The 71,684-nt window shown below is 41.1% G+C and overlaps 3 protein-coding genes, 2 long non-coding RNA genes and 1 other non-coding gene across 7 annotated transcripts in view; all 6 read right to left on the minus strand.

The window, feature by feature from the left end:
• Positions 1 to 25,139: 25,139 nt before the first annotated feature.
• LOC106098488 (uncharacterized) lies at positions 25,140 to 28,472 on the minus strand. The gene is made up of 2 exons (XR_001224730.3): positions 28,283 to 28,472; positions 25,140 to 27,674 (listed from the first exon to the last, which is right to left on the minus strand). It is a non-coding gene; the product is annotated as an uncharacterized LOC106098488 (long non-coding RNA).
• A 1,160-nt stretch (positions 28,473 to 29,632) lies between these two features.
• Positions 29,633 to 30,269, minus strand: LOC102080895 (parathyroid hormone-related protein-like). Its single transcript, XM_005475750.4, has one exon. It carries the CDS (start codon positions 30,176 to 30,178, stop codon positions 29,840 to 29,842), a length of 339 nt encoding a protein of 112 aa, XP_005475807.1. The 5' UTR covers positions 30,179 to 30,269; the 3' UTR covers positions 29,633 to 29,839.
• A 749-nt stretch (positions 30,270 to 31,018) lies between these two features.
• On the minus strand, positions 31,019 to 35,594 carry LOC100694609 (deoxyribonuclease-2-beta). Its single transcript, XM_013273561.3, has 7 exons — positions 34,803 to 35,594; positions 34,499 to 34,596; positions 33,725 to 33,863; positions 33,522 to 33,600; positions 32,893 to 33,054; positions 32,657 to 32,821; positions 31,019 to 31,633 (listed from the first exon to the last, which is right to left on the minus strand). Exons 1-7 carry the CDS (start codon positions 34,878 to 34,880, stop codon positions 31,272 to 31,274), a joined length of 1,083 nt encoding a protein of 360 aa, XP_013129015.2. The 5' UTR covers positions 34,881 to 35,594; the 3' UTR covers positions 31,019 to 31,271.
• Positions 35,595 to 38,007: 2,413 nt separating this feature from the next.
• LOC100694874 (parathyroid hormone-related protein) lies at positions 38,008 to 56,427 on the minus strand. Of its 2 annotated transcripts, none has more exons than XM_003448785.4 (4): positions 56,289 to 56,427; positions 43,137 to 43,248; positions 38,889 to 39,419; positions 38,008 to 38,661 (listed from the first exon to the last, which is right to left on the minus strand). In XM_003448785.4, the coding sequence occupies exons 2-3, from the start codon at positions 43,241 to 43,243 to the stop codon at positions 38,912 to 38,914; spliced, it is 615 nt and encodes a 204-aa protein (XP_003448833.1). In that variant the 5' UTR covers positions 43,244 to 43,248; positions 56,289 to 56,427; the 3' UTR covers positions 38,008 to 38,661; positions 38,889 to 38,911. The 2 variants fall into 2 exon arrangements, with proteins under 2 accessions (XP_003448833.1, XP_005475809.1); XM_005475752.3 differs by lacking the exon at positions 56,289 to 56,427 and adding an exon at positions 43,342 to 43,612.
• trnat-ugu (transfer RNA threonine (anticodon UGU)) lies at positions 45,521 to 45,593 on the minus strand. The gene has a single exon. It is a non-coding gene; the product is annotated as a tRNA-Thr (tRNA).
• Positions 56,428 to 69,009: 12,582 nt separating the features above from the next.
• LOC102080832 (uncharacterized) overlaps positions 69,010 to 71,684 on the minus strand; it is a 4,782-nt gene continuing 2,107 nt past the window's right edge. The window contains exons 2-4 of the long non-coding RNA XR_269979.4: positions 71,520 to 71,668; positions 69,458 to 69,611; positions 69,010 to 69,355 (exon numbers count right to left, since the gene is read on the minus strand). This is a non-coding gene — a long non-coding RNA (uncharacterized LOC102080832). The remainder of the gene's footprint in view (positions 69,356 to 69,457; positions 69,612 to 71,519; positions 71,669 to 71,684) is intronic.

The raw sequence follows: 71,684 nt of genomic DNA on the forward strand, positions 1-71,684 counted from the left end.
GGAGTGTGATTGTGTGTACAGTGTCTATTAATGTCTGTCTCCACGTTGGGTGAGTGTTGAATAATTGCATATGAGAGCATGAGGGTGGGAATGGATGTTTGTATCTGTGTGTGCCTGTTTGTTTGTGTCTATATGTCAGATCGGGTATCAGACGCCACCTGTCTGGGGACATCTCAGGCCCTCCAAGGTTTGGAGGCCTATCTCCCCCCACCACTCCCCTGCCAGTGGCAGACGCCCTTAGACATCGGTGCATTGGTGGTTCTTTGTGTCTGGGGATGGGCGTCCAGGTACACACCGGCTCACTCCTTGGTGACTGCTTGTCGGGGCCTGGAGCCTGGGGCTCGCTCGGGCCCCTTCGGGGGTGGGGTGCCCTCGGCCTCTCGGCCTGGGGCTCAGTCACTCTGCCACAGCTGGCTGCCCGCGGAGCTCACGGGCACGTCACTGCAACCCCCCCTCGCTTCTGCTACGCGGCTGCTGAGTGACCCCTCATCTGGGGCTCTCCTCAGCTCTTTCAGGGATAGTGGTACGGTTGCCCCTCCGTTGGTCTTCCTTGGTCTCTTGTGCTCTGAGGGTCTCTGGATGCCTGGAGTCTTGATCTCCTCCATACCTGCTTCATGCCCTGGAAGACGGGGCTGTGGCTCCCCACACCCTCTAGCAGATCATCACATGAAGGAACCTTTTAAATACAAGTGCGCTCATGCTCACAGGTGTACACACGGGTGCTCACAGACACAAACTACACCCTTTTTGGCTCCTACCTCAAAGCACACTGTGCGCTGTCGATCTTACGTGCTGCACAACAATATTCAATATTTAGTATTTACTGTTATATTCACATAGATCATCGCGATGATGTTGTTTATTACATTGCTCTCTTTTTTTTGCTTGTTTTCTCTTTTTTCTTTCTCAACAGGTGATCCAGGTGATTGATATATGTATTTTTTGTCTGTTTGTTTTGTTGGTTTTTGTTTTTTGCCCTTTATCACTGTTCCTCTTCCCCGCTGTTTTTCTTTCCCTCTTTCTTTCTCCCTTTTCTTTTCCCCAGTCATGTCTGTCCCGTGTTTAGCAAGTGAAAATAAAATAAAATAAACAATAAAAGCAAAGGTGAATCAAATAGACCAATACGGCAAGGCTGGGATGGTCCATTTGGTAAAGTAAATCTGTTGGGCATCTTTCTTTGCCTTTAGACAATAATTCTGATGGCAAAAGAACCAAACGGGACAGGCGCAGAAAAAAAAAAAAAGTTGGTAATTTACTGTGTTAGAGTCACTGTTACGCTTGCCACAGATAAAAAAAGGGGTTGCAAATGTGAAGTTCATATTAACATACAGGTTTTGTTTCAGGCAGGTGCGGTGTGGATGCAGGCTCCTGGAGTTGAATGGACTTAACATGAAAACCACACTGATTTCATTTCCTGATACAGGTTGCAGGCCAGGAGCAAAGAGGAGAATTTCTGATGTGTTCTGTGAAATAATGTCATTAACCTTTTTCTTTTAATTTCCTAGTTCTGGTGGATTGACACATGGAAGTGTGTCAAAAAGGGGGGGGGAGGGAATTCCAGGTTTAACATGAAACAATGGTTTCTATGATCATTTTTCTATGACTTTATGGTGATTAGCAATTTAGGTACAGGTAAAACTTCTACAGGTGGTACCCCAGGAGGGGAACTCCAGGCTGAGGTTGGATGAGAAGATTTTTTTTCTGGAGAACCAGCGAGAAGCAGAGACCATTCCAGGCACAGCGGATGGCCCAGATAGCGATTGAGGTCAAGGGTCGTGCCAGTTGGGGTCCTGCTCATCATCTCGAGAGAATTCCAGAACCACAGCAATAACCACGAAGGAGGGTGGCGGAAATCCAGTGCTTGGCTTAATAGGTATTATCATTGTAGGTGGGATTTTTATTGCATGAGAATGGTGGGAGACTGACGTGACTCAGACCGCTCAGGTGTCGCGGGAAGAAAGATCAACCCATAGAAAAGGCTCATGCCTGTCACACCATGGAGGAATTGAAGTGAATTATGTGAAGGGGTCCACAACCTCTTTCACGTTTGATTTGTGTACCGTGATAAATTGCAAAGGGAAAAACGGAAAATGGAGAGGGTATGATGTTTGGTTCTGTTACCTGCCAGTGGCCAGTAGGTTGTGTTCAAAGGGCATCATTCTGAGAGATGCTTGTGGAGCATGGGGCTTTGTGAGACCCTACACAGGGTACAATTGGACACCCACTCGGTTAACAGGAGCATGTGGGCTACAATGGGAAAAATCTAAGGCTCAGTGGGAATTTAGTCCCTCCCAGAACCTGTTGACCATATCAATAGGAGGGTGGAGCACAAATCCCACAATGAACTGCTCTAATCCCCGAGGGCCAGGAGGGCCCGCTGACCCATTGTACTCGGTAGTAGGAGTAGAGGTGTCGGGAACAGATCCTTATGGAATGATTAAAATTAACTTTAAAGATCCTCCAAAGAATAAGCCAGTGACAGTGACCCCAGAGATAGAGACTCCAGTTGAAATTGATGAGACAGAGACCCAAACAGTTAATCTCACGAGCAACCGGATATAAAGAGGGTAATCTCTGGTTAGATTGGCTCATTCAACAGAAGGTGAAAGATTGTGTGGCATGTGCAGCTGCCAGACCTCGTCTGTTTACAGAACCTGTGCCATTACACCCAGAAGATGTCTGGGGTTTCAAATATATGTTACATTTAACTAGGACAAGCACTCCCAAACATTGTACTACATTGGCTAGTGTATTCCCCCCAATTAACAATGAAACTAGTCCAGGACCTTTTAGTCCCAGAAAAAGTAACTATACCTGCTTTAACTTTACAGTGAGTAACGACAACAGCAGGAAACATGTGGCTGGAGAAATCCCTGAGGACTGGTGTACAGAAGTGTATGCAGCCAGAGGAGATAGCTCTAGAGAGAAAGACACACTCAGTGGGCCTTGGGCACGAGCTGGTCTGTATTATTACTGTGGTGGTTATAGATTATACAGTGGCTTGCAAAAGTATTCGGCCCCCTTGAACTTTTCGACATTTTATCACATTACAGCCACAAACATGAATCAATTTCATTGGAATTCCACGTGAAAGACCAATACAAAGTGGTGTACACGTGAGAAGTGGAACGAAAATCATACATGATTCCAAACATTTTTTTACAAATAAATAACTGCAAAGTGGGGTGTGCGTAATTATTCAGCCCCCTGAGTCAATACTTTGTAGAACCACCTTTTGCTGCAATTACAGCTGTCAGTCTTTTAGGGTATGTCTCTACCAGCTTTGTACATCTAGAGACTGAAATTCTTGCCCATTCTTCTTTGCAAAACAGCTCCACAACTGCCCTGTGACGGCCTCAGAGGTTGTCTCAGAGAATATTGGGAGCAACAACACCATGAAGTCCAAAGAACACACCAGACAGATCAGGGATAAAGTTACTGAGAAATTTAAAGCAGGCTTAGGCTACAAAAAGATTTCCCAAGCCTTGAACATCCCACAGAGCACTGTTCAAGCGATCATTCAGAAATGGAAGGAGTATGGCACAACTGTAAACCTACCAAGACAAGGCCGTCCACCTAAACTCACAGGCCAAACAAGGAGAGCGCTGATCAGAAATGCAGCCAAGAGGCCCATGGTGACTCTGGACGAGCTGCAGAGATCTACAGCTCAGGTGGGGGAATCTGTCCATAGGACAACTATTAGTCGTGCACTGCACAAAGTTGGCCTTTATGGAAGAGTGGCAAGAAGAAAGCCATTGTTAACAGAAAACCATAAGAAGTCCCGTTTTCAGTTTGCCACAAGCCATGTGGGGGACACAGCAAACATGTGGAAGATGGTCAGATGAGACCAAAATGGAACTCTTTGGCCAAAATACAAAACCCCATGTGTGGCGGAAAACTAACACTGCACATCACTCTGAACACACCATCCCCACTGTCAAATATGGTGGTGGCAGCATCATGCTCTGGGGGTGCTTCTCTTCAGCAGGGACAGGGAAGCTGGTCAGAGTTGATGGGAAGATGGATGGAGCCAAATACAGGGCAATCTTGGAAGAAAACCTCTTGGAGTCTGCAAAAGACTTGAAACTGGGGCGGAGGTTCACCTTCCAGCAGGACAAGGACCCTAAACATAAAGCCAGGGCAACAATGGGATGGTTTAAAACAAAACATATCCATGTGTTAGAATGGCCCAGTCAAAGTCCAGATCTAAATCCAATCGAGAATCTGTGGCAAGATCTGAAAACTGCTGTTCACAAACGCTGTCCATCTATTCTGACTGAGCTGGAGCTGTTTTGCAAAGAAGAACGGGCAAGGATTTCAGTCTGTAGATGTGCAAAGCTGGTAGAGACATACCTAAAGATGCAGCTGATTGCAGCAAAGGTGTCTCATTGATCAGTTGAATATTCGCACCCCACTTTGCAGTTATTTATTTGTAAAAATGTTTGGAATCATGTATGATTTTCGTTCCACTTCTCACGTGTACACCACTTTGTATTGGTCTTTCACGTGGAATTCCAATAAAATTGATTCATGTTTGTGGCTGTAATGTGACAAAATGTGGAAAAGTTCAAGGGGGCTGAATACTTTTGCAAGCCACTGTATGTGAGAATCCCCAGGGAAACAAGTGGTTGTGTGCTATGGTGCGTTTAGGGGCACCCCTAGTTTTGATAGGTGAAAAGGGGGTGAGAATAGAGGGTCTTACGCCAGGAAGGATAACGAGCAGGCGCAAGCGACATGTGTTGGCAAAACGGTCAGCATCTTCATTTGACCTGTCTGTGGGATCTCCAACGTACATAGATGCAATTGGGATACCCAGAGGAGTCCATGATGAATATAAGTTAGCCGATCAGGTAGCCGCAGGGTTTGAGAACATTCCTATCATTTCAGCTTTCTTTCCAGTAACTCCAAATAAGAATGTGGACCACATTAACTATGTTCATTACAATGTGCTGAGGCTGGCTAATTTGACTAGAGACGCAGTGGAAGGTTTAGCAGAACAATTGGGTCCCACGTCACTGATGGCTGTGCAAAATAGGATGGCTCTGGATATGCTTTTAGCTGAGAAAGGTGGTGTGTGTGCTGTGTTTGGAGATATGTGTTGTATATTTTTTTCTCAACAACGCAGCACCAGATGGGTCGGTCACCAAAGCGTTAGAAGGACTCAAGACGCTGTCCAAAACCATGCATGAGCACTCAGGGATTCGCAGTCTGCTGGGGGAATGGTTGACGTCAGTCTTCGGCAAATGGAAGGGTTTTATTATGTCAGTTATGATTTCTATTGCTGTTATGCTTGCAATCTTGATTACATGTTGTTGTTGTTGTTGTATACCTTTCCTGAGAGGCCTAACTGAGATTGATTTTGAAGACGTTGACCAAGGAGGGAGAAAGGATGATGTATCTGGGATGGTTAGGAGCAGTGAGAGCAGTAGAACAGGAGACTTTGGTGTGATCTCTTTTAAAGGAGATCAAATGGGGGAAATTGTGGAATTATATAGCATTATGTAGCTTTTTAGCATTATACGTTTTAGCATTGTATTGTTTAAACATTATACTTTTAAGCAGGCCCCTGTGTGACCTTAGGAGCGAGAATAGTTGAAGCAACATCACAGGAAAAAGATGCATAGGCGAGATACTAAGAAATAGCACAGAAGTTGCAGTAGATAAAGGGGGGGGGGGGGGGCAAGAGGGCAGTGTTAGGAACAGTCTAACACATTGGATAAGTATAGACTAGAAAAGCAGAACTAAGGAGGAGAGCGTAAACCCCCAGCGCAACACACACTTGACACCTACAAAGCACACACTCATGACACTTGACATGACCCACACACACACACACACCCCTACAGTGCAGACTAAAACACACACACATTGCAGACAGAGACATGTACATCACACACACACATTCACAATTAAGATATGCAATTAAGAAAGATAGGGTTAAAGATAGGGCAAGACCTTAAAAGGAAAGGTAGAAGATGATAGATGAGGAAGAAGTTGTTTTGATTGAAACTTTGTATGACGTATAGGCGAACGTGATATAAGAATAACAGGAGAGGTGGGAGGTAAATAAGGAACTTTGGAATAATATAAATGTAAAGTTCGAAGGACTGCCCTTCGAATCTGCAAGAGGCTTCATGTTGAGCAGATTCTCTCCTTTCCCGGGGCTAAAATAAAGAAGTTGATTGGATTGAAGAACTCTGTCTCGAGTCGTTCGTTTTGGTTTTTCACCAGCTCAGAAAAAAAGGATCGGGAGCAGCATCAGTACGGCGACATGAGCTAGCTGGTATATAATGATGTGCTACGTGATCGCTAGCTAAACAGCTACGCTAGTGTAACATTAGCACAGTGAAGTTGAAGGACGAACGATGGCCGCTAATTTTTTTCCACTCGATAAAAGTTAACGTGAGAGTTTCTGGTGGTTAGGGACAAATGCAATTGCATGGCAGGATGCTATAAACGGACCAAACTTCAGTTAGGAGAACAACTGAGATAATCCATCCACAATACGAGGTTAGTCATTAATATACTGCAACAACATGGGAATAGAGCAGCTGCGAGAGTATTATGCATTAATGAATCAATGGTAGGGAAGTGGAGGAAGCGCAGTTTTTGGCTTTCCCCATATTCCAAAAGCGCTTCGTCTCTTTGCTATTACTGTCGCCCTGCATAATTTGCAGATGATGTTGTTTGCAGCCGCTGCAGTGCTTTCGACCAAAACAGGCGCAGCTTGATGACACCATCAACATGCACTATCGCGGTAGAGCGGTATAGTCAAAATCTCTACCGCTGGCCAAATTTATATCGTTTTTACCATATACCGTTTATACTGCCCAACGTTTATACTGCCCAACGTTTATACTGTCCCCTACGTACTAGCTAGCACGATGGAGTTGCTATACAGCTAGGTGGGTGCTATGATGTTACTGATAGTGAACTTTATTTTATTCATAAGGTTAGTTAGTAGAGTTGCCAACCGTCCCATAAAAAACGGAATCGTCCCGCATTCAGAGAAAATATTACACGTTTTGTATTGAGCTGAAAAGGAACGCAGTTTGTCCCGTACTTCAGTAGAATGGAAAAAGACACAAAGCTGGAGTTATTCTGTGTCTTTACGCTGCACAGCTGCCTCGTCTTCTCTCATTCTCTCCCCCTCCCTCTCCTGTTGCTACTTCAATCATGAAACTGATCAATGATCAGCTGATTGGCATTTCTGATGCAAGTCCCATCTCTCTTGTTTGTTTATTGCCCACTTTGCGCCAGAAAAGAGGAAACCAGTGGATGTCGCGCTAAACAACAGCAGCACGTTTAAGCTTGATCAGCTGTTGTTAGAATTTATTTAATATTAATTTCTAGTATCAGCTGATGTTTGCTGGAGCCACAGCTGTAAAAGCTGCTGGTCATGATATCGGTTTGGATATGTGGTGAGAGGGAAACATGCAGATGAAACCAGGAGATGTCCTTACTGAATCATCAGAGCTGAACAGGTGATGGAGAAACAGGTTTACCTTTTAGGTGACATTAATGAGTTGAAGGGAAGTTATGAACTGTTTCTGAGAGACAAATAACACCAGGATCCTTTTCTACGTAGCTGACAGCTGGTAACTGTGCAGGGGCGGGTCTAGCAAAGTTTTGCCAGGAGGCCAAGTAGGACATTAACAAGGAAAGGGTGGCACAAAGAAATACTTTTCTATTTTATTCTCATTTATAAATGTCTCGCTTTATTAAATAATTATCTGAATCTTACAACCAAAGTTTTTATCTGACGTAAAATGTATAGAAATCATACATATACCAACAAGACAGTGTACATCACTGTCACCACAGCTTTGTTTTCATTCAAAGGCTTTATGGCTTTAACACCTGGTGGGCCAGTCTCTAGTCAAAATGCCCGGGCTGATTTTTTGTCCCAGTCCAGCCCTGGGCACGACACACAGTGAATTAATCTGAGAAGGTGCATTAAAAAGTAAATGGCCGGGCCAGCGGTGCACATCGCAAACTAGCTCGCACTGGCACATTAGTTGTGCCGCTTCTTAATGACGGTATCTTAGCTAACAACCCCAACTACCAGATTCAACTTGTGGTTGGCTAAAAATAACAGCCTACCGGTGAGAGGGACGTTGCTAGCTGGTAGTTTTTTCAAGCAATGTTGAAATTTCCACATTCCGACACTTCAAATGCTTCAGTAGCTGTCCGCTCAGCGCAGCATCAGCACCACGGAAATACATGGATACATCCGAAGACTCAAGACTGATCAAACCAAAAAGTTTTAATGAGCAGCTGGATTTGTCTCGCATTAACTGGCTGAGTTAATGACAGTTAATGCAACATTGAAATGCAGCTGATTGAACTGAAAACCTCGACTTTGTGGGGGTCAAAGTTTGCAGAACTACAGACGCAGCTGGAATCCACAGCTGTGCGTGTTCATGGAGCTTGAATTTTCACCTGCTGGACATCACTACCTGACAAGTTTAACTGTCTTCAGAACATTGCAGAGGCCTTATTGACAGTATTTGGCTCTACATATCTATGTGAGCAGATTTTCTCTCACATGAAGTGTGTCCTCAGGTAGCCGTCTGAATGCTGGACACTCGGAGATCTCTGTCTCTGAGTGGGAGACCACAGATCACATTAACATGTCTCTGTATTAACAAACATGCCATATTGGCTCAGTTTATTTTTCTGATCATTGTTGTGAGGAGACCATAAATAGCATTTGCATTTTCTGTTGTACAGTTCATTTGCTGTTATGGAGTTCTTGTTATGGATAAAAAGTGTCTTTTTTGTTTCAAATTAGCTGATACTATTCGCTGTTAGCTGCCAACATCTGTGAACAATCTTAATTGTATAAAGTTGTTCTATAAAGTGTGTAACTGTTCATATAGAGCGTTATTAAATTTATTGCTAATGCAATCATATGGCACATTGACTTCTGAGGAAACTTTAGATGGCACTTATCATCAGAAAGGTTGCCGACCCCTGATCTAGAGGCATTTCTCCCATCTCCACCTGTAGGGCATTGAACTGGAGATGTTTTAAAAGCTCCACAGCACACTCTAAGGGCTTCCGACTGCAGAACATCCAAACGTCTCAACACAGAAGGAGCTGCCGAACCATATGCCACACACCCATAATTGAAGACCGATCTAATTAATGCCTGGTAAAGTCTTTTCAAAGCAGAAGAGCTCGCTCCCCAATCCCTCCCAGCTACACACCTCATAACATTAATTAACAACTTTTTTGCATTTGGTTTCAATCCAGTCAATATGCTCCCTCCATGTCAGTCTTGAATCAAACACCACACCTAAGTACTTAAAAGAGCTCACTGATAGGTTTGTAGCTTGAACCTATTCGCTGGAACGTTGAAGGCAATGTGATTACACAGCAAGCAAGACACGAGTAGGCAACATTCTTTATGTTTCACGTGCACGGGAGAGAACTGGACAGGCGCCGTTCCTTCGCTTGACCCCAGTTGCTCTCGTCCGTTCCCCCGTAACACTGCTCTTTTATTGTGGTTACATAAATATGCATAGGTTCATTAACATATGACATCTTATAGGTATACATGTGAACAAAGAATACCTTGTGTGTGTGTGTGTGTGTGTGTGGGGGGGGGGGTCAAACTGTGACCCCAGGAAGACTCCCCAGAGCCGTCCATCTAAACAAAAGGCTCTTAGACTCAAACAGATATACGTGTGTTTGCTATACCATATATCAGCAAGAGAAGATACGACCTCTCCTAGGAGGTGTGTGATCTATGCCAGAACACTCTGAAGAGGAGTGAACGCACTCCCCTCTTCATGTTACACAGAGTTGTTACAGACCTCCTAGGATGAGACATTCTTTCAATCTACAAATGATTATATACTTCTAAGCATATATGAGTAAATATTTCTAAGCATAAATGACAATCAACAATACAAATCTAACACTCACTTTTCCAATTACATTGTCATACAGTTTCAATGTCAAAGTCTCACTCACTTTTATTTTGGTAAAGAACATCATTTTTGTTTTTTCCACCGAAAACCTGAATCCCCAGTCAAATCCCCACTCAACCACCATATTTACAACATCCTGAACGTTGCCCACTAGGTGTTCAATATTTCTTCCTTTTTTCCATAACACACCATCATCAGTGAACAAAGACCTGCCAATTCCCTCAGGAACATCAGAAAAAACATCATTGATCATTATAACAAAAAGCAGGGGACTAATCGCACTGCCCTGTGGCGTCCCATTCTCAACCGTGCACTGACTAGAAATTGTAGACCCAATTCGCACTTGGATCTTCCTACCAGATAAAAAGTCTTGGATCCAATTGAATGTCCTGCCACCAATACCCAACTTATGCAACTTGATTAGAAGCCCATCCCTCCACAACGTATGATATGCCTTTTCTCTGTCAAAAAACACTGCCAAAACAGACTCTTTATTGGCCTGTGCTTTTCTAACAACATTTTCAAGTCTAATAATAGCATCAGTTGTGTTTCGAGCTGTCCTGAAACCACTTTGATAATTGGCTGAAGCCACTTTACTTTCCAGCTCAAAAGACAGTCTTGCCATTATCATACGTTCCATTAACTTGCACACATTTGATGTAAGAGCGATTGGTCTGTAGCTACCTGGTTCAGATGGATCCTTCCCGGGTTTTCTTATTGGCACAATAACAGCCTCCTTCCAAGTACTTGGGAGCTCACCCTTAATCTAAACTGTATTAACCAAACACAGCAGTTTATTAAGTGCTTTCATACGTTCTTCAACATTAAATAACAAATTTGATCCTTTCCCAGGGCTGTGGGCTTTGTTTTCTTAAGCGCTCTCACCATTTCCTCCAGTGAAAACACCACATCCAAACTACTGTCTATATGCGACTTTCTTACTAGAGCCTCCGAATACCGTGTTTTAGTTTGGCACATTCTGTCTTTTCCCAACACTGATATGTTATCAGAGCTATGAATCTTAGCAAACGTTTTCACCATAACCTCCACTTTTTCCTGAGCTGTTACAAAGTTCTGTTGGCCTGAAGTTAGAACTGGGTAATCCCATTCCCGCCAGTCACCTCCCATTCTTCTGATCATGCCCCAGACATCCCCCACTGGAGTGGTTCTTCCTATTTTAGAACAGAACAACCTCCAACTTCTCCGCTTTGCTTGTCTCACTGTTCTCCTGACCACTGCCACTGCTTTTCTGTATGCAATCAGAGCTTGCATGTTAAGGGTTCTTTGGAGAAATTTAAACGCCTACTTTCTTTGCCTTTACTGGTCGGAATTGAGGCCTTGGCGGATACCATAATTACTTCAATAAACTGATTATTCATTTGATCAATGCTACCAGACTCATCAACCTTGTCAATCATTTCCTCACATAATTTTTTGAATTTTGTCCAGTTAGCCCTATGAAAACTCCACTTCTTATTCACCTCTCTTAGAGACACCTGTATCTGCCCTCCAACATCACAGAAAACAGGATAATGGTCACTTCCTACGGTAGTGTCTGTTCTGATGGCCCGCTGACTTATTCCTGCAAGGACAGTTGAGACCAGAGTTAAATCCAAAACTGACTCCGTTCCATGAACAACATTACATCTGGTCCCCCTACCATCATTCAGGCACACCAAATTGCATGTATCCATCAATTCCTCAATTGATTTACCATTAGGATCTGTGTGTGTACACCCTTGCATTCCATTGAAGGATAAGTACCATGATTACATAAAAGAACATCATGTTTCCTGACTTGACTGATAATTGAGGTTTTCCCTCACTTCTTCCCATGTCAGTCCTACTAACCCCAAGTGGTTAATCGCTGCCTTAACAATAAGCTGAATTTTCTCCTGCTTAGATCTCACATCAGCTGTGGTGTTTATCAGTCCTGCAATGAATGTAACCAAAGCCATCTTATCAGTAACCATACCATTCGTGTTGATCTGGGTAACTCCTTGACCCCGAGATGTACCCTGTCCTGGGTTGACGTTGACCTGTTCACTCACTCTCATCACCCTCTCTGCTTCAGCATAGGAGATCTTCTTCTCCACCCTCACTTTTGAATATGATTTTCTTGTTTCATTCTCTCACATCCAGCATACGCAACACTGTGACTCCCACCACAACTACAACACTTTGGTTGAACTCCATCTCCACATTTCCCATATTCGTGATCTCCACCACACCGAGCACATCTCCTCTTTTCCTTACAGTTTTTCGCTAGGTGTCCAAACCTTTGACAGTTAAAGCACCTCAGAGGTTTTGGAACATAGACTCATACTGGATAACTAATGAAACCCCAAAACACTTTCCTTGGCAGATTTCCTTCTTCAAAGTGTATCAGGATACTTTCACTATCTACCTTAATTCCTTCTTTTGTTGCTTTCATCCTGCCCACAGATATCACATTTCCTCCTTTGATTTTGCTTTTCAGATCATCCATTTTCACACTAATAGGCACCCCAGAAATTACCCCCTTGCATCGACCTCCCTTCTGTGCACCCACTTGCCCAAAATTTTCCACTTTAAACTTCCCCAACTGCTTTAAGTTCAAAGCCTTGTTGAGCTGCTCTTCATGTACACATTGCACAAGAAGATTTACATTGCATCGCGGATTGAATTGAATCGCAACCTTGTAAACTGTAATCAAATGGATTCTAGAAATCACTATGATGATACCCAGCCCTAGTAAAGAGCCAATAATGGTGAAACCCGACTCAAGTCTCTTTGTTATTCAAATCTTACAGATATTCACTCAAAACGGAATCCAGCCACAGTTATAAAAGTCACTCTCTCGTCTGCAGAGTGGTCTTCTTAACTAAAGCACTTACTTCACTAAAGACTGTCCATTTGATGTCTCTGTGTCTGTGTGGTGGATCATAAATTTGATTAGTTTTGAAGTTGTACATCTCTGTTCCTTACATTTCGTGTGATGCCTTTATTATTTTGTTATTTGTTGTTTTGGCTTTGTTTTCGAATAGAATATGCAGTGGGAATATAGAGGGAGATAAGTAGTGAAAGTTTTGCCTGGGTTGATTGTGCGTCGATCCATTGTTAATGCCTCAGGGCTCCAGTAGGTGGGTTCGCGCGCCTCCTCCTTCACTCAATACAGACGAGTGAGAGTGAGAGCTGCGTGTCTGTGCCATTCTTTCACCTCTCCTCACTATTTCCCCTGTTTAAGGGCACAACATCTGCAACACAGAGACGGAGAAAAACAGGTGAGTACATCAGGATTTATTTACAGAACTCTAACTGTCCACCTTGTTCTCCAAACATCCTGTCTCTTATATATAAGAGACAAATATTGTTCGTTTAATATGTTGGCATTACTAAATTTGGCTCAATGCTTACATATATGTGTAAAAAGAAAATGTATGAGCTGTGATAACTGTTTCTGATAGAATGAAGAGTAGACTGATATATTAAATATTCCTTTATTGGGTGAGAAAATCATACCATGTCATAACTCCTTAAGTCATACAGAATAGATATGACATAGCTTGCCATCACCAGTGTGTGAATGTGTGCATGAATGGGTGGATGACTTGATGTGTAAAGCGCTTTGGGGTCCTTAGGGACTAGTAAAGCGCTATATAAATACAGGCCATTTACCATTTACCATTTAGATATCAGAGCCTTAAACAGGCTGACTTCTGCTAAATGGGTCAAACTGGGCAGAAAGTACACAAACACATAACATCCTTATAGAATATGATGTAACACTGTAGATCAACTTACCTCAGAATATATAAAGCATATAAACAAACACAGCAGTACTACTAGTCCAAAATACTCAAAGCTTCATAGAACTGAAATAAACATTTATTTTTAGCTCCATTCTGCTGCTGATACATACTTTAGGTTTCTGAATATTAAACTTGTTGCTGCCTTTCATAGTGTGTAACTTGAAGGCCCTGAGTACTTTCTCCCACACTGAAAACACTGGGATGATAACATTATTTGAACATTACCTAATAAGACTGATTCAGGACAGACAATTAGTTATGTTAAACTTTCCTAGCAGTCCTTCACAAACAGGGAACAGTCTGTCTATTCTCTCCATCTGTCAGCTGCTGCTGGCTCTTCCTCCTCCTCTTCCTCACACACTGCTGAGTTTGTCCTGGTGGATCATCAGGGGTGCAAAGCCTCACAGATGATGTGCAGCAGTGGGTCCCTCAGTCTGTCCTCACTCTGGACACTTGCAGTTGTCACACATGGAAATCAAATGTGTGATAAGCTGCAGGATTCAAACACAAGTGTAACTTATAAATACATGTTCATACTTTTATTCCACAATCAGAGAGAAAGAAACAGAGAGAGAGTGCAGGACAGACAGACAGGTGACAGTCTCAGGTGTACACACTGCTACAAAACAGCACAAGAGAAGGAGGATTTAGTGTTTGTGTTATTACGAGTGCTAAACAAGAAGAGTTCCCAGATGGTCCAGTGGACACATGTGTGACTCCTGTGATTAAAGCATCTTTCTTTCAGCTTAACGAGTGAACCGTCAGCTCGTTCAAACACACGTTAAAGTCCGTTTGGCGACACCACCGAACAGAGGCAGCAATATAACATAGCTAACATTAACAGTGCAGTGAATCCTGCTTGTGCCGTCATATTCAGGACTGCAAACCAAGCAGCATCACTGACTTTCAGCTCGTTGTGTTTGTGGATATATGACTGACTTTAATTATCCATAAAATCATCACATTCTCTGTAAGATTAAAGTCAACTATATATATATTTAGAAGTAGAGGCTTTAAAACCAAGTTACCGCTGAAAGTACAAACATTGCTAATGTCACATAACTTTGCCGAGATGTGGCCAACAGTAATGTTTTAATGTTCTTAAACATTCGCACATAAATAAGTGACATCATATTCACTACTTACTTTTGACAGTTCACTCTTCGGCCGCTCCCTTCTGCCGTATTTTGCGGCAAAATTATCCACACCCACCGCCGCGCTATGGGTTGTGGGATATATGGGGCCACGAAGCGTGCACCGGACCACGCTTGATATTTGGGGAAATCGACGGCGCATTTGGAGTACGCATTTGAAGTGCACTTTGAATTGGGACAGCCGTCGTCGCGTGGCGGTGACGTAATCGCACTTGAAATGCGTACTTCAAGCGTGCAGACCCTGAATTGGGACACAGCCTACACCACCCAGAACGCGAATAACCTCTACGCAGGTGACATGTAGCATTTTATTACTGACGGGGTTTTTTTTCTTTGTGTACCTAAGAGTCAATAATCCGGGCAGCTTGCGGTTAAAGGCGTATGTTAGTAATGTTATACTTGTTAATGATGTTACATGTTGCGGTCTCACACTTGGTTTTAAGGGCTGGTAGTTAGACACCCTTTAACTTGTTTTTGAACAACTGTATTGTTTTGTTTAATAGTGGCGATAATGTACCTTCTGATCCTTTTTTATGTGATATCTGGTCTATGCTTAATGTCTTTATGGAGCTACACAGTGCACTTGTTATGTCGGAGGTTGCGACAGAGGATGGTTAGAAGTACGCATGGTCTTGTTGGGAGGATGGCAGGTTCCCCTCCCTGCTATGACCTAGGTGTGTGTGTGTGTGTTTTTTGTTTTTGTTTGTTTGTTTTCTTTTTTTATTATTTCTGCTGTGTTTACTTTGTATTTCCATGGGTGGGGTTGTTGGGCGGGAAGGTGCTATCAGTAGAAAATGTTTTAGTCAATATGGGACAATACACATAAATCACTAACAGTATGGCCTCAATAGATGGTGATGGAAATAATGGGGTGAACAGGAGAGGGCTTGTAACTTTTTGCTCTTGGAATGTGAATGGCATCAGTGAACCAATAAAACGTGGTAAGGTGTTGGCATACCTAAAATCATTGAAATCAGATGTTATTTTCTTGCAGGAGACACATCTTAAAAATGATGCGCATTGCAGGATTAGAGCTAAGTGGATAGGGCAGGTCTATCACTCAAGGTTTTCCGCAAAGGCAAGGGGTACAGCAATAATTATTCGTAAAAATATGCCATTCAAACATAAATCTACCCTGGCAGATAAGGAGGGGAGATATATCATGGTGGTAGGAGAAATTCAGTCTATACCAATCACATTGCTGAATGTCTATGGCCCGAACAGGGATGACCCAGAGTTCTTTAGAAAAACGTTTAGCTTGATCCCGGATATTTCAACTACAAATTTGATACTTGGGGGAGACTTTAATTTAGTTTTAGATACCTATCTGGACAGGTCGTCAGCTCAGAGAATTGCGCCATCGAATGCTTCTAGGTTTCTGAAGTCGTTTATTGATAATTTGGGTCTTGTGGATGTTTGGAGAACCTTGAATGCAACCGGAAGGGAATATTCCTTTCACTCTTGGGTTCATAATACGTACTCCCGTATAGACTACTTTCTATTAGATAGTAAACTGTTACATGGAGTCCAAAGTAGTAAATATCATAATATCCTTATATCAGATCATAGCCCAGTGTCTATTTCACTAAATTTACTTGAATCAGGTGGTAATTATAAACACTGGCAATTAGACCCTCAACTTCTTACGAGGAAAACATTCTGCAATTATCTGGAAGAACAGATCAAGTTGTTTTTTGAGATGAATGACAAAGACGATGTATCACCTCTTTTATTGTGGGAGACGTTTAAAGCATATGTTACGGGCTGTGTAATTTCTTTTCAGTCGTCTGAGAAAAAACGTAATAACATGGAACGCATGCAGTTGGAGGTTCAAATACAAAAATTGGACTCTGAGAATGCCAGACAACCGTCTGTACAGGTACGTAGTAAAATATCAGCTCTGAAGTATAAACTCAATAACTTGCTCTCAGATAAAATTTCCAGGGCCTTCATGTATGTAGCAGACCTATTTTGAATTTGGTGATAAGCCACATAAATTACTGGCCAGGCATCTAAGGAAGAGAGAAAGTGATAGGGCCATTCATGCAATCAGGTCAGACTCGAGGTTGTTGACTAATTCTTATAAGGATATTAATACTGCTTTTAGACAGTTTTATGAACAGTTATATACATCTCAGTGTAATGCACCTCCTGAAATTATGCAGGATTTTCTAAGCAAATGTAACTTGCCTACATTGGCACAAAAGGACAGGACATTTCTAGATGCAGACTTAACATGTCCAGAATTGATTAGTACCATACGCTCCCTTAAAAATGGGAAGAGCCCAGGACCTGATGGTTTATGTAATGAGTTTTATAAAAAGTTTAGCAGTTTACTAACTCCATATTTGCTAAAAATGTTTAATATGGCCTTGGAAGATGGTGCACTCCCTCAGACCCTGAATGAAGCAAATGTGATTCTCATTCCAAAGAAAGGAAAGGACCCAGAATTGGTGAGTTCATACCGACTAATCTCTTTATTGAACACAGATCAGAAAATACTGGCCAAATCTTTAGCCAGGAGACTTAGTTCTCACATAGGTAAACTGGTTCACCCAGATCAAACAGGGTTTATCCCAGCAAGACATGCATCTCATAACCTGAGACGTCTTTTTGATATTATTTATTCCTCTAGGGATCCAGATAAAGACCTAGTGATATTGAGCCTTGATGCAGACTGTGTTGAATGGTCATATCTATATGCAGTATTAAGTAAGTTCGGAGTTGGACCTAAATTTGTTTCCTGGATTCAATTGTTATATAGTAATCCGTGTGCCAGAATACTCACAAACAATACCCTTTCCGAACCACTTAAGCTATTTCGTGGCACAAGACAAGGTTGTGCGCTGAGCCCTTTATTGTTTGCCCTCGCATTAGAGCTGTTGGCGGAAACAATTCGGAAACATAAAGAAATACATGGCTACAATACAGGATACACCTCCAATAAGATCTCACTGTACGCCGATGATATTCTGCTGTTTGTGACCAGACCATTAGACTCAATCCCTAAGGTGCTAGTAACAATAGATTTATTTAGCTCTTTTTCAGGTTACAAAGTAAATTGGGGGAAGAGCGAACTGATGCCAATTAAATGCAGTAATCTTGATTTACTAAATCGTCTTCCCTTTAGAATAACGTCAGAAAAATTTTCATATCTTGGAATTGAAGTTACTAAGTCATACAAGTCATTATATGAAGCCAATTTTGTGAGAATTGTGGATACATTTAAAAACGAGGTTGAATTTTGGAAATCACTCCCACTTTCCATGATAGGTAGGGTGAATGCGATCAAAATGATTTGTCTTCCCCAACTCTTATATCTGTTTCAAAATATCCCAGTGTATCTAAAAGCTACATTTTTTCAAAAAATTGGATTCAGTCCTTCTCCCTTTTATCTGGAATTATAAGAGCCACAGGATAAAAAAAGGCCCACCTTTGTAAAGAGAAAATACATGGTGGCCTAGCTTTACCAGACTTTAAAAATTACTACTTCGCAGCTAATATGCAATACATAGCTTATTGGCTAGATGATACAGTTATAATGGGAAGTTGGTTGGACATGGAGCGAGAAGACTGTATGCCTTATTCTCTTGGTGCAATTGCATTGTCTCCCGTTCGTTTTAAAAAGACGTACTACAATTGTAATCCAGTTATTCACAATACAATTCAAATCTGGAGACAGATTGTGAAAGAGTATAGACTCAGAGCATTCTCGCTTTTGACACCTATTACAGCTAATCCTGCATTTAAACCCTCAGTTTTAGATGGGACATTTGATCGCTGGAAGGAAATGGGGTTGCGAAATGTGGGACACCTGTATTTTCAGGGCTCTTTTGCTTCATTTCAACAGCTTAAGGAGAAGTACAACTTATTAGCCTGTGATTTTTTTAGATACCTTCAAATAAGGAGCTATGTAAGGTCCCAACTACAACAATTTGAGTCTGCAACTCCAGGTAAGCTTGACCAATGCCTGGTGGATTGTATAACAGAGAAGCATGCTGTTGCTTTTATATATGAGATATTACAGTCACTCCGGCAGAAGGATACAGGTAAAATAAAATCAGCTTGGGAAAAGGAATTGGGGTCAGAAATTCATAATGATATCTGGACTAAAGGGCTACGTTATGTTAATTCCTGCTCTATCAACGCCCGACATAGGTTAATTCAGTTTAAAATTTTGCACAGATTGCACTACTCGAAGACAAGATCACATCGGATATTTCCTGAAACGTCACCCATCTGTGATAAATGTCAATGTGCAGAAGCTGATCTGCTTCACAGTTTTGTAATGTGTATCAAATTACAAAGTTTTTGGGTGTCAGTTTTTTCTTTTTTTTCCAAACTTTTTGATGTGCAGTTAGACCCTGACCCCATTTTGATTCTTATTGGACTATCGGGTCAATCTAAAAATCTTAAGAGCACACAGATTTCCCTCCTGTCCTATGGCCTTAAGTGTGCAAAGAGACTGATTCTCTTCCTATGGAAGGGAAAAGAAGTGCCCTCCTTGAAAGTCTGGATTTCAGTACTGACAGATACTCTTCATCTGGAAAGGATCCGCTACATTATAAACGACAAACTGGAGGACTTCGATCAGATTTGGAGGCCGCTCATTGAGCACCTGGAAACTATGAACAAATGAGAGCTATTATGTGGACTTCACCATTGCTTAAAATAAGCTGATAGCACTCTGGGATAAGGGAAGGGTGTAGGGAGGTTTGTTTGTTTGTTTGTTTTGTTGTTGTTTTTTTGACCGCCCTTTTTGGTACTTTCCATTGTCTTGGTTGTGTGTTTTGTTTTGTTTTTTCCTGTTTTTGTTGTTTTGGTTTGTTTTCGGGGTTTTTTTTTTTTTGTTCGCTTTGTTTTTCCCCTTTTCTTGATGATAAAACTGTAAAAAGGAAGCAATGTCAGTCTATGGGACAATTTGTGATTGTTATTTGTGCTTCACAATAAAAGTTTGAGAGATTTTGTGATCAAGTCAGTGAAACATCTGAGAATGAGGTCACTTCCAGATGAAAAAACTCTGCCCGTGGACACTATTGCACACTAAATCACAACAAATAAGATGACAGAGCTATTTATCGAAAAGTGAGAGGGTGTGTAAGCATGTGTGTTCTTGTTCCTCGTTTCATGCTGCAGTGTGACAAAGTCCGTCCAGTCTGCATGTTCAGTCCATCTTAGCTTTCGAGGAGAGAAGCTCAACTGTTTCTTAGATTTTCAGAGTTGTTCAGTTCATAAAGAAACTGCAGCACTGTTGCTGTTTTCTAATCTAATCCAACATTATTAAAAGCATAGTTAATCAGGTGCAAGAAGATAATCTTGATTATTGAACTTACAAATGAGCTTCATGTTGGTGTGAAATGTGTCAGTCCCATTCTCCAGCTCTGTATAACTTGTGTCCATCCATCACTAAAAGTAACTGTAACATAAGGAGGCAACTCCTACAGAAACCCGTCAGGGAGAAGCTGTTGAGTTAAATGTGAATGATTTTCTGGCAGAGTGAAGAGAGCAAGCTGATCACTGTGTGCACAGAAAGACTGACTGTTAACCACCTGGATGTCACAAGCATTTGATCTGACAGACAAGCTTCAAAGGTCAAAGGGCAGAAAGATAGGACACATGTTAGTCCAGTGGTTATCTGTTGGCGGGAAACAGCAGCATAGTATAATGTGATTGCCTCAAACAAAACCTGTCTTGTTTAAAACAGCTCTGTTATTGCCTCTACTATGATCTTGGTTTTATTTGGTGTAAATGTACATTGTAGAGTGGTGCACGTTGTGGATTTGTGCGCTGTGTTGTGAGGTTTTCTGTCTGAGGGCGGTGACAAAGACCAAAGCTTCTGCACATTGCTCAACATTTCACACGCGTTAAATGTGTCATATTCTGTGCACATTTTTTGGATGTCTCATTTTATGTAAGTATTATTGATTACATGGATTTAAAGATTACTGCTGACTTTCTGAGTATTTGTTTTGGTGACTTACTGCAATTATATTTATAAAGATAGCATTATGTGAGCAGTCTGACAGCTCGGCCTTATCCGGAAATAAGTGAAAATTAGAAATGCACAGTGGTGCATTTCTAATTTTCACTTATTTCCGGATGCTGTAAAATGCTGTCACTCACTCTGAACATGGACGGATGAAGGTTTACAGTTAAGTAAGTTAAGCAGAGGTAAAGTTCAGTTTGTGTCTATTTGTATGGACAGAGTGAACCTGATACCACATAGTTGATCATGCGTCTGTATGTCTGAACATGCATATTATCTTTAATGTGTGTGTGGTTTTTTTTAATTCAAACTGTGCAGTGCAAACTAGGGTTATTCTAATTATTATAGTATTTGTCCAGTGAAACATTTTTCTTCTATAAGCTCAGCACCATTAGTCTGAAATACAGTATGGTGACTGTGCTGTGAAACCGTTAGATCCAGCCTGGAGGGTTGCAGTGGAAATGCTGTCACTGATGATCAAATGCTGCAAAACTGGTCAGACAGAGCTTCACGGTGTATGTGGATAATGAGTTATCCTTAAAACCCAATAGAGCATGCTCATTCAGACAAAACTGCAGGCAAAGTGACCTGTCCGAGCATCTCAAATGAGGAAAGCAGCTCTTTGTTATGTCCACAGTTTCTAGACTTTAAATTGTCCAACGACTTTGAAGCCTCTGAAAGTCTGATACTCTATAAGAATATCAGTAACTCCTAAAAACTAAGTACAGTACTCTGATTATACCCTTTGGATTAGAGCTGAAAGGCTACAGATCCATCATTATTGAGCATTTGATTTAAAACACATTTTCATGTTGCTGTACAAAAATTTAGAATTGTGCAATTGTTTAAATACTATTGGACCAAACTGTATCTTTGTGTCTTTGCACATTAACATAGTGACCATCATTTACTTCACACTGGAGATGCTGAAGCTCTGAAGTTTAAGAAAAATGTGTAACTGTCCAAATACTTAAAAAAATCTCAATATAAAACCTGGTTTGATAAATCAAAATCTACTAAACCGAAAAATTAAGATGTCTGACTGAAGGCAAGGCAAGGCAAGGCAAGTTTATTTATATAGCACAATTCAACAACATGTGATTCAAAGTGCTTTACAGAGACATTAAAAACAAAAACAAATAAAAAGCATGATCTAAAATTGATTAAGACAAACAAACAAACAAACAAACAAAACAGTATTTAAAATCAAAAATCAAAACAGTAGATAAAATCAGAACAGTAGATAAAGTCAGTAGTTAAAATGTAAGTTTTGAAATTTAAGCTTAAAAGTGTGGATTTGGTGATTTATTCAAAAGCAGCTGAGAATAGGTGGGTCTTCAATCTGGATTTAAATAAACTGAGTGTTTCAGCTGATCTGAGGCTTTCTGGGAGTTTGTTCCAGAGATATGGAGCATAAAAGCTGAATGCAGCTTCTCCGTGTCTGGTTCTGACTCTGGGAACTGATAAGAAACCGGATCCAGATGACCTGAAGGTTCTGGAAGGTTCATACTGGGTCAGGAGGTCACTGATGTATTTTGGTCCTAAACCATTCAGAGCTTTATAAACCAGCATCAGAACTTTAAAGTCTATCCTCTGACGGACAGGCAGCCAGTGTAAAGACCTCAGAGCTGGACTGATGTGGTCCACTTTTTTGGTCTTAGTGAGGACTCGAGCAGCAGAGTTCTGAATGAGCTGTAGTTGTCTGACTGATTTTTTAGGTAGACCTGTAAAGATGCTGTTACAGTAATCAAGCCTACTAAAGATGAATGCATGGACTAGTTTTTCCAGGTCCTGTTGAGACATCAGATCTTTTATCCTTGAAATATTCTTGAGGTGATAGTAAGCTGATTTTGTTATTGTCTTAATGTGTTTTTCTAAGTTTAGGTCTGCATCCATCACTACACCCAAATTTCGCGCCTGGTTTGTGGTTTTTAGGTGTATAGATTGAAGTTCTCTGGTGACCTGTAATCGTTTTTCTTTGGCACCAAAGACTATTACTTCAGTTTTGTTTTTGTTTAGCTGGAGAAAATTGTGGCACAACCAGTCATTAATTTCCTCAATGCATTTACCAAGAGCCTGTACAGGGCCTCGGTCTCCTGGTGACAATGTGATATATATTTGTGTGTCATCTGCATAGCTATGATAGTTTATTTTGTTGTTCTTTATAATCTGTGCCAGTGGGAGCATGTATATGTTAAACAGAAGGGGTCCCAAGATGGAACCTTGGGGAACTCCACATGTGATACTTGTCTGCTCAGATGTGAAGTTACCTATTGATACAAAGTATTTCCTGTTTTCTAAGTATGTTTTGAACCAGTTTAGTACAGTTCCTGAAAGACCTGCCCAGTTCTCCAGTCGTTTGAGTAATATGTTGTGGTCAACTGTATCAAATGCTGCACTGAGATCCAGTAGAACTAAGACTGTCATTGTTCCACTGTCTGTGTTCAGACATATGTCATTAAACACTTTGGTCAGAGCGGTTTCAGTGCTGTGGTTCTGTCTAAAACCTGACTGGAAGGCATCATAGCAGTTATTCTGTGTTAAGAAGTAATTGAGCTGTTGAGAAACTGCTTTTTCAATGATCTTACTTAAAAATGGGAGGTTTGAGATCGGCCTGTAGTTGTTCATTTGTGTCTTGTCAAGATTGTCCTTTTTCAGTATAGGTTTTATTACAGCAGTTTTTAGTGGTTCTGGAAACACACCTGATATTAAAGAAAAGTTTATGATCTGTAACAGGTCTGACTCCAAAGTCTTTGAGACCTTTTTGAAAAAACTTGTTGGCAGGACATCTAAACAGCAAGAGGAGGAGTTCAGTTGACCTAAGATGTCCTCCAGGTCTTTGCTGTTAATAGGGTGAAACTGTTTGATGGTGTTTAAACAGTTTTTTGGTGGACACAGTACATATCCTGGATCTGCTGTTGATGTACCAATTGCTTGTCTAATCTTTTGGATTTTTTCTGTGAAGAATTTGGCAAAGTCATTGCAGGCCGTGGTCGAATGAAGTTCAGTTGCCACTGACACAGGAGGGTTTGTTAGCCTGTCAACTGTAGAGAATAAGACCCGAGCGTTATGACTGTTTTTGGTGATGATGTCAGAGAAGTAGGACCTCCTTGCACTCTTCAGTTGTAAATTATAATTGTGAAGTTTCTCTTTATAGATGTCATAATGAACCTGGAGGTTTGTTTTTCTCCATCTGCGCTCAGCTTTCCTACACTCTCTTTTTTCATTTTTCACCAGTGTGGAGTTTCTCCATGGAGACTTCTTCCTTCCAGAGATAACCTTCACCTTAATGGGAGCAATAGTGTCCATTACATTTAACATTTTAGCATTGAAGCTATTGACGAGGTCATTGACTGAACCTCTGGACAGGTCAGGTGTTAATGGGAAGACCTGGTTAAAGATCTCACTACTGTGTTCAGTTATACACCGTTTTGTCATCACTGCTGTTGATATATTTGTGTGGGCTGAGATTTTACTTTCAAAGAAAACACAGTAATGATCAGATAGGCCCACATCAGATACAGTAACCTTTGAAATGCTCAGGCCCTTGGAGATCAGTAGGTCAAGAGTATGTCCTCTATTATGTGTGGCCTCTGTTACATGCTGAGTCAGCCCAAAGTTGCCCAGAGTGTTACTCAGGTCTTTAGTCCCTTTGTCCTGAGGGTTGTCCACATGGATATTAAAATCCCCAACAATAATTACACAGTCGAAATCAACACAGATCACAGACAGCAGTTCACTGAGGTCATTAAAAAAGTCTGTGCAGTATTTGGGAGGCCTGTAAACATTAAGGAACACAACTTTGGATGGGGCCTTCAGCTGTAACGCCACATATTCAAAAGACTGAAAACTTCCAGGAGATAGCTGCTTACATTGAAATGATTCATTAAATAAGACGGCAACCCCTCCTCCTCTCCTGCTCACCCTGGCCTCACTGATAAAACTGTAGTTAGGAGGGGTCGTCTCGATGAGAACAGCTCCACTGTTACTTTGGTCCAACCAAGTTTCAGTTAAAAACATAAAATCAAGGCTGTGCTCAGTGATTAAATCATTAATTAAAAATGTTTTCCCAGCTAAAGATCTAACGTTTAATAAAGCCAACTTAAGTGTTTTAGAGGTATTATTTGCCCCCTCGTGTTTGGGAGCAGTCTGTGGCACACAAGGTATGTTTACTATATTTAAAGATCTATTAGAGTGCAGCTCTCTGTGTTTTGACCAGGCCACATGTCTCCTTCTGTCACCTAAAAGTACAGAAATTTTAAAACCTTCTAGTAAACAGGGTCCTAGCTTCTCCTGGGAAAAGTCACCACTGTCATAATCCTCGCAGCCTGGACCCTCCACACATCACACATCAGACTGCGGAGACAGGGCATGAAGGTGGTAAGGAGGAACTAAGGGGGGCGAGGCTGCGCAGTGTAACTTTGATTGCTCTGTTGAGGGCGGGGCTCGATGGCGAACCTTTGGCTGCTCTGGTGGGGGGTTAATGGGGGACAAAAAGGGATTGGGCCGGGGGGTAGATCTGAGCCCAGCATTGACCCGCTCCATCATCTCCTCAGTGAATTTCAGGTGTGGGGAGGAGGGAGAAAGGGAGGGGGAGGAGGGTGATGGCCTGTCAGGGGTTTGGGGGACTGGGGAAGGTCGTGGTCCCTGGTCCTGGTCGTTGGTGTTGTTGAGAGAGTTGGAGGCAAGTAGGGACCCCTCTTCTTGCCTCAGATGTCTCTCCTTTCTGAGGCTCTTCCCGGGTGGGGGCAGATGGAGCTCCTCCTCAAGGTTTCTGCTGGGCTTTGTTTGTTCTTGGAGTACTGTTTGTTCCTCTTTATGAGATAACTCCTTGTTTATCTCAGCTTTGGCACCAAGCACAGATGGATGACGTATGGAATAAAACAGGTTGGAGGTGAACAGTTTCACCCCTGACTTGTTAAAATTAAATCCATTTGCTTTAAACAGATGCCTGCGTTCCCAAAAAATATTAAAGTTGTTGATAAAATGCACTGAGTGGTCAGTACATGCTGATATAAGCCATTTATTCAGTGCAAACAATCTGCTGAATCTCTCGTCTCCTTCTCTGACGGGCGGTACAGGTCCACTGATGAATACAGCTGCATTCAGAGAGTTTACAGTATTTAATAATCCAGTAAAGTCCCGTTTCAGAACCTCCGATTGTTGTTTGGACACATCGTTTGACCCTGTATGCAGAACAATATTTGTCACAGTTGGATATTCATCTGCAATCTGAAGAATTCTCTCCTTCAGGTTGTTGACCATATCCTTAGGAAAGCAGAGGACTTTAGTGTTCTTACCGCACATCCTTTGTACATCCTTTACGGCAGAGTCACCCACAATCAGAGTTTCAGGCCTAGCCTTTAGCTTTCCCTGTGGCCTTTTACTTTTCAACAGATTTTCAGACCTTACTTCGCTACTTTTAGATGGATGGTTGTCCGATATAGATGCAGGGTCCTTTGATAGTGGAGCAAATCTGTTCTGCAGTTTCACATTCAGTTGTTTTGGAGGTTTGTTGTTAACCTTCCTATTCACGGCTGTCCAGTCCTGTTTCCTCCCGTATACAGGGGTAGAAGAGCTTCTCTGTCTCGTAGGAAGTGAAGGCCAGTCAGTTTCAGAGATTTCAGCTCGCTGTGCTCTGCCTGTGATACGTCCTCCCCCTTCCAGGAGACATGATTTGTCTTGGTTTTGCACCAGGACAGTCCAAGGGGGGATTTTCGCTTGATGATTTATAATAATGCACAGAGTCTACTTTCTTGGTCATGTTATCTGTGCTCCTTAGCTGTGTACTAGCTTGATCATCGCCATTGCTTTGAATCAAAGGCAAGGTTGTTTCATTTCCACACAGTCCATTTACCTCCACATTTACTTCTAAGCGATGAATTTTTGTCTCCAGTACTGCAATCTTCTGCAGGAGTTTGTGGTAGTCATCTGTGGAGAGGGAGGGCATCTTGTTGCTAGTTAGCCTAGCGGTTAGCACCTTTCCAGGTTATTGAGGCTGTTCGGAGTCCAGACGCTGTAATCAGGCTTCAGCTGTGTCTAGGCCACAGACACACGGAGTGCTGAGGATAAGGTAACTAAAAATGTTGCTGTTTCTGTTAAGAACACTTTAGTCCTAATGATCTATAAGTGTCCAGAAGCTCTCGCAGGCAAGCTCACACAGAAAAAGGGCTCATACAGACTGAAGGGGCTAGTGCGACTAATTTTGAAAGTCATCAGACAGAAACAGGACCTCAGATGTTTTTAATTTCATATCGTTCACAGAAACATTAGATAACACTGACAAGAGTGACGATGTCAGCAACAGATTCAAGTCAGCTTCACTTTGATAAAATCTGAAATGAATTTACAATAAATTCAAAACTGGTGAACGTAGAAGAATGTAGAAAACAAGACCGAGACGGTGGTCTGCTGCAGTTAACTTAGACTACCCACCCTGTGTCACAGTCAGTGTCACTGTCAGTGTTACTGTCAGTGACACTATCAGTGACAGTAATGTTTATAATTTTCCTAAATGCATCTGCCACAGGTTTGCTCTTAATGCACAGTGCACCACCAGGCCTTTCGAACTGGGGTGGTGTTCTGTTTGAGTCACCAACACACATCCAATCTTTACTGTCAGAAACACACCATTTGGAATGATCACTTCCATGTTTCCAACTACCTGCAGCAGTTTTTACTGACATGATGTTGTAAAGTCTGTGCTTATTCTTAGTCCTAAAAGGTTTGCCAGGTTTGCTGCGCCAGGTCTGGATGTATAAATTGCTCTGTAGTGTGTCAGCAATGGTAACATAAAGATCTCCTTCTGCAAAAGGAAAGACAAACATCAGGAGACCATCAGACAGTGTTAAAATAACCCAGAATAAAAAAAAGAAAAAGAAATGTGCTGCTCACAACAACCCTGACTCTATCTTCTGATTTAATCTTTTTTTTTTTTTTTTTTTTTTTTTTTACAAACATCAGACCTCGTATGATCTCTGCTGCTAGACTCCCCTGCCGAACTCTGCACTGAGGCTGGGTCACACTGACACCTTAATGAAAGGTTTCCATGGCGATACAAAATTACAGCACAACATGTGTGTTCATAAGATTTATTTTACAGCTTCCACAACATTTTCATACCAGGATCATTATTTAATTTTAAATGTGAGTTAAAGTCTAAATGAAGTAAATTTTGAACAGAACTACTCTGTAAAGTTAGATCTACTCGTAGCCCAACTGATGTTTCACAGGCCAAAACATTAGAGACGATAGATTAAAGGGCTGTGTTGGGCTGGATGTTTCACACCTTGTAAATAAGATTCTCAGCTCTTTGGTGGGGAAACTACAGAAAGTCACAATGATTTCACACAAGAAACTCACAGTGTGGTTTTTAAGTTGTTTTTTTTTAAATGAATGAAGCAGAAATCTCACCTTCAGGATCCCTTATCTTGGAGATTTGTTTAACAAAGCGTTTAAACTGCTGACCACCGGCTGACTTCAAGACAGTCCCCGAAGCTCAGTAGTGAAGCGCAGCTGTTTCTTATAGCCGGGTAATTGTCGGCTGGAAGATGTGGATGTCAGTGGTGCGTTTATGGACATCATGTAACATCCTAACCCAAAATCTACTTCACTACAATCGCGTAAAATGAAACGATAGACGTTTTTATATCGTCATCCGATATATATATCGTTATATCGAACAGCCCTACTTAGTGTGTTGTGTTCTGTTGTGTAGTCGTTGTTTTGTTTTGTGTGTCAGTGAGGGCACTAATGAATGTCACAAAGGCACGTTTGCAACGTAAACACTGTCACTAAGTAGAAAACCAGCGGAGTGATACACCTCCTGTTGTCAGGCCTGCAGGTTTATCCCTGTGCTGTTCTCCTCTGTCTTTTGGTGGACAAACTTATTTTTTACTGGCACACATCATTTGTGGGGCGTCTTATTGCGACACCTGATTGTTCTCTCATTTTAGTTTTAGTAATATTTTTAAATTCTTATACAAAATGAAAAAAACGGCAGGTGTATTGGCTGCATTTTTAGATAAATAGTTGTATATGTTAACAAAATGTACATTTTATATTTGCATTTCAAGTTATAAAAATTTACTCAACATGTCTGTGTGGGTTTTTTTTTTTTTTTTACAGTAAAAAAATACTACTAGGATTTTAAGTTATTTGTGTGCTTTCAGATCAGTAATACTAATGCAGTATGTCAGTCAAAACAACTAAATTCAGTTGAGCTGAAAAGAATGATACCAAACAAGGCAAGGGGGAAAATAATAAAATGAAACAATCTGAGGGTGAAATACAAACGTAAACTCAAAAGGAGTCAAAAATGGTCGGTTGTATTTCAGACCTCAGTGGGTTAATCCAACTAATCATGAAAAAATTAGGTTTAAATTTTTGTTCATGACAGTGCAGATTTCTGACATTTTGTGTAATTTAAGCTGTAACAATGTGATTGTTTTCTAACAAAAAACAGTGTGAAACTTAAGTTAGACTTGTGTTTGTAAATGAACCGCCTCAAGTTGTGTAGCTTTCTGGATTTTATACTTATTCGGCTACATGTTTATTTATTATACAGGCTATACAGTAATAGCATCAAAACTCACATGTTTTATGTAACTAAAGTGTTTAATTATGTGGGCTAAAGACAATAATTAAGTTATAGACTTTATTTATATGAAAAACGTGTATACTTACTGCATTTGGATTATTTTAACCATATATAACCACCTGCATATGTGTATGAAAAAAGGGGCTTCGATTTTGCCACCCCATTTGATTTCTTTGCCACCCTCATGCTAACCTAAGAAAATTTCTCTAGATCCGCCCCTGCTCCACAACACTGACACAGCACAGAGTCAGTGCACTCTGCAGTATCTGCAGCTGTAACGCGGCACGCATGTTCTGAAAACTCTCTAATCATGTGATTATTTTCTGAAAACTAGCTGTTTGGACTCACCTTCGTCAGAGACTGACGGCATTTTAATGCAGCGCCCTCTGCAGACCGAGCAGAGACCTCCACTCCAGGTGGAGTCCACTCCCCAGTTCATCCTCCAGCCTCCACCCCAAAGAGCGCGCCCTCCTCTTTCTCTTTTCCCCTTCCCTCCTCTTCTCAGCCCTCGATTTCTTCTTCTTTTTGCCCGACACTTTAATCACGCTGTCTTTGCATGTCTGCGACTTGTTGGTCTCCTGTGGCAGGTTGGTGCCATCCTCCTCCTCCAGCCGGAAGCTGATGGGGAGGTTCTTGGTGCCTCCGGGGGGTTTGGAGTGCAGGGTGCTGCCGGTGGTGCTGAGGTTGACTCCCAGGCCGACCCCCGGCATCCGAACGCAGGTGTTGCTGCTGAGGGAGATCTCTGCCGTGTGGACTTTACGCGTTGATCGACACCATCGTCAGGAATTATGCTTTGCATGGTGTGTTAGGGTAAATGGACCTGTTTCCACTCAGCTGATCACTCATACCGCTCAAAGACTCTCTCACACACACACACACACACACACATGCACACACATTCAAACAGCACTTTCTACCCTTCCTACCTCCTCTCCATTGATGTAGAGGGCGGAGTCCTCAGACCTGATGCTGCTCCAGCTGGATGGGGGCGTCGTCATCTATGAAAGAACAGCAGGATGGGTGTTGGTGTCCCTGTTCTGTTGGTCAAAGTGGGTGAAGAACTGGTTTAGGATGTCAGGTAAGGTGATGTCCGGAAAGTTTGCTTGCATGAGATTGTCATTTATTTCACACTGAAGATGCTGAAGCTCTGATTTAAAATCCTTTGTGATGATGTGAGGAGGCAAAATCAAACTTGTTTCACCATCTAAATACTGACATACTGTCAGAATCACTGTGTTCTGCTGTTCTTAGAAGGCAAAATCGGCATGAGCACAATATTCAGCTTAACATTACTTACAGTTAGAATCAGATAATTAATCTTCAAGATCAACACAGATAGAGCTACTGTTACTCTACTTTCAAATATCCACTGTAGCGTTATAGAACACCTATTAGAAGTGAAAAAAGTATTTTGAAATACTCATTTCCAGCCCAACAAATAGTTGATTAAAATAAATGGATCTTTTCACAGAAGTGTCTGAGTGCAGGGGCTAGTTTGAACAATTTTAAAAGTCATCAGATAGAAACAGAAACTCAGAGTAAAAACAAGATGGATTCATGCAAAGTCATTTATTTCAGGCTTTTATGGTTTCCATGGGTGAAAGAACCACACTGTGAAATATCCATCAAATGTTTTTAATTTCATATCATTCACAGAAACATTAGATAACACTGACAGGAGTGATGATGTCAGCACCAGATTCAAGTCAGCTTCACTTTAATGAAATCTGAAATGAATTTACAATAAATTCAAAACTGGTGAACGTAGATAGAAAACAAGACTGAGACGGTTGTCTGCTGCAGTTAACCTGAACTTGTTTTTTTTTTTTTAAGAGGAAGTTCCATACTTGAATCTTCAGTTTTAATTTTCCAAAATGCATCTGCCACATCTTTGCTGTTAATGCACAGTGCACCACCAGGCCTTTCGAACTGTGATGGTTCTCTGTTTGAGTCACCAACACACATCCAATCTTTACTGTCAGAAACACACCATTTGGAATGATCACTTCCGTGTTCCCATTCACTACCACCAGCTTGTACTTTCACGATGTTGTAAAGGTTTTTTTTTTTGTCAGTGATATCAGTGTCTTCAGGGTTGCTGCGCCAGGTCTGGATGTATAAATTTCTCTCTAGTGTGTCAGCAATGTAGAAGTAAAGATCTCCTTCTGCAAAAGGAAAGACAAACATCAGGAACCCATCAGATAATATTAAAGTAACATGAAGTAAAGAAAAAAGAAAGGTGTCGCTCACAACAACCCTGACTCTACTTTCTCTGTCTGATATTTTTTTGGGAAGTTCCAGCTCTTCTTCTTGAATCATTTCTTTTACAAACATCAGACTCAGTCTGATCCCTGCTGCCAGACTCCCTGATGAACTCTGCACTGAGGCTGGGTCACACTAACACCTTAATGAAAAGTCTCTATAGTGATACAAACGTACAGGAGCGCAATGTGTTTTCGCAGGATTTATTTTTCAGCTCACACAACATTTTCATACCAGGATTATTATTTAATTTTAAATGTGAGTTAATTTTAGAGTTAAAGTCTAAATAAAGTGAGTTTTGAGTAGAGCCTCTCTGTAAAGTTAGATCTACTCATAGATCTGTTTCACAGGCCTAAACAGGGAGGTAAGAATAAAGGACTCTGGGGCTGGATGTGTCACACCTTGAAAATAAAATTCTCTTTAGTCAGGAAACTACAGGGAGTGTTGCGGTTTAAATTTATCATCTTAAATGCTTATATGCTGATTATATTGCTTTATAAGAAAGGCCCAACTCTGAGTACACTTTGTGCCAAAAGTCCAGACAGGAAACGATATGCTTTTGCAAAAGCATGGTAACTGCATACTTTTCCAGAGCATAGGACCAGAAACTGAAACCAACTAGGCTGTTTGATCAAAACTTAAAGTGTGGTGTGACGTAGTGAGCGAGTATATAAATGACTTGGCTTCCTGTACTGCTTGAGACTGGCTGATGTGAGCAGGCGTTTCTGTGTGTGCTCAGTCTCCATATCCGGATATGTAAAATTAAAGATCATTTTTAAATTAATAAGACCACTTCTGAGCTGTGTCTTTTTTGGCTGTAAAGAATCGAAAGAACCGGAATTTAATAGGAGTCACAATTATTTCACGCAGGAAAGTCACAGTGTAGTTTTAAGGTTTTTCTTAAATGAATGAAGCAGAAATCTCACCTTTACGTTCCTCTGAGATTTGTTTAACAAAGCGTGTAAACTTCAGAACACCGGCTGACAAGTTCTCATGGAAGGGCCGCGTTGGTGGGTCGTTGGAAGAATCTCTGAGTTTTTTAGGATTGTGCTTATCAAATATATAAGCATTGATATCTTTAAGATGCTGAGCTGAAAAACAGTAAAATGAGGGATGGATGTGTCTCTAGACATGAAGAATTACCTTGGACATACTGCCTTACCTATATTTGCAGACTTCGTAGAGGGCAGTGTTACACACATAAATATCTGTGCATACGTTTTCCCACTGGGAGGAAAGAAATTATTGCTTTCATCTCCTTCTGGGAAATTTGGTGTGCTGTGTAAAAGCCAGACTACATTAGTCGTATCCATCATCACAACTCCTGCAGAACAAGAACATGAAAGAACACATGTAATTATTAAGAAGAGAACATCTGCTGAGTGATCTGAGAATAACAGCAGCTGTGGTTCTGATGCTCAGAGGTGAGCGTGAAGAAGGAGAGCACATTTAAATCAGCTATGTGTTTATTATTATTACAGAACATTATGATTGGACCTGCTGATGCAAAATCCTGCTTTCCATTAAAGACACAGAGAAAGTCACTCATGCATTTATTTCCTGGCTGTGAGCTTATTGTCCATTGTAAGTTAGCAACAAGCTAGTTTCAACGATCCAGTTTACAGCTGGTTTAAAATGCAGCAACGAGGTGGGAAGCCTTAATATACTGAACATCTTTCACCTGTCCTGGTATTCTTACATTGACAACCATGTTCAGGATTAAAGCCAGGGTGAAATAGTCCATAAGAACAATTTATTTATTTACTTTCACAGATATTTATTTCTACCCACCTTTGCTGTGGCCATATTTTTTTTCTGCGTTACAACCTGGTGGTTGATCATTGTATGCAATGAATGCAGAATCTGATGTCTGCATATGATGCAGGAAGAATAGAGTGAACAGAAAGTTATATCCACAAAAACATAACATAAAAGTACATCTTTTCTCAAAGGGCATACACAATAATAACAGAAACTCATGGAGTTATTCTCACTCTTTCAAAGTAGGGCTTCAGGGTATTTGCCAGGACACCAGCTTGGTGGTTGACAGGCTTGTTATTCTTTTTAAGTTTCTGGTCGGTTGAATCAATGTAAACATAATCAAACCCAGCAGGCTTCTTGTACAAAATAAACCTGGTGATGTCAGAGACAAGTCAGTAAATTCAAAGATCACAACAAAATGATGAGAAGTGTGACCAAGTATGGAGGAAGAAAATAACAAACCCTGTCATACTCGAGTCTCACAAGCACCTGTATGAGTAGAGATATGACTGAAACCCTTTAACTACGTGACAGGTGGTGCCCATGTGTGCATTCTTTACGGCCTTTTATGAATGCTGTTTTTCACTGACTTCCTCATGATGCTAAAATGTGATGAAGCTTGTGAAACTTTGGCAAAGTGTTTTCTTTCCCTGTTTCCTCTTGTGCAATAAAGTGAGAATAAGATGAGTGTTAAAAATAGATCTGCAGGGCTGGAGAAAGGAGGCAAGTGTCACAGTTTTGTGTGTTGTATTCATAGTTTTAGGTATGTCTAATGTCCTTGTTTTAACTGCCCATACTCCCCAAATGAAGTTATTTATGAAATGGAAATATATAAAATAACTGATAATAACAGTGTAAAATAGTGTAGCAGTGTCTGAACATCATCTATGACTATGTTGAAACACAGGTGCAAAAGGTACCATAGCACAGCTTTGAAGCACTTCAAGACCAAAGTCACTAATGTGTAATTCAGTATATATGAATGAATAGCTCAGATGTTGTCTTACCAGTCTACATTATCTCCGTTTTCATTCTTACAGGATATAGCGCCCTCACAATGTGAGCCAAGCAGACCAACAGTGAGGACAATCATCCAAAGGACGTCCTGAAAAAACAGAATAGTAATAAAAAAGTAATTTTAATACATCATCTTCCCTTTAGATGAAAAAAAGAATTAGCCCACTATTACAGGCTGCAGTGTCTTTACACGTAATGATATAATTTCAGCATCACAGCATGACTTGAGTTCACAGGTTATTCTGTGCTGCACCAAAAGTGTCACCATCCTAATACAGACAGAAACCAACTTACCATCAGGCTGAGTGAAGAGTGTGTGGGTCCTCTGCTGAAATGACCATTAGTTATATAGCTCCAGATTATGATTTGCATTGACCCATGGTCAAGAATTTTAATACCGTTAGACTTTTAGATAAATTGTATTGATAGGAAAATGAATAAAACAAGAGCTTCTTTGTTTTTGTACCAGACATGGCAGCAAACTTCTTTACTTGCTGTCAAACTAAATACTTCATTAGATTTTTACCCATGGATGTTTAACAAAAGCATTTTTTTCCTGTTCTTCTGGCAACTACAGTGTTACAGTTTTTAGCAAATATTACTCCAAGAACTACAGAGCTTTATTCATCCCAAAATTGTTGATTAGTTGCTTTTAACAGCTGTTTTCCAACAGCTGGTTGAACTGACGGTCATCATACTGTATATGTGATCAATCAATTTTTTCTTTGTCAGACTTAGAATCAAACAAAAGGATATATCATAAATATTTTTTTCAAAAAAGACATTAGATACCACCATTGGTGTGAGCAGAGGTTATAGACAACCTTCGGGAGGGTATGATGATTGTACCGGCTAATGTTAGTAGTTATTGAGATGTGACCTTACTTCCTGTTTAGAGGGTTAACTGCTGATTTTCATCAACCATAATGTATAAACATTACAGCCATTTAACATAAAGACCTTGATTCCTGGTCTGTTGCTGGGTTTTCAGCCAGTCTTGTATTATCCCTGTTGAGCACAGCTGGAAGAAATTAAGACTTTACCTGCAGACAGATTCTGTTTATGTGTATGGAGGTAATTAAATCCTTTCAATTATACTTTAGAAAATGTTTTTTTTTCTATCATCATTAAACCATGCTAATCATTTCCTGTGTCAGTTCTGAAACATGAGCTGCCAGCATGTACTGGTGTCATGTATACGGAGTCACAATGGTGCAGTCTGTCTTATATGCAAAGGCTTCATTTTCCAGTCACTGATAACAGAGTTTTCATTAAATATTTGCAGGTAGTTTCCCCATTGGACATTTTCTTTATCTGGACAGTGAAAGCTCATTATTCCTCTTTGCCACACTGGTCATCTATTCTAACAGCAACTTCTTACCTCACCCAAGTTGTCCACCGATTATTTCTAACTGCTCACCCAAACATAGGAGACTAGATGCATTCCTAAGTTCCTTTATGCTGAATTAAATGATAAACAAATAATTTTATTGTAAATGTGTAAAGGAGAACCCCCCACACACAGCGGTTAGCAGCTTCACTGTCTATTTACAGTATATGTGTTTGCAGCAGAGTCACTTTTCTGTGCTCTCCCAACTCAGCCGTCTTCTCCACGTTTGTGGGTAAGGTGGACAATCACCAGACACTTTAATAGGTACAGCTTTGGAACCAATTATTAAGATTAACATTTATTTGCACATTTATTTACAAATCTAATGACAAATTTTAAAAACTGTGTAAACTGTAACTTTGTTGTTAAAATGGGAGCTTAACTGATGTCACAGAAAGGTATGATTCAGAGTGTAACATGCGGTGGAGATGAAGCCAGCCACGGAGGTGTGCAGGTGGATGAGCACCAACTAATAATTTTCCACAAGTACTCATTTATTTTAAATATCAAAAATAAAAGTGCCAGCTCTACCACACATTACTTGAGAGCATACTAGTCCGCTTACACACCGAAGAATCCATAACAGAGATGGTACACAGGAAGAACAAAATGGGGGTGACCTACCAGTCATGAGACAAGAGGCGCCACCATGTGGTGATATACTGCATTACAACAGCAACTGTTACAAGAGATGACTCAATGTTATACCTAGGGGGTCAGCCTACTGGGAGAGGTCACCCAGAACAAATGTGGTTTACGAATGGAAAGTTTGTTCTGCTTCACCTTTTTTCTACAGTATATAGCAATAAATAATTAGGACCATACTTACCTGATCAGAGGAGTCAACCCCAATTGTGGCACCATTTACAAGAGCCAATGGGTCATAGTGGGTCACTGTTCCTGATGCTGACTTTTTAAAAGTTTTTTCACTCACTCCGACCTGGGGCCTCTCCCATGGGACTCTCTCTGAAACGTTCAAAAGTCATCCATGTGGAGATAAAATTAGCAAGAAGGGTTGTAATTGTAGTGTTGATAAGTAACCCAGGATGCAAATGTTGGGGGATAAAGAGATCGGGCAGTCCAGTATGTCTGATAAATGGTCTATAACTCCAAAAGTGCTGACAGGAGTGCAGTGCCAGATAGCACACTAACAGCTGTCTGTAGTTTTCTGTGTGCAGTGTATCCATGTGTGAGATTCCCTGAATCCTATTTTATATAGTTTTTCACCTGTGGGGCCTATTCTGTGGATAACATTATACTGTATATATGAGTCTATATCACCAATAGTTGATGTTTAAGTCGGTCCCAACATGGAACGCTGTAGAACTCCATAATTAACCTTAGTGTGTGAAGAGGACTTTACATTTACATGAACAGATTGGAGTCTATTAGAAAATTATTATACAAACCAATGCAGGCATTACATGTAATGACTACAGCATGCTCTGATCTTTCTAATGGGATATTATAGTCAACAGTATCGAACGGTTGCCTAGGGTCTAGCAGGACAAGCACAGAGATGAGTCCACTGTCAGAGGCCATAAGAAGATCATTTGTAACCTTCACTAAAGCTGTTTCTGTGCTGTGATGAGCTCTGAAACCTGACTGAAACTCTTCAAATAAGTCGTTCCTCTGCAGATGATCTGTTAGCTGTTTAACAACTGTCCACATGGCACAAGCAGTAGTCTGATATAAGACCCAGGGAATCATGCTAACTGTATTACATAGCTGTATTCTCATTGTCTATGGTTACTCATTAAGAAAAGGTTTGTAAGGCACATTGGGGAGCGATGTTAACTATTGGTCATATATGCTCATCAACCTCTTGTTTGGTACAGAAAAACTTAACTAAACTGAGATGTAAAATTAAAATAAAGTATTCTAAGTTGAACAATACTATTTGCAGTATAGACAAGATATTACAGGTAAAAAAACAGTCCATGAGTCATGAGGAGGAGTTTTAAGGTTTAATCCACCACAGGTAGGAATGGTTTTTCCTCCACACCCACAATGACCCTCTTATTAGATACAGCTGTTCAGTGAGGGTGTGGAGAAAAATGATAAGTGTTAGCAATAATGAAACAAAGACACGAGAGGCTGAGAGAAAGATACTGTCAAATGTTTAATCCATTCAGTACAGGCTGTTTATCTCAGTGCAAGTGCCAAAAACAACAATATGGAGCCGTGTTTGGTTTATGTACACATGTGAAGTTTGGCCGTGAGAAGCAGAGCGGTTTGAAGACAACAAACTGAAAACAATCGAACAAACAGCAGCAGAGAAACAAAAAAACAAACAAATGAAAACTGGACCCTTGGACAGACCGACTGAAAGGTAACACAGAGAGACAACCGTCGTTTTTCTTCATTTCAATCACCCACAAACACAAGTCAATGAGCAAAATTAATGGTATATATATTTATATTTATATATCTAAAGTGCATTATGGTACAAAAATATAGAAGGTCAGCAGCACCTCGATACATTTACAAAATAAATACACCATTCAGACAAAATAAATTACTGCAAAAAACTGAACATAATTGAAATTTTAAAAAGGGAAAAGCAAGGATTCACAAAGAGTAAAATCTGTCGCCCTGCCGAGCGCCAATAAGGTTTTTTTTCTTATCATATTCTGCTATCTACTCTGCTATATTTAGAATATTTACACACAATAAATATTTTCCAATTTCTTTCCAAACAATCACAGTTACAGAGTCTGTAATGTGAGCATTTAGGAGTCCACTCCGACCGTCCGAAGGTTTCTGCAACACAGAGACGGAGAAAAACAGGTGAATCAGGGTTTATTCACAGAGCTCTAACTGTCCGCCCTGTTTTTCAGACATCATCATCTCAGCTCCACAACACTGACACAGCACAGAGTCAGCGCACTGCTGCAGTATCTGCAGCTGTAACGCGGCACACACGTGTTCTGAAAACTCTCTAATCATGTGATCATGTTCTGAAAACCAGGTCAGCTGTTTGGACTCACCTTCGTCAGAGACTGACGGCGTTTTAATGCAGCGCCCTCTGCAGGCCGAGCAGAGACCTCCACTCCAGGTGGAGTCCGCTCCCCAGTTCATCCTCCAGCCTCCAGCCCAAAGAGCGTGCCCTCCTCTTCCTCTTTTCCCCTTCCCTCCTCTTCCCAGCCCTCGATTTCTTCTTCTTTTTGCCCGACATTTTAATCACGCCGTCTTTGTATGTCTGCGACTTGTTGGTCTCCTGTGGCAGGTTGGTGCCCTCCTCCTCCTCCAGCCGAAAGCTGATGGGGAGGTTCTTGGTGCCTCCGGGGGGTTTGGAGTGCAGGGTGCTGCCGGTGGTGCTGAGGTTGATTCCCAGGCCGACCCCCGGCACCCCGGCGTCGCTGCTGCTCCCGCCTCCCCCGGTGGTCCGCACAGGGAGGTCACGGATCTCTGCCGTGTGGACTTCGTCCAAAAGCGCCTTCAGGAGTAAAACACGCTCATGTTCCATCATCATCCGGCCTTTGTCGTGCATCAGCTGAGCGTGACTCACCGAGCGTTTCCTGAACAGAAGAAAGAGAGAAGGTTTGTTTACATGAAGCTTTTCATTCGAAAAGATTTTCAATCAAACAAAAACAACAACGTCCTTTTAAATGTTTCAGAGCTCATCTCTGCAGGTTTCTCCTTAAATAAAAACACCCTGAGGTGACTCTGGCTGGAATCAAAAGTGTTACCATCTACACCACAGGAAGCACTTCAAACTGAACCATGCAAAATAAAATAATATTTTTATTGTTGAAAAATTTGGTCTAATATTTGTTTTTACAGGCTTATTGATGAAGCTAAACACATGTGCATTATTGTGGGTTCCTCTCTGTTGTCCACATACTTTTGGCATTTTAGTGTTCACCTGACTGACCAGCAGAGGGCAGCACAGGCAAACAGTTTGAAATGAAGCAGAAACCGTATCCTTCTCCTTTATAAATGTGACGGCATTTCTTGAACACAGGTTTCGCTGCTGTCTTTCCTCTCCAGTTGTTTTTGGACAGCGCTGTTGCATCCATGCAGAGAAATGACCTGATTCATCAAACCACAGCCGTGCCGTTGCTTTCCAAGCCTTTTAAAAGTGATACAGAAGATCCCCGCCCTGCACGAGGAGGTCCAGGAGGGCTTTCTCTCCTTTTAGATGAACATGAGCGCAGCCAACGCTTTTCACTCTTCATCAGCGTGGATGTTAACCGGCACATTCGTGGCACTCAGACCCTTGAGGGATTACAAAAACTGCTGCCACAAACACTTCGTGCCAATTAAATGTGGTGGAGGAAAAAAAAAAGCTGCTGTGATTCTGAAATGAAGCTGCACATTCCTCCACACTGAAAAAGTGAGTCATAAAAAATCTATCGACTCTATTTTAGCTGAAAACCCATCAGAGGAGTCAGCAAAAACACCATGAGAGTTACGATCATTTAGGGTCAACTGCAGCAGCGCCACAGTTAAAACTCCACAGTTTGAAGAATGAAGGCCTAAAAAAATGAAGCTGCAGTTCCTCTGACGTCCAGCAGAGGCTCCAGCAGTGAGTTTACAGCCTGACACGGTGTGTCCGTGGATAATTTCGTCCTTCATAACACCTGTACCAGGGAGCACATATTTAAAACTCACCCGTTTAACTCAACTTTCATCTTAAAGCATCTTAAGCTTAAACTTTCATCCATCTTATTGATTTTAACAAGCAGTTTCATGCTGGTTTAACCAAACCACCAACACGCTGAATCCAAGCAGAGCCTGCACAATTTCACCTCCACAACATTAGTGAAGTTTCTCTCTTAAAGTTCATCAATTTTTTTTCAATACGAATCACAACGATGGCAGGCTGCTGTGTCGCAACACGGAGTAACAGCTGATTTAGGTTTACAAGTTGACCGACACCATCGTCAGGATTTATGCTTTCCATGGTGCGTTAGGGTAAATGGACCCGTTTCCACTCAGCTGATCACTCATACCACTCAAAGACTCACACACACACACACACACACACACACACATTCATACAGCGCTTTTATCTATGTCTCTTGCTTTCTCTTGTTTTGCCCCTCAGGTTTTTGACCTCACATCCCCTGCAGCACCTCCTGTGAGCTCTATGCAGGACTATGCTGACATGTGTGAGTCCTCATACAGAGGCTATGATAATTACTCAGTCTCAGTTCGAGGATGCATCCCCTGTTACAGCACAGAGGTATAATCTCAAAAATGCTGAAACTTGTTAAGTTTTATAAATCAAAGATCTGCAAAGCTGTGAGGGATTCAGGCTTTGCTGCAATGTTGCTTTACTGCGAGTCTCTGAGACACGGGTCGATGGCTGCACACTGCTGAGCGCCAACGCCGCCCAGACACTTCAGGTGTGTGAGCACACAAACAGCTTCAGATACCGGAGGTTCCCATGATGCCCTCCTCCTCCTCCTGCTTCATAGAGCAAACTGAGTAAGTGAAGCCTGATGACTGAGCTGCCGCTTCTCATTCAGCTTTTCCTGCTGAATAATAAAAATATCCAGAGCAGAACACACAGGCGGCCTCAACAGCAGCTTGTGTTTATATGCATACAGATATTTCCTGTAAATCGCCGCCTTTGAAAGCCGATCTGGTTCTGTTTTACCTTTAATAACAGTCACATCAAACACTCCACAGAGAGGAGGAGGAGCGGGAAAACAGGCCGGGACATCCTGCAGTGGCAGCGCTCCAGCGCCCCCGTCCTCAGCCTGCCGGCTCTTAATTGTTTCTCTCTGTGGGAGACGAGTGAAAGACGAGTGTTTCCTAAAGGCAGCGGCGAGTGGTTAGAGATGATTCACGACCCTGATGGCTGACGGTACCGGGCCGCTCTGATTCTGATGAATCTTTCTGATGTTACGACACCTTTTAAAAGAAATTTGCAACTTTTTTTTGTCCGGCAAATAAAACACTAGAATTATTCCTGCATTAGCCCAAAAACAACCACACCACAAGACACCCAGAAAAAAAAATGAAGAATACCACAAAATCCTGACAGTCATTGTTATTATTATTATTATCATTATTTTTATTATTATGATTGTTATTGGCTCCAGATTTAAAGGCACTTTTTTTAATCACTCGCTGCAGATTTTAACTAAAACTTTCACCACTAGGGGGCAGCGCTAGCTGAGACGTGTTCGCCCTTTTTAGTCGCGCTCTGGGTTCACCAATAGTTGTTGCTTTTACTCTGTGACCGATTTAACAGTTAAAGTTTAAATTTAATCACTGCGCCATCTCCTGATTCAAAACAGTATTACAAGAAAAGCTCCAGTTTGACTTTGTTAAGATCTCTAAAATCAACAAAGAAATGCTTTGCACATAAAGTCAGCGCAGTCGAGAGGTCATTACGTCGACCCGGTGATTAAAAACGAAATAGTTTTAAGTTTAAAAGATTTGAAATACCTTGAAACAAATTAATGTGCAATCATTCATTTGTTAACGTGTAACTCCTTAACAGAAAAAATGAGACATATCTTTCATAAAACTGCTTTATGACTACCTAAAGTTCACGTTTGACAGCCTGAGAAGCACAAATTAAACATGAAAAACCATGAAAATTTATATTTTTTTAGTATTAAAGAAAACATACTGAACTACAATCAGGTCTACGGAAAACAGGGTCAGAGGTCAATAGCTCCCACCGCTGGCTGATTTTTGATCTCTTCACTGCGCTCTTGTTTTTCTTTCCACCCAGGTAGCGTGAACCCCGTCCCCCCAAAAATCCCATTAGGTACATATCACACACGGCGAGGGAAATGTCTGGAGCCCGTTAAGGAAAAGCCGGAGCTCTGAATCACTCCGCTCTCCTCCTCCTCCTCCTTCAGCGTCGGCTCAGAGCATCCTCCCAACGCTTACATCCAAAAACCATCTCAGCGATATGATCTTTCCAAAGTGGAAAAAAAGCTCCTGAAGTGTGTTTAAAATTCTGGCCGAGCAGCGTGAAGGAGCATTTATTCTGCTTGGCATCAAACAGCTGAGCAGGTTTGGTTTGGTCCCAAGCCGAGCCGAACATCAGCATTATTCATCCAGCTCACTCCCAAACGCTCTGAGAGGACAGCGAGGGAGGTCGGAGGGGTTTATCGCACCGAGATGGTCTCTGCTCAGGGTAAACATACAGGTGGGCGAGGGCTAACTAAACACAAACGAGCACATTTTCCAGCCTGCAGCTCACCCACCGTGATGAGGCGAGCTGCTGGAAGCACATGAAAAGACTCAAAAATGAAATCCAGACTTACATTCTGCTGCTCAGGGCATCAATCGGCCGTCCAAAGTGCGGCACCGGAGAGCAGAGCAAGAAGACAGCAAAGCACCACTGCTGCAGGACTGTCCTGGAGAAGAACATTGTTTCTGCAAAGAGAAGAAACAAGAAAGTCATCTCTCTCATTTCACCAAACAGTAGTTTAACCCAAACACGAGAAGAAAAGTTCACAGGAAACTTACGTTCCCACAGCAGCACAGAAACAGAAAAACACAGAAAACGAGTCCTTTCTCAAACTGTCTCAGGAGAAAATCCAGGTGATGACACCTTTAGGGGAAAAAAGCAATCCCGACAAGCTAAAACTCATCCAGCAGCTCCTCTTTGGTTTGTTCCCAGTTTAAAGCCTCCTCACAGAGTGAGCAGGGAGGTCATCCAGCTGCAGCTCCAGCGGTTAAAGGTGAGCCCGACTGCAGTGCTGCAGGTCGCTCTGATGGGAGCGTTTGTTGCATGCTGCCTGAGAGCTGCTGCAGGTCAGAGACGGGAAAGGGGAGGACTTGTTAACAGAGAGGAGGGCCTCCTCACGCCTCCTTCAGGGAGGGGAGCAGAGGAGGAAACATGGCAGGAAGGTGGCGCTCGAGCAGCAACAAAAGCAAGAACCACAGCTGGAGCTACGGAGGTCAGTTAGTGCCAACAGCACAGAATCTGAGGCCACAGACGGCAGCACATACTTCATAAAGTCAGTCATTCCTGCAGCTGCATGTCAGCCTTTCACACTGTCACTGCACAGTTATCAAGGTCTAAATCATCACAACAAGGATATTGTTGTGATGTAAAAAACATGAACGACATTTAAACTCATTTTTAAAGCAACTTTTTATAACTTCAGACACCAGTGTATATATTCTGTGTCTAATGTAAGCTAATGTAAGTGTTGCTCACTGAGAAAATAAACATCACATCTTTTGGATTTTAGTGGAAAATCAGCCCACACCCTACTCGGCATCATTTAATCACTAAATGATTAATTAATTTAACTTTTTATTAAATAATAAAAAAGTTATGTCAACCCCTCACAAAGCTCTTAATATTCACCCGGTTTTCTGTATGACATCATAGCAGGAATATCTTTGTTAGGCCATCAGAGGCACATGAGCCCACCACATGTTCTTCAAACCCTCCACATGTGAGGGGCAGCCAGTCAGAAAAACTGAAAGCAGAACATGTATTTTTTTAAATTGGTTTTCTTCAGTGCTGATCACGGCTCGACTGTGATTCCCTTTTATTAAATCTCAATATTCAGTTCAGTAAAACCGAAAGTGAAGTCTGTGATATCAGGCGATGGCAGCGTCGCTGTGCCTGAACTTGGTGATGGTTTGTGAGTGATGCACACTGACAGCGGGTGTCAGCAGCGACTGTGAGCCATCACTGGCCTTTAGATTCGAGGAGTTAGGTGGTTTGTCTCAGGTACGATGCCTCTGAGGACAAAATCAAAGGAGGGTGATGAGGTCTGGCAGGTTCAGCCCTGACCTGTCAGTGCAGCGAGGACGTGCACAGAAAACAAAACATGTGTATGAAGACACTGCAGATCAGGACATTTTGAAACTATGAAGAAAGTTGAGCGGTCCATTATTGTTTCATATTGTTGTGAGTGAGACGTGAGAGTTTACTTTAACAAGTATGCAAAACTGTACTTTCATCTATCTTAATCTGCAAATGGGATGTAATTAAATTACATACATTTTGATAACATTTCACTGTAAAGTTCATTAACTTTTAATTCTAATATTTCATGGGCTGACTTGTTCATAAGAGTAGAAAGGGAAAGTTTAACAACCTTAAAGTTACGTAAAATAAAGATAAAAATCCTGGAAAAGTTCAGATTCATCTGTATTTAGTGTAGCTCTGCATTAGCTCCATACGCTGTGCGGGAGGAGAGCTTACATAAGAGCGATGACAGTGTTGGTGGTCTGAGGCTGTTTGATCCTCACACATGAGGAATGTTTCCAGCTGAGTCGTATTTAACGTGATTAGATCAGATTAGATCAGATTCCTGTAATCAGGTGTAGAGATCAACGTGTGGGGACGGAGCTGCTGACAGAAATGATTCAGTTTAATTACAACAGATCAGATTTATAAGTCGGGAGAAAGCGAACATGCAAATATGAGACTTACACTCTGGAAACAATACACTTCTGTATTTTAAAGCCTACTGAAGCAGCTGGTTTCCATCATGATGTTAAAAAAAACACTCATAGTAACTCCATGGATAGACTGTATGTGAAAGATGGACATAGCCACCTAGCAGTTTCTAGACTCCATTTCGAAGCGTCACCAAGGTTAAAAATAAAACAGTCACAGAGGATTTCTACCCAGGAAACAGTGTGAATCATAGTCTGTTGAGTGTACACTCTCCATAAAGCTAGGCTCTAGTGAGATTTGAACTCACGACCCCTGGTTTACAAGACCAGTGCTCTAACCCCTGAGCTATGGAGCCTGGTATGCAAGGTGAAGCTCCACCCACCACACCTGGCCAGCACTCAGGTGAGAGGCCTCCCTCTCATGAAGTCTGTGAGCTTCTAAGATTTTGGGACATGCACAAGAGCTAAAGCAACACAAAAGTGAAGTTTAAACTGATGTTTCAAAATACATGTCCCACATTGTATTAACTACTTAAGTTAGTTGAATTTGACCTCAAACTTCAGTTTTTGTTTTTTTTATGATTTTTAGACATTATGACCTCATTAAGCTAGTCTGAGAATTGGCTACACTGCCACTCAAGCTCTAAGAACAACCTTTAAGAAAAGCCATTAAAACTGTTAATATTTGTGACATATTAGCAATTTCTTTGTTTTTTTAGACATGGTAGGTTTTTATTTTTCAAATCTGATGAGCCAAAATGAAGTAATGAATTTTGAATTCTATTGAATGTTTGGCTGAGGAGTTACAGCTAAAACAGGCGGCACGTCATCCTGAAAGCAGAAGAAATTTTTTATAATTTGTGGATTGAACAGTTGGCGGCACGGTGGCACGGTGGTTAGCACTGTTGCCCCACAGCAAGAAGGTCCTGAGTTCAATTCCACCATCAGGCCGGGGTCTTTCTGTGTGGAGTTTGCATGTTCTCCCTGTGTTTGCGTGGGTTCCCTCCGGGTACTCCGGCTTCCTCCCACCGTCCAAAGACATGCAGTTTGAGGAGATAGGTTAATTGGATACTCCAAATTGTCACCAGGTGTGAATGTGAGCGTGAATGGTTGTCTGTCCCTGTGTGTTGGCCCTGCGACAGACTGGCGACCTGTCCAGGGTGTACCCTGCCTCTTGCCCTATGACAGCTGGGATAGGCTCCAGCGACCCTGGAAAGGATAAGCGGAAGCGAATGGATGGATTGAACGGCATATTTGTTTAAAAAAAGCTTTGAGTAACGATGTCTTGCAAAAACACCAGATTTAAATGTTTTATTTAATTTTGTCCGAGAAATGTGCATAACACACCTGATGTAAGCTGAATTTATACTTTTAACTGCTGCTTTTAAAAAAAAAATTCATTTAATCTATGAAATACATTAACAGTGCAGTTTTGCAGTGAAACAGATAAATGTTCTGATCACTGAGAAAACTAACAGACCTGTTTTACTCAGTATGTAAACATTAAATGATCAGAATACAAATCTTTACATCAAACTTCTGGCTTCAAGTGGAGCCCCCAAGTTTCCTAAGTTAACCCCCACATACGTGAGAGCAAACAAGAGTAAGTCAGACAAACACGGCGGGCAGCAGCACCATCGCCCTTCCCCGCTCTGACTGACACTCGTTGAAATATCAGCAATGTGTTCCAGCTGTCGCTTCCCACAATTAAGACCAGATCTCACAGAAAAACGCAGTCCAGCACACACTCAGCGGGTCTTATCTCTGCGGCGGGGAAATCACTGGTGGGAAAAAATGTTTACTCAAGCATGTGGCACCGACATTTTGCATGTTTGAAGCTGAGATTTATGTGCAATTGTACAAGTTTTTATAACCTAGCGCCATGGAAACGCTAGGTTCGAAGCATGATTAGAAACAATAGACGGGAGATTGATGTTACTGACGTTTCAGCCAACTGACGTCTGAGTGCACACAAACATTTCTTGGCTTTCTCTTCAGGAATGTGAGCACCGATTCCCAAACAGGAGTTCCACTTAGATATAATTACAGTTTATAAATTATCCTTCATTGTAGCATGAATCCACCAACAGCATCAAAACCACATGATCTACACTACTGTGCAAAAGTCTTAAGCCACCCCTCATTTCTGTCTATTTCTTTGAGCCAGACTTTGTGAATTTTTTTTTTTTATTTTTTTTTTTTATTTCTTTAGCATTACTTCTCCAGGCTTTTACAGTTCTTCTTTGGACTCTGGCTGCTTTTCGACTCATTTCAAGTCCAGTCCTTGTACTGATGATTTTCAGAGGAATGATTTTTTTTTTTTTTTTTTGTTAAGCCCACTAAATCTGATTCTTATTTCTTCCCATTTCTTTAGCTGAATCTGTGAAAAATGCCAACGATAACACAGTTTGACAGAAAAGTGTATTTTTGCATAAATGAGGTGATTCCCAAAGAGCTGTTAGCTAAAAACCTAGCATATGTCAGCACGGTGTGAAGTGTCAGTTTAAAAAAGGGAGGAAACTGGACAAGTGAAGGACAAAAAAAAAAAAAGAGTGTGCGGCCTCAAAGACTTTCTACAGCAGATGACCGATATCTGAAAGTCATGTCAAGAAGAAAGAGGAAAACATCCAGCGAAGACCTCAGAGATGCATTTGGGCCATCAGCTGATCAATCCATGTGCGAGAGGTATAATAGTGAGTTCTCTAAAGTCAAAATCCAAACTGCATGTAGCCACTGTGATAAAACACAAGGGTTTCTAAGCTTCATTTTCACATCTCAATGTTAGCATTTTAGCCTTCACTAGATTGTTTTTTTGGAGACAGAAGCGTCCATGCTGACCTGTTTACAGATGGCCTAATACTTGAGAGTGTTCAGGCTCTCTGCACAGCAAACACCTCACTGAGCATGTGCCAGAAAAGTAAACGGACGCTGGTTTCTGTAACTCCTGATGTTTGTCCTGCACTCCTTCCTCCTCCTTCTCTTTTAGATGTTTCTTCTCTTGTCCAGCCAAACAGATATGAATAAATAAAGCTAAAACATCCTAGCTGGACCCTCCTTGAGTTACATGCAGACTCTGCCTTGGCTGGCTTTCTGTATTTAAAGAGCTGGACCTGGGTTTATGTTGGGACAGCTTTAATCAGTGTACCAGCTAACCCGAGCCTTCATCAGCTCCTCTAAGCATAAAGAGCAGCATGAAAGGTGAAGATTAGCCCACCGTGCGCTCTGAAAATGTTTAGCTAACATCACTGACGGCCTCCTGGAGTTTCAGAAGGGCTGTGCTCCTCCTTCGTGCACATATAGATATTTATCAGGGGTTCCCTGCAGCACGGACTCTGAGTCTAAGGCAACTGGTGCAGTTGAGTCAGGCTGTGTTTTCAATTTACCCAATTATCTCAAACATTTTGGCTTGGCGACTGTGGTCTATTGATGCGTCCTTGATTTTTACCCAGAAATAGCAGCTTCACTGTAAAGGTCACTGCATGAACATGAGAAGCACACAATGAACACATTATTTGTTAAACCTGCAGGCTGCCAACATGAGCCCTGGACGCGGTGATGCAACAGAGCTTTCTGCTGCGCTTTTCATTCATTAGTGATCATAAACAGAATCCATTGTTCCCTCCCCAGTCACTGCTCGCAGTATAAAACAAGTCAACATTTGATGGTGAATGATTAATGCCAGAGGGAATCAGGGGAGTCGTTTTCCCCACAGTTTGTCTGCAAATTAGTCGAGTTCCTTCCAGTTTATGAGCTCCTCAGGTTGGAGCTGATTCAGGAACATGAAGTCCAGCAGATCCTCTTTACACCAGAGGACAAATGGAGGAATGCCGTGGGTCTGTGGCGGGAAACACGACCTGTCCATGTCCCTCCTCCTCCTCCAGAGGCTGGAAAGAAAGCTCTCATGTGCTTTTGGCCTGTGAAAGCCACTTTACCTGCATGTAAACAGGTACAAGGAAAAAAAAGTCTTTTCCTGGCAGCGAGCAGCCTGTGGGGTCTGAGCCAGGAAAGCTGTTTTACATTCACAGAAAATTGCTGGGTTTTGGCAGAGCACCACATACACAAAACAAATGTCCGCTTTTAATCTGTGCGACGGCGCCCCCGCCTCCCCTGCCTCTCTGCTTTTGAAAACAATTCTACACACAAAGCCATGTACTGTTGGCATGCACCCCCATCCATGGCCCTGACTCCCTCCTGAGAGCCCCTGCGTCTCCTATAAGTCGTCACAACACGGTCAGGTAAGGGGTGTCTAAGGAGATGCTCAACAGAAAACCTGCCACAACACTGAGGAAACATTTGGACTTTGCTAGAGTAGCTTTGTATGGTTCACAGCTCAAAGTAATCCTTCTTTATCTCACATCGGGCCTTGGTGCAGCCCAGTGGCTCTCCTGTCTCTTTAAAACAACTTTCTTCCACCCAAACTCTGATAAGCACGCTGTGAATTTCCAATCGTGTCAGCTGGTCATGAGGTCGGGGTGGGGAGTAGAAAACTCTGGGAATCTCTCTGCAGCAGCTCTCATAGTCAAGGAATTACTGTTTGTGGTTGGACCACGGTGGTGGAGCATGTGTTCCTGTGGTGGGCGTGGGTTGTATAAAGTGAATGAGAGTAAAACAAGAGGGTGGGAGGCTGAGAGTTTCTGTCCATCCAAATACAAACTGTACATTCCTGAATTCCTCCGGTCAAACATGTCACCGCTGAGCGAGGACGGGGCCGCGAGGAGGAGGAGGTAAGCCAGAGGTCAAAATGAGAGCGAGGGGAAGGCCACCCCTGAGCGAGGGAGAGGGAGTGACTACTCCTGGTCTCTTCATCATCGCTCAGTCATCTTCATCCATCACCCTTCCCCGCGGCCTCCAGTCCTCACGGCAAAAACTCCTTTGTGATTTAGGGCGAGTCTTACAGCTACCATCGCGCAAGTGCCATCACGTCTGTTCAGAGTGTGAGGCCAACAGTTCCAGCAGTGTTCATGCCTCACTTCAAGGTGGAATAATCACAAATACACACTTGTTCCAGTCAGCTGCACGACATTACACAGCAGCACAAAAATAACTCAGTCAAACTTATTCATATGTTATTAATGCACAACACCAGCTGTAATGTTACACCACCCACCAGTAACCAGGACTGCAACCCAGAAACACCACCCGCCAGTGATGTCAGTCATAAGAAGAACAGCTCCATAATATTTTACTATTTTACTATTCACTATCTATGATATTTTTGACATTTTCTATTTTATTATTACAAACAATACATGCACAGTAGTGACTTGGTATGAAGATTGTTTTGTAGTAAGCTAATAAATAACCTGGTGATGTAAAAAAGAAAGAAGGCTGCTGCGACTAGCACTGTTAGAGCTAGCCACTCTCCACAAACTGATAGCAACACCTAAATCACAAGAACAAGTGCAACAGACTCAAATTAGCAACACAGTCTTTCACTACTTTAAACTACATAGATATGTGTAATTATTTCCATTCAACAGATTGTCTGAAGCTAATGTTAGCATTAGCGGTACTATGTTGCTATTATATTTGGATGATATGCGCTTGTAGAAAAACAATCTAGAAAATTAGATTTGCCATCTATTAAAAGCAATAAAATAATTTTTAACGTACAAAGAAGAATATACGGGTAGTTGGGTTGTGTAACCACACTGGGTAAAAGCTGCCCCCTTGTGTTGAAAGTTTAAATTTTCCTCGTGTTTTTTTTTTTTTACATAAAGTACCCCTACAGAGTGATTTTAATCAGATTTAAATTATGGCAGAATATTTATTCTATGTCATCTACATTTTGATTTTTTTATATAAACCTTGTGAAAAAATGCAATTGTTTCTTTTTCAGTTATTTTTCCTGCCTGCTGGATGTCCGTGGGGTTGCTGCTCTATGTTAGCTGTTTAACTGGGCACGAGTAGCCACCACAGTTGGTTTTAATATTCCCCTAGACTGCCACTTTCTTTGTCGTCATGTAACAGCTGGATCCTGAAATATTCTAAAGACATTAAGTGAAGTTAGTATGTTTTTATAAAGGCTCCTCTGCACTAATGTACAGTTTATGCAGGATAGTTTCATATGTGTCAGGACTGATAAGTTCTTATAGTTTTTACAGAGTTGTGCTGTTGATTCTTTATAAAAATACATGGCATGGGTGTAGTCTGTGTGGTTCTGTGAGTGATAGAAAGGCTTGAACGAAGTCTGCAGTGGTAATGTTGTAGGCAAAGAGAGCAGTGTTCCTCAGTTGGCTTTGTTAATCGAAGCCAACTGCCTGTTTTCACTGATGTGTCATCTAAACTCCCAACAGGAGCCAGCAACTTAAAAAAAACGATATCATACGTCAGCACAAGTAACTGAAGAGGAAGAGCAACGCTCAGCAGAAGTCATTCCTGCAGTTCTCTGGCATTAACTCTCAGCAGGATGAATGTTAGAGCAGCATAGAGCTCCGAACACCAGCATCATGGAGAGACCAGGGGAAGGCGCCTGCTGTCTGCCTCTCAGGCTCTTAGGGTGACTTTTGCAGATGTCCCCACATGGGTGTGCATAATCTGCTGGTGTGTCACTCTTGGATCCCACCAAGGCAATCAAGTCCCTACACTCAATTAGATCTGATTATGGTTAGTGCTGCACTGCCAGCAAACTGGATTAGAATATGGAGAGGACAGAAAGTGGTTTTGAGAAGTTTTGACTTGCTAAACAGTCTTTATGGGTTTGGGCTTGTGATTAGATTAGCATTTAAAGGGAGACACTGAAGGTATTTGACTCTCTAAAGCAGTCTTTAGTACCAAACTGTGCTGTCTGTGAATATGTCTATGATAACAGGACCACCTGCTTGTATTTAGTTTGGATTACAGGAAGGATGAATCACTATCAGCAATTCTCAGACATTAGGATCCAGCAGCAAACAAGCTAACCCCACAAAACAGAAAACATTTCCTCCTGAATAGTAACAAACAGGCTAACTGTAAAAAAAAAACCCTTAAGAATCCATTAAAACAAACTCATTAGTGATGCATTGTAGTGATCGATCATGAGCACCACAGAGACATGACATAACAACCTAACTAAAAACCACAAAGAGCATAAAGAATAGACATAACTTCCAGGTCAGAAACGTAAAGCCTGTGCAGAAATGCCTTTAACCTGCTTTCTATCTTAAGGCCACCAGATGCTGAACGCTGTGGCTGCTGTTACACCCCTCTGCAACCCCTATTCTTTTTGCAGTGGCCGTGCAAGAGCCTGCAGGTGTTGCCTGGGCTGAATTGACCAGTGAGGTGTTGATAAAGACATGTCTGATACAGACTTCGGAGAGGCACACCAGTTTTTGTCTTTATGCTCTATGCAATACAAACTATTTTAGCAAAAGTAAAATAAAAACTATGCTTTTTGAAACTTTGATGTCAGTTTATGTTGCGGCATGTTTATATCATAACATAAAATGGGGGCTCATCCAGGATATTTTGGACTCTATTTTGGATATTTTTGTAAACATTAAGAAAAACAAAAATTTTGTTTTTTTTCATTGGGTGAGTGATGGTTACAGTGTTCACTGTGATTGAGCAAACTCTCATTAGTTGATATGTTTCAGGCATCGAAGCACTTGTTTGTTGTTTTCCTTTATTGTTTAAGTTTATCATGTTTGGTGGTTTTCTTGGGGTATGCTTCAGAGTTTGGTGGACTACATCCCTGGTCTGCTGCCTGCTCTCAAGTTTTCATTTAAAGTTTCCTTGAGCCGGGTACTCCACTGAAGAGTAGGTAGGTAAAGTTTTTTGTTGATGGTGTATTTGGGAGTTGCTCAAAGTAAACCAGTGGCACTAACTCTGCAGGAAATAGAGATCAGGTTGAGAACACTCATTATTTATGGTCCTATGGTTGAAGCCGGTGGGCCTTATGTTGAATTGGCATATAGTATGTAGTTGTAGCCATGTGTGTTGATCTAGTACACCAGTGTTGATGGATGCTAAATGATGAGGTGATTGCATTGTGCTATTACCTTTAGTGCTGTGGAGAATCTAGCTACTTTTGTTGGATCACTTGTGAGTGCTGTTGGCCAGGTGATGGAAATAACACTTTGTGGTGCTGAGCCACTCTTGTCGAGATCACTGTGTAGAAATGGCTCTCCATTTGTAGTTGGTTGCTAGTATGCTCCCCAATTGGTTGCGGCAGATGGCCGCCCCTCCCTGGGCCTGATTCTGCTGAAGGCTTTTTCCTGTTAAAAGGGACTTTTTTTCTTCCTACTGTCACCAAAGGGCTTGCTCATAGGGGGTCATATGATTGTTGGGTTTTCTCTGTTATATTATTGTCTATCTGTCTTAAACTATAAAGCTTGTTACCCACACCTGGTGAGGTGTGGATAAAGACCTGGGTGAGGCTGACTTTGGAGAGGCACACCAGTTTTTCTCTTTATGGTCTTTGTGGTACCAACTATTTTAGCAATAGTAATATAAAACCTGTTTTTTTTCCTAAACTTTTGTGTCAGTCTCCACATTTATGTTGCGGCTTTTGAGCCGGCTCATAACACTGCAAAAAGACTTCTGGTCCTGTCAAAGTACAGTATATAAGGAAAAGAGCTCTGACTTCGAACCTTACTAAGCTTAAGGACTCTGTCACGCAGTTTGGATCATACTGAACAAAAAATAAAATCTATTTTATAGATCCTGGTCATACCGATTTTCAGAATGGAGGATAAACTGCATGCTCATTGGCTAGCGACAAATTGTTAGCCAATGAATGGTCTGTTTTACAAACAGACCAACCCATCTCATCATATCCAAATTTTTGCAGTCAAGATGGTGATGGCACAAAGCTCATCGAGATTTCAAAACTCCGCTTCAGAAATTAAATGATGAGGTTATTTTTTTTACTTTTGTTTTGTCCTTGACCTGAGTATGAAAATAATGTCAAACCAAATAATTTAAAAGAAGACTCTTCACTTTTCATTTTAAATATCACGCTGAAAAACACCAAAACACTTTTACAACATTTAAGTTTTCATTAATAGTTAATACCAGAAAATAACAACTAAAGGCTAATGAGCTAAAGGCTTTTTCTTTTTCGGGGGAAACCAGAATTTTTTAAAACCTTTTTTCTCATTCAAAGTGATAAAAAGCATATCTCAAATACAGAAGTAATACAGGGCGATCGTGGCTCAAGAGTTGGGAGTTCGCCTTGTAATCGGAAGGTTGCCGGTTCGAGCCCCAGCTCGGACAGTCTCGGTCGTTGTGTCTTTGGGCAAGACACTTCACCCGTTGCCTACTGGTGGTGGTCAGAGGGCCCGGTGGCGCCAGTGTCCGGCAGCCTCGCCTCTGTCAGTGCGCCCCAGGGTGGCTGTGGCTACTATGTAGCTTGCCATCACCAGTGTGTGAATGTGTGTGTGAATGGGTGGATGTCTGGATATGTAAAGCGCTTTGGGGTCCTTAGGGACTAGTAAAGCGCTATATAAATACAGGCCATTTACAGGCCATGAGTCAAATAAAATAACAAATATAGAATTAAAGCTGTTCTGAGACTGCAGCATGCAAGCTAACAGAAAATCTTTTGGTGAGGCATCTGTAGACAGTATAAAACATGCACATAGGTAATTCAAACTTCTCATCACTGGCAAAAGAGTTCTTATAGAAACAGAAATATGCAGTCCTAATATGAAAGTTTTTCCTGTGTGCTATGGTTACTGTTTGGTGGGAAGTCTGAAAATGTTAATAAGTAAGAAAATAAATTCCATGTTTCTCAGAAGTGGAATAACATATCTTTGACTCATGTGCCAGTCACCTTTAGTTGCAAACCAGGTTTTCCCTGGAATTCACATACAGTGCTGTGTTGTGCAGTAAAACATAAATAATATGACAAGAAAAGCATAACATGAGAATCGGATAGGAGTCATTCTTCGGAGAAAAGCTAATGTTCCTTTTCTCTGATTCACAGGATGAGGAAGGACACGAGTCTGGGACTGTGACGGGAGCACAGTAGAAAAATATCCACTCCCTTCAGTCTTTCCTTTAGTGGTGGATCATTTTAAAGCCTCCTTGTATCTAACAGCTATTTTATAGTTTAAACTGATGGTGACAGCATTTCTTCTCAATGAACACAAAAACCCTGCATTATCTTTCTGCTATGTTCTGTAAAATCAGATATTGCTCTAATGTTAGCTATGATTTCTGACAGATTTTCATACACAAAATGACCACCACCTCTTCCTTACACGGACTACATTTATATTTCATATATAGTTGGTAGTTAGTAGCTGTCTAGTCTATTCAGACTGGTACCTGTTACAGCACGCATGCTCCATTGTCCCTACTATGCTCAGTGTCACATTTTTGTACTTAGAAAAATAAATAAAAAAATGCTACATGGATGTAATAAAGTCACCAATAAACACAATAACCATGCTAATATTTAAATCTTTCCAATTTCTGTACAAACGGTACAGTCTTTTGTCCTTTAAACTGCACCTCAGCATGCCAACACACTCAAAACTTTGTCCAAACAGGTTCTCTCAGTTCTAAAAGACCCAATCTTGACCCTATCAGACCGACTCAGGGGCAATAATCAGTGCTATTGGTTCTGGGTCAAATTTTAATTGTTTTTATTACGCTTTGTTCTCTTTGGACCTGGATAATTTGCCATCAGAGTCATCTCTTTCAAATAAATGTAACATCCACCTGGTCATTCGTCTAGATTTACAGGTAGGAGCAGGATTACGTTTAGTTTTAGTCATATATATAAAAATGGATGGATCAGTAAATAAATATGAAGATGTTAGCTTATAATACATTTCTAAATAAGTGTCATAAATAAATTTTTGCATTATATTATTTTCTGTTAAAAGCTATTCTATAGTTCTATACAAAGATTTGGACATTAACCTAACTTCAACTCCAACCCTAATCCCAATTTGCTGTTCAGAAATGTGGTGGATAAGACAGAATTGTCTTTCTATGAAGGACTACTCTGCAGACTGAAGCACAAACCCAACATCTTGGTTACTTTACTCTGTTCAAAGTCGTCTCCCTCCTTCTGTGCACATATGACAACAATTAATTGTTTTGCATTTTGTACTCACCAGTTTTAGAGTTCCTGTCTTCTTCTGATTACGAATCCAATGAGGAGTTGTAAAGAAAATCAAAATTTCCTCACTCCTCTTGTCATTAGGGGTGTTCCTCTGAAGAGAGAGGAAGGTTTGTCGGCGTCTGCCGGAGTGTTTCTGCTCCTGAAGGTTTGCAAAGCCTTATAAATAAGGTTAAGCCCTCCTGATGACATCATATGCCGGTCACTGCCATCATCACCGCCTCATGGTAGCAGCAGAAGCCATAAGGCTGCATATATAATTAGATGGATGAACTTACTCACTCTATCTGCTCTGCGCTCCTCCCACATCCCTTCAGTTTAACAGAGGAAACACAAGACACCACAACTTCACTTCAATTCAGAGTCAGAACTAATGACACATGTGAGCGCTCCTTGTTGTGTTTGGTTCCCGGCCAGTAAATTTGGTTTCTTCTACCAGTTGTGGTTGTTTTACTCTTGCTTTGTTAAAAATTTCAGTGTTTTTTACTTTTCTGCACGTCACTGAGGCGTGCCAATAAAACCTACAACCTTAAAAATATTATTCTTTCACCTTCTTAACCTTTACTTAGGCAGATTAATGTGATAATTTAACAACCAGTCATGAAAACAGAATTGAGACAGACCAGCCGAGGTGGGTGTTGTGTCTGTTTTTGTCTCGGTTTTAATTCTACTCTATTAAATAACGACCCCCTGCTGCAGACTTTTGTTTGCCTGTCCGGAGGCGGGAGGGAAAAAAGAGAAAAGAGAGAGAGCTCCAAAACATGGTAGTAGTGGTTTGTCCGTCACGCCTTCCACTGCTTGCGTAGCATCCCTCCTAATCTCCAACACGAAAGCAAAGCGCTCGGGTTTCCAGCCATACCATCTGGTCTGAGGTTCTCTATGTTTAGCAGAGGGTCGTGGTTTGAGGTTGTGAACGTCAGGTCAAACACTCCATCGCAAGTCGAAGCCAGACGTTGCCTGCCTGCCATTTCCAGTGTGCCAGGACTGGCTGCCGGAGACGCCAAACAGTATTTACTGTACACGGCGACCTTATGTTCCCCACAGAAATGCAGCAAAAGTCAATTTGTGTCTCTGCTGGGAAAGTCTTCATAGTGCAACCATGAAAACTTTTACAAGGGATGTGGAAGTGTTAGAAATAAGTTGTTTTTTTTTTTTAAATAAACATCCTTTTAACATACATTGTAATGTATGCTCATTGTAGAGTTGATACACTCCTCATTAGAAGGATACAAGCACGTGTGAAGGGTTAACTAAGAGGGATAGACACAGTTGAGTGTTGAAAGTTAATTACTACGCGCTTACACAATACAGTTTCGGACAGGACAGGTTGCTTGGCCTTTGGTGTATGATAACACGGTGCTCTAGTCAACAAGAAATAGAGACTTTATTGTGTCAGTTAAAGTTGACATCAGCGTGGAAATAAAAGATCCTTGGTAACAACTGTAAGGTAGGGAGGAATTTTCGCACACAGGACAAGATCCCTGACTGGAGGTCAAAGACTGTTACCATGCAGAAGGACGCCGAGGAGAACAAATCAGGGAGCGTCGAGTCTAAACTATCAATTGCCAATCACAAATATTTCCCGTTTCCATATGTCTAATATATACTTTAAATTATCAGCGCACCCCTGCGACCCTGAAAAGGATAAATGGAAGTGAATGGATGGATGGATTGATTATCAGTTGTACTTCACAGCTCTGTGTGCAGACTGCCTGACGTCCATAGCCTGAAGTCCACAGCTATGCAAGCCGAATCTTTAACTGCCTGATAATAAAATAGTGTGAACTGCTAGATTGTCTCCTGAACTTCTCTCAGCAAAAAAGAACTCCACAGAAATACATGAATGTTCCCCAGAAATAAATATGCATCGTTTACTCCAGATTTTATACTAAATTTGGCTGACGAATGCTGTGAATGGGAAATCACACATGTGGGGCTACCTGCTGTGGCGACCCCTTCTGAGTAAGCAGAAGGGGTCTAAGCTAAGCAGTTTTAAATAGGTAAGATTACTGTAAGTAAAAATGACAAAATCACAAATTAAGGATTTGCTTTGATACGTATGTACGTCTTTACTGTTTTTAACTAATTTTTACTTTATTGGTTTTTTAAGGCCCTTATCTGTGGCACTTTTTAGACTGTAGTATTTTTACTCTTTATCATTCTGCTGTAACACAAACCTTGTGGGATCAGTATCTAACAGATAGAAGTCCAATTTTGACTAAAATGTGTACCGTGGACACACCAACAGGTATAAACTGAACAGCACACTGTGCTCAAGGCGAGCGAAAAATTCCTACAATGCTACTAACGAAGACGTAACAGGAGGAAAGCCTCTCACACTCAGCTGTAAGATTTTGAGATTGTGTCATTTATTATTTTACTATAGAATAAGAATTTAGTTCTTCCATTGGCTGTATTTATTGGTCATATAATTTTTTACACAGTTAGAAAGCAATGCTTCCCAGTCTCTTCCTCACAGTGACCAGTAACAGTTTTTTGATTTACAACCCTAACCCTAATCCCCTAACCCTAACCCTGTGCTGATACATAAGCAGATACCTGAGGTCAAGGTATCAATACTGTACAGAAAACTGGATAAGAGTACCACTGGTACCTTTGAGGCTTTTGTACTTGAGTGGTTGAGCAAATAAAGTATCTTCTGAGTGCAGATGGTGCTGGGGGAACCGTGGATGGTTTAAGGCTGAAATCATTAACTGATTAATCAATTACTGGATTGACAGAGACATAATGAGAAACTATTTTCTCAAAATCTCATTTTTGATAGAATGAGAAACGCTTTTGTCTGCTTTGAGTACATGTGCACATTTTTTAAAAATAAACTACAGACGTATTCACCTGGGACTAGCATTACGTGGTGACCTAGAGTAATTTATGAAAATTGTGCAGGTCATCTGTGATCTAGATCTTGTGCAAACCTGCTATGTCTATAATGTGCGAAGTCAAAAGTCCACTGCAAATTACTTTCCATATTTCACCAAACACAGGTCCTTTCTTCTGCCCCTTTCCTGCCTGAGAACAATAGAAGCTGTGTTGACATTTACAGCTTCTGCTACATTACACCGTTTTGAGCGCAAATTTGGGAGGAATTGTGTCGCCCCCCCCAATCAAGGTGACTGTTAATAGAAAGCGAGCAAATCAAGTTCAGGTCTGTCAAACAAGTAAACTCTCAGAGGATAAGCAACAAAAGTTTTATGGGGCAGTCTGCTAACATTAACCGTAAGTTGGTAGCAGATGTCTGTAAATTTGACCAAACTTTGCCCAGTTTGAATGTACAGCAACAAACAGATGTGGGTGGGTAATTTTAAACTCACACCAAGTATCTCAGTTACATGAATTCTATACAAATAAGTTTATGTATTTTAGTTTTATGCCTTTTAACAAGAAACTCATCACCCAAACATCCTGAAAAACTGAGCTTATCAAAGCTTTCAAACTAGCATCATGTTCATATACAGTGTACATCCATGAACATACAGCATTTAATAACATTTTACAGATGCCTTCAGACCGTGTTGCACCTATTTTTTATGTCATACGTCTTAGTCAGTATAAAAGAGCCGCCGTTGGAAGTTTTGTTTCATTTTGAAAACACGAATTAAGCATTTTGTCCCTTGTCATGTTAGTGTCAACTGTTGGTTGAAATATGAAATCGTGATACAAACACCTCCCACTAAGAATAATGCATAACAGTATTTACTTTCATTTTATAACACACTTCAGTGCTAACAGTCTTTTTACAACCCTTACACATTAGTAAAAATCTGGATCAGTCGGTTATTTTGGCTATATTAACCTGTTAGATGATGAGTCGAAGGGGAAGTTTGAAACAACATGTGGCTAAAGCTTCCTGTTAGCATCTATGCTGACATAACTCTCATTTTTGTCACGTCAGGGTTCTGAGAAACTAGCAAAAGCAGAGCGTTTGAAAGAAGCAAGGAGGTCCTGAAGCAATTTAAAATTGAGTGTTTCTCACATTAAATTATGCAAACCTGCAAACAATATTCAGTGATTAACAAAAAAAGAATATTCTGTAAATGGCCATTTTACCATAATCTGCAGTCAGGTTCTTCAAAAAGATACATATTGTTAGAGGGCGGTAATAAAACTAACTGCCTGATAATTTGACTGAACAAACGGTTAATTGAGTGTAACTGATGAGGTCAATGTATGAGTTCAAATGAGGAAATGAAATAGGTGAAGTAAGTTGAGTGCACAAGCAAAACCATTACAGGGAATCATTTCACATTTTTCCAGCTGACCCGAGGAATAACACCGCCAGGCTTATTATTAAACGCTGCGTTCTCTGACTTCCATCTGAACCTACCAAATGTCAAATGTACTGCTCATCTTCCCCATTCATCTTCCTCCTCGTGGCATTCAGCCGTGGAAAAGAAACAACACCGACACTTACCCAGGATCCCTCTCACACCAGCACGCAACATGGCAAGACTCGACATCAGAGGCTCTGGAAGAACTGACGTGTTCATGGAGCAACAGATTAACAACAGTAAAAAATCTGCAAAAATGAAAATACATTGCTTGATGATCAAGTAGAAAGAGAAGCCAAAGTGTTTGCATAGAAACATGAAGAAAACATGGAAAACTAAGCTGAAGAGTGAAACAACAATTATGAAATAACATGACAAGTGTATGCTCTGCTTAATGTGGCTTCATTTAGATCGTTTCCTCTCTCTGAACAGATGAAAATGAAGCTGTAAAACGTCTCCACATGCACACCAGTTCTGTTTATTGATTGTAAAGCTGAGAGTCACACATAAGACTGAATATTAGTGCAGATACGTCTGTATCCTTCTAATGAAGCTCACTTTGAGGCTTCAAAGTTAACTAACTTCCAGACACTTTGGATTAACTTGTGTCTTTGAATAAAAGTCTTTGAAGATAAAGCAGAAACAGAGTTTATCATTAAAAGATGTAAGGGGCTAATTGTGATAAATACATTTTAAAAAAAATCTGATTATTCAGAGATATAGTCAAAGTTATAGCAGTGCTGTACATTTGAGATTTTTAGACAAACTTAAATCAGAACATGGTCTATCTTATTTAAACAGACACCACCAACTTTATCTTGGTAGTGTCAATAATTTCACTCGCAAACATCAGTTATTGTCAATATCGGTGTTAATACACCTCGCTGCATTAATTCATACTTGTTATTAATGTCTGGCTCTCTTCCACAGCATGTCTTTTGCCCCATCTTCCTTCTCTCACCCCAACCGATCGCGGCAGATGGCCGCCCCTCCCTCAGCCTGGTTCTGCTGGAGGTTTCTTCCTATTAAAAGCGAGTTTTTCCTTCCCACTGTTGCCAAAGCGCTTGCTCATAGGGGCCATATGATTGTTGGGTTTTCCTCTGTATGTATTATTGTAGGGTCTACCTTACAATATAAAGCGACTGTTGTTTTGATTTGGCGCTGTATAAATAAAATTGAATTGAATTAAATAGTTAATGTAGAACTGGATAGCATATTTTAATAGAGAGAAAAAACACGTTTTATTCGAGTATTTTCCAGTGGTTCATGTTGAAACTGGTTATTTTAATGAGGTGCGCTCGTCTGAAATGTGCATCTACTTCATGTTCAACTGCTTTAAGTTAGTGGAGCAGGTCAGGAGCAGCTCATCTGTAGTCTAAAAGCTACTGCATGTTAATGTTCTGTGTAAAGCAGTCTGAGTTGCACTGGTCTTCATAGATAATATAAAAAATAAATTTGCCTTTGTAGCAGAAACAAGATGTTATTTGATGTTCCAGAGGAAGTGATGGCTTAGAGACCGGCAGTTTGCACTGACCCCATGTGAGGTAAGCACAACAAATATTTTTTTTAAACTGTGTCTGGGTAAATAATATATAAAGTCAGATATCCACGATCCTGGGATGAGAAGCAGATGGGAGGGACTGACTTTATCTCAAAAATATGACATGAAATGCAATAACTTAAAAGCAGATTTACAGTATTACTGAACTCTCATATAGTATTGTGATTTTTATTCTAATCTCACCATGATTTGGCAGAAAAAGACACCAAAAACAAACCAACCAACAGCCAAGAGAACATGTGAGATGATGCTGGTGATGATGGCGCTTTGTGTTTTTGCAGACTGCAAACAGCTTTGTGCGGACCTGACAGCGGTTTTTCTTTTCGTATAAGTGTTTTTGACAAAGAATTTTTACACAATCTGTCATTTTCATCTCCTTGACAATAAAAACATGTTGATCCACAGAAGTGGTTATGAGTGAGTGTGTGGCATTAAGGTTCTCCTTTCTCTTCCCAGAATCCTTTCCCCCCTGAGTCAGTGGGTATATATTACTATCCTGATCCTCCCTGTCAGTTCTCATGTGTTCCCCAGTATGATTTCACTTTGAGATTATAATGTGATTCAGTTCCTCTCTGTGCAGAATAAAGGCGGGCAGTTTTTAAAATGAAAACACAATGAAGAAGACAAGAAACCACCTCCATCATGCACAATCGCAACAGAGTTAAAGGCTGGATCCAAATACACAACATGCCTTCTTCACCACCAACATTTACATGGCAGGAAACCTCTTTCATGCTACGCTTAAAGGCCTGAAGCTGCCGGCTGCAGCATGTGGGGTCTTTATGTTGCTCTGAACATGCAAATCAGCAGCAGGATTACAACACAGAACAAAAAGCCCACAAACACTTCTAAGCTGTTTTCTTTATATAAAAAGATAACAGGCTGAAAGGTGTCTATAGATGATAAAAATGTTATTTACAAATGAAATATCTCCAAGGATTGAAGGCAGGTAACAGTTTCAGTCTGCTGGTATGTGCAGACTCCAATGTTCAGTCATCTCAGAGTTTTTACATTTAAATATAGACGTATATGTTGGTGATTATTTTAGATATATCAATGCTACATTAGGTTAGGTATGTTAGAAAAGTTCTAGTTTATTATAAACAGAATAGTACGTGGTTGCTTATTATCTGCAGATAGTGAGGAGCATAGTTTGGAGATGGCAGAAGGATGTGAATAGGATGACTTTCGAGGTTTTAACACCAACCAGGACTTGACCTGAACCACGGGAGACAACTGGTAACCAACAAAAGCTAAACTAGTTTTTCACTTTCATTTGTTGTTTAGGTTTGAGACAAATATACATGTTTAGGCTGAGTTACTTAAAACTACTTGGTTAGATTTAGGTACTAAAACTCACTCTATAAGATTTGGCCGTTAAACACTACCTGATTTGCGACACTTGGATTAGCGGTTAGCATTACCTTTAACAGAGCACCCTCACTAATGCAAAGGACACCTCATGTATAAATAAGTCATGCCAGTGGCCTCGACAGTATTACTCATCAGGAATGAATTGGTCTATACAAGAAGGGAAAATATTTCAAGGCCCTGTAGGTAGGGCTTCAGGGGACCATACAAGGATATCCATTCCACGTGACATCATGATAATTTAAGAGTTGAAAAAATGACGTTTAAAGCTGTCTGGGACATGTATTAGTCTTTTTATTATGGATTTTGGACCACTGGGGAAAAAATTGGGTCATCTATTTTTTTTTTCAGAATTTTGAGGGTAAAAAAGGTCAGAACACTCCCCTCTCCCGCAGCTTTTTTTTTTTTTTTTAAATGGCCCTACTCCAGATTTGTTCTATAGTTTAAACCTTGACTTAACATAAACATTTGCCACTGGAACAGGAGATAAACATCAGGAGCTCGGGAAAAGCAGAACAGGACAGCTTTACAAACAGAATACAGAATATAACTATATGCTGATGATGTTTTATTGCAGCTTAACGATTCTTATACTTGCATTTCTCAAGTTCATAAAGACTATATAGATCAGCAAATCAGTAAATATTAGGCTGAAAAACAAATAAAAACAAATAACTAGATTAAGTTTTATTTTTATTTATGACAAAACAATTTTAGATTCCGCGTGAAGACAGTCTGTATGTACATATATGCTAGATGATATTAAAAACCACCACAGCATATATTTTCAGTTGGCTTTATACTTATTAATTTGACAGTCTAAACAGGTAACTTCAACATTAACTGTTACTTAATGTCATAATTTTAGGTTTCAGTTAAAGTTTTCTCACAACCCCAGTGATCTTGTGTATGTTTCTTTCAGCCTTGCCCAAGCTGTAACCACAGGCTAAGAGCCTGATTTCGGCCCTGCTGTTGGCAGAGTTGCAGATTTGTGGCCACAAAAAAATGCCCTCAGAAATGCATGCTCTTTGTCAACTCAGCTCCTCTGCAATGTTTACTGTGTGATGAGCTGTTTTTCTTGTGGCCGCCTTGCAGTTGTTTCCATGTGCAAAGGTGTCCTCGGAGATTAAACTTGAAGCCCACGGATCGGTAATTCCAGCCGCATTTCTTCCACTGCAGCGCCGGCACACGGCAGGCGAGCTGCTGCAGAGGATGGCGCCAGCACAATCCTATTTTTCCAGTTAGGAGTGGGTGATTGTGAAGGCCAGAAAACAGATATATGTTCACGGAGCTGACGGAAGCTGCGTCAGAGCCAGGCCGTGAGGAGATGGATGTGTTTTTTGAGAAGGCCGAGGATGGAGAGCGTGGCAGCACCGGGCAGCCAGTAAAATGTATAACTCTGCTGCAGTGGAGCCGTCTGCCTGGCTTCACTTAACTTCAATTTCCAAGTTGACTTTCCGCCACACGAAGCAAATCAGACAAGCTAACGGTGCTATAAATAGCTCTATAAAATACTGCTGCTAATAACAGAGTGCAGCACACATGAGTTTCCATTTGTTGTGATTTGGATGCAGCATCGTCACTAAAGGAGCTCAAGCTTCATTAATGGAACGGCAGGATTAAACAGCTTAATTCATTTCTGTTCAGGTTTCAAGACCGATGGAAAACATGGAACAAACACAGCAGAGTAAAGATGTTCAAGCTGCATAGTGTGACTTCATTAGAAAAAGCAGATGTCCCCAGTGTAGTACCTCATCAGGCTTACAGTCTGTCACAGTTTACAGGTTACTGCCCGTAAACCGTGAATGCAGTTTGAGTGGAGACCCATTCACCTATCCTGTTGTGTAAGGCTACATCCACACGGATGATCTGATATCGTCGTGTTGGTGTTGTTCCCAGATCATCATCAAAATGTTGTTCCAGGTTCAGCATTGCAAGTGACCAATCACATTGTTGTGATGTTATTCTTTTGCGCGCCAAGCCATTCGTGCATTTATGAAATTCCAATGTTGCAAGGACAATATCAATTCTGCTTACCGTTTATTAAAGGGTTAGGGTCAGGGTCCATTGATCGGCGGACAGAGGCGGTTTCTCGCAGCTTAAGTACAGTTTTTTGTTTTACGGCGGTTTTTCCCGAAGTCGCAAAAGTATGACGTCACAACATTCTGATTGGTCACTTGCAATGTTGATCCTGGAACAACATTTAGTATGATGATCTGGGAACAACACCAACACGACGATATCAGATCGTGCCATCCACACGTACACTGACATGTTTCAAAACTGACTTTTTCCTAGTCTGTTTTGAAAAATGATCTCTTCCTACATGATATAACTGTAAACGTGTCAGATCATCAAAAGCCCAAAGACAATAACATGTTCAAAAAAGGAGATAAAGTGGAAACCTTTGATGCTGTGAGACACAATCTCAGTTTTCCTCGTCCACATTTAAACTTGAAACTCTTCATCCTGGCAGTTTTACTAAAGCTCCATTTTCAGTGATCTGAAATGCCATTCATGTGTGGGCAAAAGGCCAAAATAGCTAGTTCACTGAGATACCTGCGTACGTGTGGGCGTGGTCTCAGGTTGATTAAATTCTGACCGTAGTCCTGGACCAGCAGTGACAGTTGTGAGCTGTAAGTGGATGGGCAGACACCTCGATGTGCTGCAAGCTCACTGGGTCGGAGGATGAGCTGAAAATATGAAAGGTCCAACTTCCACTGAACTCTATATTTCTTGTTCTTATTTCATAAAGCCTGATATTTTTAGAGTTGTTTTCTTTTACTTTTTAATAATTTATTTTTTAGCTTTCATGGGTGACTAATTTTGGAGATTTTGTTTTTTTTTCCTGGTAATTAGTAGAGCGTTGTTCTCTCTGAGCTGTAACAAATTGGTTTTATAAAGTGTTGAAACTGACTTTTCTAACTTGTCATTAGTGAGTGGAAATTTGTGTTAGGCTGCCTCATAAAGACTTTGGACATCCACATTACAGCCCGGTACAGGCTGACCTCCTCTGAAGTGGAGGGCTCTGGGCTCTGGGTAACAACTGGGGGTAAATCCCCCGGGCCGCCCGGGCTGATTGGATAATGCTGTAATAAGACAGCAGGCTGAGAGTCATGGTGGAGGAGCACCGCAGGCGGACTGATCTGAGCCCAGCCACCGCCGTGGTTTTGTGTGTTCACAGCTCCAGCACTCACTGGGTTTCTGTTTGGGCTTTTCCCGCTGTAGGCGTATCGCTCTGACGCAGGGTTCCCCTCCTCCCGCTCTGTGGATCTCCTCCAGTCCATGAAACGTCAAACACCTCCAAAGTTAGAAAGAGCTTTCTATTCTGGGAGCTGCTCTCTGTGTCATTTCTCCTTTTTTTAGCGTTTCCAAACATTTAGAGCAGCGGCAAAATAAAGAGAGTGAACACTGCTTTTACTCCGCTGCTCTGTCGTGGGCAGTGATGGACACACAAGCCTCGCAAACAGTCTCTGACATATGCTCTTCATTACAGAGACAGAGCTGGACAGGAGGGTTGATTTTTCAAAGTCAGCAGCTGCTTCAAGTTCATTAAGTTCCCCAAAAAGCCTGAAAAATATAAAACAGAGTCCTCAAAATTTACAGGTCTCACTTTGTGAAAGAGAAACTCAAATGATCTGTGTTTATGAAGATGGTTTTCATCTGTTTGATCTCATGTACATGAAATTTTAAAGGGTCAAAACATCCACATGTGGAGGCTGGAGGGGTTTACTAAAGACAATTATTCAAAGATTAACAGTTCTTTTGTTTTTAAATGTGATATTAATTTTAAAATGTATTTCTTGGTTAGGATTAGGGGTTATAAACAAAGGGTTGGGGGCAGCACGTGTCAAACAGACACATTTGTAAGTAATGAATTATAATTGGAAGCATATTCCATGTCAGAACCACTGATTTTATTTTTTTTATTTTATTTTGGCCCTGTGGAAACCAAGAAAACAAAGTTTTAACAAATTTTTTTTTATTATTATTATTAAAGGAAAAATATTTCAGCCTAGTTTTTGGTAGTTCATCGTTGATAATCAGCATTAATTTATCAGTTGCTGGTGTGAAACAAACTCAGGCTCAGGATCAACAGAATGGCCGACTCCTTTAAAAAGACCTGTTAAAAGTCCTCTCCATGCTACCAGCACACACATTAGCTGATACTTTGGGTTTGGACCGTTGGATGGACCAATAGAGGGTTCTGGACCTGGTTTCTGTTCGTTTGTCCAGGCACATACAGTCAGTATGTGACTGACATTAACAAAAACTTGGTCAGGGCTTTAAACCGGGACAGAAAAGCACACGCAGAACACGTAGCCGAGTTTAATTCACACCAAGTCGTTTCCATCCATCTCCAGAGCCCGTCACTCATTATGCAACACACCTGCACGCTGAGCTCAGCTCAACAATGCACGACAGTCTGCAGCTGCCACGGTCAATCACAGACCTCAGCACTCACCTGGGCTGCAGAAACAGACGTCGCACAGCCTATTACTGACCTTTCATCGATCATTACCCAGAAAATCATCTGAGGAGTTGCTTGTGTTCGAGTAAATGAGTCGTAGCAGGGGGCTGTTTGTCTGGGCGCCCAACGAGCATGAGCTCATTCGCACAATGTTGGCCTTGTCGCTTCTCACAGCCTGAGTGGGCTTCATCATAATGTGCTGACATGGACTGTGCTTCTAATTCAGGTTCATACAGCACAATTAGACTCTAAATATAAACTTCTTCAATATGTAAACTCACACACTATCAAATACAGAGCTTGTTTTTTTTATATGCAACATAATATATTTGTATGTACACGTCATCACATATGCATTCTTCTGTTGTTTATCTTAGTTTTGGAGCATTAGAGCTTCATTTTCCCTAAATTCTCCTAAATGTAGAATTAGAGGAAGTGGCCGCAGTTTTCTGGAAGAAACCATGTTGGCACTGGTGAAGGGGCCATTCCACCTAATCCTTTTTTATGCATGTGGGTAGAGATCAGCAACGTGTGCTCGATATTGTCACAGTTACTTATTGTCAGCAGATTAGACATGCGACCGTCCGGACAGCTAAATAAGAACAGCTGGTTATAAGCTAACGTGGACCCAGCTAATGTTAGGCTGAGTATCCTAAAAATCTGTTTTCCTCTGATGAGCAGTTTGACTACATTCTCATGATTCACTAAAAGTTCAACAATGTTAGATTCACTCCAGAGTTTTGCTAACACCAGCTAACAGAAACAATGATTTCAAACGGAGAAGCTTGGTTTTGTGCCATACAATAACTCACCTGAGTATCATCAGTCAGAAGTGAGCTTCACCGACTGATCGACTCCTTTCACACCCTCTTTAAGTATTTAAGACTAAATACATATGGACACTAGCTGATGTAAACAGCCTGCGCACGCTACATATAAACAGCAGAGTTTTTGAGGCGACTCAGGCGTAAAACTGTATGTCACAAAGTATTTGACAAATCTATTTTGAATTCCTGATTTATTGTGCTGATATTATTGAAATATATTTAGAAATAGTGAAACAAAAATGTATCTTTTACACATACAGTAGTAGAAACACACCAGCCGTGTATAGTACGACGTACAGTCAGTATTTAATGTTTGTGATCTCTCTCAGCTGACTAAAACATGTTTGTGCTATAAAAGCTGCCGTAGTTTATGGGCTTCAGTTTGGAGGAGTAAAGAAGCATAACTCAGTTCAATCTACCTTTACACACCATACCTTTAAAGTTATCCTAAATTAACCTCGAGGCTCGAAACTGAACGTGCAGTTCCTCTAATATCCAGCAGAGACAGGAGTGAGTCAGTCCCCATAGACTTCTATGTTAAACCTTGACAGCAGAAATAAACATGTTTACTGATACAAAAACTGTTTTTAACATCTCTAAGATAAATTCCCCCTCCATTAAAACTGTAACAACATTATAACTCACCTGTTTAAATTAAGACTTAATGCTTGCATAATTAGGGGTGTGGCCTCTTTGACATGGAGACACAGAGTACCTTAGCCCATCTCTTATATACAGTCTATAGTGCTGCCCATCAGCAGGTTTCCAACAGTGGCATTTCATGGAGAGGAGACAGGAACTGTAAAAAAGCAGAAGAGCTCACCTTTAAACTAATTCAAACCTTTTACTGATGAGAGGTGAGTGGGGCAGTTGCGCTAAAAAGTTTGATGAGAAAATAAATTCAAAGCCATGATCACATGGCTTTGAATTTATTTATTCAAAAAAACAACAACAACATTTTACATTCACAGTAAAATGTTGTAGATTGTAATTTTTTGAACACTGGTAGAAATGTGATATCACCCTTCTTTCAGCTGCTGTCCTTCTCACCGTATCCCAGCATCCTCCTCTGTAACACCAACCCTCTGCATGTAATTACGATAATAGGTAAATTAAGTTCTGTTTTTTCACTTGTTAACATAAATAATACTTGAATCTGTGTCTGCACACTCATCTCAGCCCACTGCCAGGCCATGCTGCCGTCCTCGTGCTCATAACTTTTCCATTTTGTTCCCTCTTGTTCAGACTGGATGCAGATCTGTGAGTGTGACATGTTTACTGTCCTGTTTTACAGTTCACACGCCGTCATGCCAAACAGACCGGAGGGCGTCGGGCTGATTTACACTCATTAACAGTCCAGCCCAGAAAAGCTCTTTTTTAATGTTTTTAATTATTTCTGTATTAAAAAGCTGAAAAACTCAAACTGGCTCGGCCCGTAGGATCCAAAATGAAACGGAAAATAAAAAACCCAACGGTCAATAAATAATAAACGCCTCTCTGCTGACAGTAAAACGATCATGAGAGTGTTTCATTTCTCGGTAATCTGGGAGTCCACCGAGCCGCCCCCGGGTCCAAATCTGCTCATAAATCCTACAAATGTGTTTCTGCTGGACTTTTTTAATTGAACATTTTACAGAACATCAACTCTGAACAAACACAGCAGCTAAACTTGCGCTCAGCAGCCCTGAAATCCTGCTTGCATCCGAATAATTGGGACCACAAATTAAGGGGAACATAATTGCTGGCTGGATTATTTTCTGCAGCAGCATTTTTCCAGCGAAGGAGGCTCTGCAGGTCTGAGTTGAGCACTTTGGTTCACATGACAGAACAGCTGTACGGGTTTATTACAGCTGTTTGTTTTCAAACTAACACGTCTGCTGTCAGCCTGCTTTCAATCCCAACAGTCTCAAATATGGTCTGTTAACCACAAGTAGTCCTCTGGGGGCAGCAGGTGAGCACCGGGTTACAGCCGATAACAGGACGCTGCTGACTTTCACAGCCTGTAGTCAGGCTGATTTAAACCTAAGTTGTGATCATGGCTTAGTTCATCCAAAAACCATTTCTTATCTCACCAGACCTCTGTCTCTAACTTTGATCTCACAATGATTAAAAAATCCTGTCAGCTCCAATAAAATGATCCGCATGGCTGTTCTAGCTGTCACAACAAAGTTTAAAAAGAGAATCTATGAGGTTTAGCTAAGTTATAATTAGTAGGAAGTTTGTTAAAGATGACATCCCACGATCTGACTGAAGGGTTTTCAGCTAAAACGTAACGGGCATAAACGAAGACAGAAAACTAAACGGCATTTGGAGGGTCACTGAAGACATTAGCACGGGAAGTCTTGATGTGCAGAAACAAACGCCATCACACGGCAGGAAGAAGATGTTGGAAATGGACCAAGCTTCAGTCCAGAGAAGGTGCAAGATGATCCTTCCACAGCTGGAGGTCAGTCAGTGCTCTGCTGCTGTTATATAGGTGACACCTGAGTCTGAGGGCTGTTTTTACAGGCCGAGCTTTAAGACGTGCTGCACATGAACAGAGATGAAGGAGCAAGGAGTGTCTCGAAACTCATGACTGTTATAAAAAGATGAGAGGCTCATCCAGCACAGGAAACACGGTTGATAAGGCAGCAGATAACAGCAGGTAGTTATGTTAACCTAAAAACAATTAAACCTTGTGTGAAGTTTAGCAGTAATAAAGACCCACCTGTGTCAGATGCAGTGTTGCCTCTGAGTCATTATATGGCAGGTTTTCCTAAATAACTCCTCTGCTTCATTCATGTTATTATGTTGAGGAAACACTGTGTTCTTCATACTGATCAGGTGATGCCTTCTTCATAAAATCCATACCTACGCCTTATGATGCACATGT

Source organism: Oreochromis niloticus, linkage group LG17 (genome assembly GCF_001858045.2).
Source record: "Oreochromis niloticus isolate F11D_XX linkage group LG17, O_niloticus_UMD_NMBU, whole genome shotgun sequence".
Taxonomy (NCBI): domain Eukaryota; kingdom Metazoa; phylum Chordata; class Actinopteri; order Cichliformes; family Cichlidae; genus Oreochromis; species Oreochromis niloticus.

Excerpts from the sequence above, each read along its gene's own strand:
- LOC102080895 (XM_005475750.4), bottom strand. The coding sequence starts at position 30,178 with ATGCCGGGGGTCGGCCTGGGAGTCAACCTCAGCACCACCGGCAGCACC.
- LOC100694609 (XM_013273561.3), bottom strand. The coding sequence starts at position 34,880 with ATGCAAATCATAATCTGGAGCTATATAACTAATGGTCATTTCAGCAGA. Across the intron at positions 34,597-34,802 it reads ACTCTTCACTCAGCCTGATG|GACGTCCTTTGGATGATTGT; the intron begins GTAAGTTGGTTT and ends CTGTTTTTTCAG. Across the intron at positions 33,864-34,498 it reads AACGGAGATAATGTAGACTG|GTTTATTTTGTACAAGAAGC; the intron begins GTAAGACAACAT and ends TGACATCACCAG.
- LOC100694874 (XM_003448785.4), bottom strand. The coding sequence starts at position 43,243 with ATGTTCTTCTCCAGGACAGTCCTGCAGCAGTGGTGCTTTGCTGTCTTC. Across the intron at positions 39,420-43,136 it reads GATGCCCTGAGCAGCAGAAT|GAAACGCTCGGTGAGTCACG; the intron begins GTAAGTCTGGAT and ends TCTTCTGTTCAG.